Genomic DNA, 70831 nt, shown 5'->3' with positions numbered 1-70831 from the left:
CCCTCAATTGGAACTTTATAATGGAAAAGGTGATCCCTTAGCTCATGCTAAAACATTCCAAACTTTGTGTAGTGACTTTGTTCATGATCAAAGATTGTTAGTGAAATTGTTTACTAGAACATTAAGGGATAGAGCTTTGCAATGGTATTGTCCTTTGCCTCCTTATTCTATTACTTCTTTTCAACAATAGGCTAGTCCTTGTATTCAACAATTTCACAATAACATTGGTCCTAAAGTTACTTTCATTGATTTGATGTATTGCAAACAAAGTGTTAAAGAAAAAGTAATTGATTTTATTGGTAGATATAAGCATTTGTATTCTCAGATTTCTTTTCCTGTGCCTGAACAAGATATTCAAAAAATTTCCATTCCTAATTTACAAAAAGACATTAGGGATACACTTCTCTTAACTGAGTTTACTTCCTTTCTACAGTTGTATGCAGTACTTCACAATTATCAATTGACTATGAGTCAATTGGAACAATCATCTCCTTCCATGGCTCCGAGTGATAAGGGTGATAGTCCTCAACAACTATTTGTGAAGTTCAAACCAAACAAAAGATTCATCAAATTCAATGACAACAATAATCAATCAATCAACTGGTAGGTGCTACAGGTGTGCCTCCTTTGTCTAAATACTTTAAAAGAGAAAAATAATTTATTCCTGTGAATGAATCTTTGCATAGCATTATGTCTAATTTAATACAAAGGAATGTGTTAAAATTTTCCCAAATCAAACCAGTTGATCCATCTAAAACAACTTCACCTTACTTTGATGCTAAATCCTTTTGTCAATACCATTGTCAACCTAGTCATGATACTGAAAATTGTTTTTCAATGAGAAGTAAGATTCAAGAATTGATTGATAACAATACTATATATATGGCAGGAGTGAATGATAAAGGAAACAAATCCTTCGCTCCTCCTAATCAAAATCTTCATATTTTTACTGATCATTTACCATCTCATTCCATTAATGTGATTGAGACTAATCATCTTGCTTTCTCTCCCAATGATGTTGGCCTTGAATCTAATAATGTGGTGAACCTTGTAGATCAACAAGAACCTCCTAAGGATTTGTGCATCATATTTTATCCTAGTGAGACCATTAAAGCACCTCATGGCCCATTATACATAAGTGCAAAAATCAAAGGTATGCCTGCTAGAGGGGTGCTTATTGATCCTGCTTGCATGGTTAATTTGATAAATGAAGAATTTTTTTATACTTTGCAATTGCATCAAGTGATATATGATGATGCTCATGTGGTAGTTAAAGTTTTTGATGGCTTCTCTTGTCCTACTATTGGTTCTATAATACTTCCTATTGAGGTTGGCACTAAATGCTTAGATGTTCAATTTACTATCATTCCTACATCCGATCAATTTCGTGTGAAGTTGGGACATCCTTAGCTCTCTTCCATGAAAGTGATCAATTCTACTATTCATAAGTGTTTAAAATTTCCTCATAATGATAAAATCATAACTGTCAATCATAGCATGTATCAACCTACAATGAATCATGGAGATGTTTGTCTTGATTACTTTTGGTCCAAACGATTCCAGCATCTTCAACCTAGAAGTGATTCTCTCTTTAGATCATATCAAAACTACAAAAATGAAATGATTTTGTCAATGAGTAAACCTAGAAATCCGACACTTTACATTCCTCTTGATTATCATATACCCCTTCTTGTAGATAAGATTATTTTTCCTCCTAAGGAAAGAAATAATCTTCTTCCCAAAGAGGCACCTATTCCTTCTCCTAAAGAGAAGAGTATCCTTCCTCCTAAGAAAAGAGATATTCTTCTTCCTAAAGAAGAATCTATTCCTTCTCCTATGGATGAGTCTACTCTTCCTCCCAAAGGTAGAAAAACTCTTCCTCCTAAACATCAATCTATTCCTCCTAAGACTAGACCTATCCCTCCTCCTCATGATGGACCCGGTCTCCTTCCTACACCTCCCAGTCCTCCTTTATATGGTGTGGTTCCTTCTTTATCTTATAGAGAGAAGCAACCAGCCTCTCCTATTGTCCAACCTAAAAGACCCCAACCCATTCATCCTTCCCTATAAGAAGAGACGAAGCCTATACCTGATAAACCTAAACCTCCTCAAGCTTCAACCAAAAGTAGACGAAATCGTTGTGTGAGAGAACACCGACAGAGACGTCGTGCTAGAGCTCGTGAAGCTGTTTCCCAAACCATTTCTTCTCCTAAAACACCAAATGTTGACATGATTCCATTTTCTCCTAAACAAGATGTTCAACCTAACTCTCCAAGATGCAAAATGATTAAAACAAATGATGGTTCAAGTTCTATTCCTATTAGAGCTCCTATTTTTATTAATCTTGATGAAGAAATAGGTGAAAATGTTGTTAATGATGAAAATGTTGATCCTAATAATTCTGATGATGAATATGAATATGTTGATGTTGACAATGATTTATCTGCAAAATTTTCAAAAGCATTAATCCTAGCTCCTAGCAACCAACAAAGTGATTCATCATTAGAGCATGATCCTTGTTTGGAACTTGTGATAGCTCCATCTATTGTGCTTGATATGGCTCCTCTTGCGTGTTGTCCACCTTTCCGAAATAATGATCAACAAGATCGAGGGAAGGAAAATGTGCTTGATTAGCTTCATTAGCACCGTAGATTCTCTCTCTCTCTCTCCTCTCTTGCTTTTTTGTGACATTCTTCTATTTTGTTTCCCTACTCTTCTATTTGTTGTCCCTAGTGTTGTCTATGATGCAAAGCATTGAGATCTCTTTTGGTCTCTTCCATGTTGACTCAAAAGACACGTGTTCCCTTCTTCCATGGTGGTTTCCTCTCTTTGGAGGATGAGGACAATTCTATGCACGCACACACACACACACACACACACACACACACACACACATACATGAGTTATCATAAAAAGCATATTGACTCTAAAGTTAAGTGAAACCACCTCGTGTTTTGTGCTTTGTGTTCATTATCCTTTGATTATCCTCTCTTGGGGGCTAAATTATTGTGATAACGTGCTTGTCTTCTTTGGGTGTATCCTACCTTAAAGCAATTGCTCCTGGCAAGGCATGTGCAATCGCTTTAACGTGGGGGCATACACTCTGCTCATGATTCCCTCTCTTGATTTAAAGTTACTTAGCAAACTTTGTCTTTGCTTTGTGATTTTTAGTATCTTCTTTTCATGACTCATAGTAAGAGAACCTTACTAGTTGTAGTCATGATTCTCTTTTTCTCTCTTATGACCTTCCCTTTTACCTTATCATTGAAGTCGTAAGATCCTAAAGTCCACTGGGGACTTGGTGAATCTTGCCTCTTTGACGAGGTGAAAGTCTTTCAATCTAAATTCCTTGTACTTTACTTCGAGTATTTGTGTAAGCTCATACTCCTGCTAAAGTGGGGGCTAAATGTAATGTCCTAAAATTGTACCATTGCCATTTTCGACTGCATTTGGGTCTTCGCATTAGTGTTTGTGCCCCTCGGCCTAATCGGAGACCTGATTATGCTCACACATATCAAAAACTTCATGCAACTCAATGATGCACCCTGCCTGCACCTTGATCCTGCCCCAAATTAGGGCAGGACTAGGGCGTGGCACCCTAGTCCCTCTTAATAGGGACCTACCCCTCCCCTTGGCCTAACTCATATTTGAAGCAGGAAAATCCCCTCTATGTCGGCTCATGTTAGAAAATTAATCAATTAATATTCCCGCGAGCAAGTATATAAGAGGGATTTCCTCTCTCATTTGACAACACATCATATCATGAGATCCACAATACATGAAATTCAATCAAGCATCTGAGCATTCAAGAGATCAAGCATTCAAGAGTAATTGAGCATTTTCAATCTTCCTTCAAGCTTTGGAGTAGCAATAGAGTCAAGAATTCAAGCATTGAAGAGGAGATCATCATTCTAATTCATGAAATCATAATTCCATGTGGAGGCAAGCAAAACTTCACAAGGAGGTATAAGCATTTCATTTTCAATCAATTCAACATCCCCTCAAAGAGGAGGATTTCTACTTTCAGTCATTTCAATTACATTATTTCGACCACTTAGTTAATTCCAAAACTGGGGTTTGACCTAAAGGCAAACCCTTATTCCCAACACATTTCCCTTTCCTTCTGTGTGCAAGAAGCAGGTGCGCAACTATACTTTTGGAATTAAGTTTTATTTGCAAAGACGAAAAAACCCTTTTCGATGCACGAAAAGTTTGGAGGACCGATAGGAGGGCAACCTGGTCCAGACACATAGTCCTTGCAACTTTTGGTAGATTTTGCATAGAAGCTCTGAATCATCTCAAACTTCTCAGATCCATTTGCATGACAAAATCTCAAATCTGTAGCTCGCTTTTTTCTCATATTTGTCTTCATTTCCAACACTTAGTCAAAAATCAACTAGTCAACTTACAAAAGAGGGTCAAACACATTCCAAACACAACCGATCTAATTAGTATTCAGTCCTTGCATCATTTAGGATTGGATCTAGTGGATTCATCCCCCTCTTTTGAATGTGAAGTCCTCCCCAAGTGAAAATTGAGCTTAGTGAATTCTCCTTTTCTTGTGGTGAATTTGCTAAGCTCCCAATTTTCCGCTTTACACGCATATTTCCTATCAGGGGTCTCCAATCCCCTCACATTCCAAGATGCAAAATTCAGATCCATGCAAACCATTTATGGGTTAGAGTCCAATGGGGACTTGAAATTGTTGTAGTAGTTGGGTAATTGACCATGGGGGTTTCCTGGGCTTTGGAAAGGGCAGTAGAGCCATTAGGTCTCCCCCTCTTCTTTTTGAATTCAAAAGGTTGGTCAACACCCAGGTGTGAAGCATCAATTGGCCTATTTGGTTTCTTATATTTTTTGGTTTTCTTCTTACTAATAGCTTTCATGATTCCAAATTCTTTCATAGCCTCCTCAGTAAGGCTTACCTTGGTATCTCCCTTGAAGGGAAGGATAGCCCATTGAATTGCTTTTTCCTCATCATTCAAATCAGCACTACCCATATCGACCTCCATACTCTCACTGAGAGCCTCCTCTACTGAAGGACCAATACTCAAACAAAGAACTTCCCCATTCCCAATGGCTCTCAGACCATAGTTAAAAGGGGGGGTACGAGGTGTAATTTGAGGTGTATATTTATTCACTTCTCTCTGCTCACTAAGAGCCTTATGTCCGCATCATGGACCTAACACATCCTCTATGGTGGAATCTACCTTAGTATTCCCCTTAATTTCCAATTTAGCCCCCTCCTTCACAACTTTGGAAGGGAAGTCACAGGGGATAGGAGAGCTACTTGTAAGGGGATTGGCCTTAACAGTAGGGGATGACCCTTGTGAGCCAGAGGATTGTCCATTGTTACTCATCACACTCAAATTCACCATTTTCTGAATCTTATCTCGAGTTTCATTCAATTTCTTGAATTTTTCCAAAATGATTTGTTGGGCATTCAATTTCACATTTTGGGAAGGCTTTGAGGCATTATCCAAGGTAGGACAACTAGACGGAGCAAAAGCCTCATCTTTATTCACTCTTCTAATCTCAGCACTCAGTGCATTAAGCTTCTAGATCGCGGGAGCTTCTCCATCAAAAGTGGAGGAGGAGGTGGAAAAGCCAAGATTAGGTGGAGATAGGGGATCAGGAGAACAAGCTACAAAATTAGACAAAGAGGTAGCAGGGGGAGAGAGGGGATTCACCGAAGGAGGAGAGTTGCTTGGTAAGGAAGCAGGGGGACTGCACAAAGGTTGGAGGGTTTTGACCGAAACTCCTAGCCTTGTCAGATTTTCTCAATAAAAGGCAAATTATCCTACGATGGCCTTCCCTTCTACAAAGGAAGCAAGCATTGATACCCCCAAGAAATTCAACAAGACAAGAAACAAACTCTGAAATAAGCTCGATTTTGAGTTCATTCAGAAGGTCATGTCCGGGGTTTAAGGACACCAACAATCTAGCATTCATGTGAGGAAGCAAAGAAGACGTTTCATCCATTCTAATCACCCTCCCCAAGGGCTCCAAGACATTAGGTATTACATTCCAGAGATAGGGGGGTATATTCTTAACGGTGATCCATCTAGGGCTCGACAGAGCCAAAATCTCATCCAAATTAGTATTAGTTTCCCATGAGAGGGCTCAAAAATATCTCGGTCCGATGGACCAATATTGTCTTTTGACCACGTCAAGTTGGCTATTAGGGTTATTGAGAAAAAGTAGGAACAAACCCCTTTGAATCATTCTGCAAAAAGAGAAAGAAAACCCTAGTTTTTTCTCCCACACATTGTGCAATGAATTATTTAAATAGTTCCTAGACGGTAATTTAGACAAGTCCAAAGTCATTAAAAAGACCGCAGATTTCCTTAATCTATTTTTCTCAAAGACAATAACACCGGCCATTTGGGCATTAGGAAAGATAACCAAAGAGCCGAAAGAGATGCCCTTACCTCATCCTCCATCGCCATTCTACTCGTTGCCTTGATGTTCTTCTCTGTATAGAAACTTTACGCCTTCTAGGACCGAAAACCCTCCTTCCACAACCTGCTTAAAGGATTTGGATTCGGATTCTTGCGCCACACTAGTTTGCGGTATGCTATTTTCTCGAGGAGTCAAGCCCATAAACTACCTCCTTGGCCGAGCAATCAATGCTCTTTGGTCGCTCGACCATGGACATGCGTGAGGCAAGCCTAACATGAGCGACCGACCGTCAACGTACTACCCTTAGCCTCTTGCGCTATCAAGTTGCAAAGCCTTCCTCAATACTTCTCCCTAATCATTAATTGCATCTAACACATTTGCTAAAAACCTTTCCAAAATTGGACTCTGCACATATGATTTTATTTCATTGCAAATCTGTAAATATAAAAGAATTTAGGAGATGTGTAGTTTATTTTTTATGATAATCAAAGCTAACAAAGTTGTTAATCTTTCTCAATCCTCACTCTCAAACACCTCCAAGTAAATGTGCTTGAAAATTTTAGATTGAAAAACGAAAACACTAGTTTTCTCTCTTTAAAAGCTTGGTTTTTTTGTTTTCCAAAATTCTTACATTTTTTCTTAATAACTAATGCATTTCATTAACATATCAATTTGTCTTTACAACTATAAGTTTTACTCTAAAAAACAAGTAATGTTTTTCAAAACCATATGGTATTGATTGTCATGTGCTTTAATTGCTCATAAGACTATGAATTCAACCAAATTAGTAAAAAAAGCTTTAAACTAATGCATCTCATAAGTACCTCTCACAAAAAAATGTCTTATTTTTAATTATTATGGAAATGACAGTTTAGAGTAAAACACGATAGAGAAGAAAACATTTAGTTTTTATAACTAACTTCAAATTTAAAAAATCATTTTTCAATTTAAGTTTAAATTATTTTTATGATAAGTAATTGTTAGATTTATATTTAATAGCTAATCTTAATTTAGTTTATATTTATGAATATTATATGTTTTGAAATTTGATATCTCCACACATATTACATAAAAAAAAATTATAAAATATAAGTATGGTAGTATAATATATATACACACATTAAAAACATAAACAATTAAATTTTGTTAATTTATATATTGACTATTGTGAAATTTCAATTCAACTCTAATGTTATGTATTAAGACTATATAAAATATATGCTAAATATCTTATCAATATTATCATATGAATATTTGAAATTTCCTATATTTATAAATTTTCCCATATTTGTCCTTAAAAAATGGCATCACATCCTCTTTCTTAAAACTTTAATGTAACATATCCTCTTTCTTAAAACTTTAAAACTTTAATGTAACATATCCTCTTTCTTAAAACTTTAAAACTTTAATGTAACATATCCTCTTTCTTAAAACTTTAATGTAACATATCTTAAAAGTCAATCGCTGGACTGACAGCTCGTGGGTTTCATACCCTTGCTGGACTGTGGTGCTGCAAGTCTAAACCTCCATCTAAAAAAAAAAAGTCAATCGCTTCATTTCAAATTCCGTGTTTTCTGTATCATGGCAATATCACCAATTGCCATCATTTCTGCTACTACAATTCCATTTCCAGGAAACTAGTTTCAAATTATCCATGGCTATTTCACTCCCACCATGGCAATCTCATAACTGCCTCCTATTATTTTCGTCCTATAAACAAAACCACTTGTTTCTCCAGAATTTTCAACTCCTGGATTTTGTTCAATCGAATAAAACGATTGGCTCTTTTAATACATATGGATCAGTTTATCACAATAAATTCCTCCATATAACCATTGTTGATAATTGTAAGTGTATAAATGAATAAATTGTTCATGCCAGAAACATAGCCAACCACGCCTTCCACAATCCACAGTGATGAGTTAATATCAAAAGACAAAGGTTTCATTGTCTCAACACGCTAATGCATAGCTTACAGGAAAATATTTGGGTTCTCTGATCGATCGAAGTCACAAAACTTTAAACTTTCCTTTCAAAATATTTATTAGAAAAACTAATCTAGAAAAGGCAGAAGATTGATCCACAACAGGAATAATTTCTGAGGTAAACAAGGCAAGGAAAATGACCATTACACTCAAGATGAATTTCCACTCAACTGTTATTGATTATAGAAAACATTTACAAGAAAACATTCCTGAATAGAATCATTTGTACAGGAAAATATTGCAGGAAAAAACTAAAGACTGATTTGTACCTGGAAAGACGGCTGTCTTCTCTTCAAACAGGGATACAGAAAATGATAAAATCCTGTTCAGATCTATCAGATTGGTAAACGCAAAGGACAGAAATATGTAAGATCTATTTCCGTAGAAATTTTGGAAAAAATGGTTTGGAGGGAATGTCATACAAGATTTACATCCAGCAACAAAAGTATTTTAAAGACGTTAAATTTGAGCCCACCACAATAGACTCTGGCTGAAAAATTCAACCGAAAAAAGGCGCTGCTCCTATTGTGAGGGCGAAATTTGTTTAAAGAAGATGTTTACAAATAAACTTTGCATGGAACTGCATTCCCTAATATTTGAGTACTTTAAGGGTTTTTCAGCCGGCAAGCGCTGGAATCTGCGTGATTTGCATAGAAGGCACCCAATCAGTCAGACCAAAGCTCCAGTTTTTATGGATTATCCAGCCATGATTGCAGTCCATATAAGCTCTGGGATGCGATAATTATTTGATTATTGTTCTCAAATAATTTCTCTGTTTTTTATATGTTTCCAAATGTTGCTTAAATTATTATAACAACTACGAAATTTCCAATAGCTGCTTTTGATTATGTTTAAATGAATCGCTATACCTTGTTTTAGGAAATTAGCATGCCCAAAAGCTACCATCTGAGTTACTATATAAAAATGATCGAAGGAGATGACACTTGAAGATGGCCAACATCCAATGCATGTCCTTCCCCATCTGAGTCAATATAGGAAAATGAGTGAAGGAGATGCCCATGCACCTAAAGTGACCAACATCCAATATGCAACTTTCCCCACGCAGTTCTGAATCTCAGAATATGAGACTGAAAAGAAAGTTCACATCAAAAGCATCCTTTCCCTACAACCATAGTTCTATCCACAAGCTCTTTTTGTGCCTATCTAGCACTAACTGCAATACTTGAGACCATAATTGATTGTGGTTTTGTATCAAACAAATCATTAGCATTCTGAATGTATACATGTCAACCTGGCAAAGACAACTCCAACAGCTACATCATGAGACAACATTTAAATGCTTTATTGAACAATTCATATAATTTCTTGATGCCACTGCATTCTCTATAGATTTTTACAGATCTGCCTCCAGTACAGATAAAATCTGCTGTCTTCTCTAATGGTTGATCATGCCCTATTCCAAGGTTTCCCATTCTGTGAAAAGAACCTGCATAACCACCAATGACAGAGTCCAGGCTATCATAAACCATTAAGGTATTTGTCAAACACCTCTTCCCTTCAGGGTGCTTCTTCATTTTGAATTCCTATCCATAAGAGAGATCACAAGTAAAAGTATGTCCTGGATTCTTTCATGGATTTCCATAATTTGTTCCTGTTGTGACGTTTTCACACATCGCCCCATTACAAATGGGGACCCCTGCTTTTTTGCTTTTTTAGGGTTTTGTCAGTTGGCCTTTGCATTTTGAGTGTCGCCAAGGGGATCACCTGGATAGCAGGTCCTGCTTGAGTGATGTCCTGGTCCTGAAATATTGGCCAAGTCTGGAAAGTCCTGATCTTGAAAAATTGGCTAAGTCTGGAATGCCCTGATCTTGAAATTTGGCTAAGTCTAGAAACTGAAAAACCTCCAAAAACTAGATTTTGCAATATAACTCCTGGAGGTCTGAAACCACTCTCAAACATCCTGAAAGTATATATGGAATATAACTTAAAGTATAAACTTATACTTAAATGTTATATTCCATAAAAATTATCTTGATAGAGAGTTCAAAAGTCAAATTTCGCTCCTGTCCTTCACTGAGGATCCAGAGCGAATTTCGCTCCTGTCCCTCTCCAAGGGACCAAGGCGAATCGCTGCCGTCCCTCACCAGGGGTCCAGGGTGAAAAGGCTTATTGGAGTCATTCCTGACCTTGTTTGGTCAAATTGAGACGTCAAGGACATGGTGGAGGATGAAATGAACATGATAAAGCATCCAGACTTGATTAAAGACAATGAAATGATGGAATTTTGCCTAGAGGGGTAATTTCGCTCCTGTCCCTCACTGAAGGACCAGAGCGATTTTCTTTATATACACATTTTTAGACCTTTCTTGGACTTGAACTCTTATTCATGGCGTGTAACAAGATGAAATCTTCCCTAGCCAAGACATTTCATGATGAAAGATGAAGCATTTTGGCCTAGAAGGCAAAATTCGCTCCTGTCCCTCACTGAAGGACTGGAGCTTGATTTTCAAATTTGCACTATTCTTGCAGGATCAGGAGAATTTTATGATTGGAAGAGATCAAGGAGGGGATGTTTTGTCCATTGAATATAATTTGAGTGGTCCACAAGCAAGGAAATATACCAAGATGACAAAAGGCGCTCCTATCCCTTGCTGAAGGTCCAGAGCGATTTTCTAAAAAGTGCAATTTTCTTGCAAGGACGAAGCAAGTTTTGTGATTGAAACGAATGAAAGAAGGCATGTTTAGCCCGTTGAAGATAGTTTGGAAGCCTAACAAAGGACGGATAAGCTTGGATTTGCAAAATCGCTCCTGTCCCTCTCCAAGGGACCAAGGCGAAAATCTTTGAAGAATCAATTTTGCCTTGCAAAAACAAGTTAAACATGTATGGAATGGATGAAAGAGATCATCACTTACCCCACATTGAGAGTTGGCAATTAAAAGGACGAAGGATTGAGAGCAAAGGTGAAAAGTCGCTCCTGTCCCTCACCAAGGGTCCAGGGCGAAATTGGTGATATCCTTCATTTTCACATCATTTGAGCGTTGATATTTTAACTTTGAGGCCTTTGGAGATATTGAATCAAATTCGCATTAAATTAAGGCATTTTTAATTTAATAAATTAATTTTTAAGCCTTGAAATTAATAAAAATTCCCTTGGAGGCATTTAAAATTAATTTTTAACTAAATTAAAATTAAATGTGGAGCGTACAAGGTATTATTTTGCCTTTATTTGACAAGTCGGCCTACTCCTTTTGAGGTTTTATTTATCATTTCACCTTTTATTTGCAAGGTCGGCCTCATGGGTAAGTGGAAGGTGAGCGCTCTATATATTGGAGGTGTTTTTTCACAATTCAAATCATTCAATCATCCTTTCAAGTGCGAATTTGGAGAGCTAATTGAAGGTGCGAAATCTAGCTGGAGTGGAGCGAATTTCTACTAAGTGTGGAGACTAAGGAGGGCAAAATTCATCTTGAAGGCTATTGGAGAGGCAAATTTCTTGCTAGTGGAAGGTGAAGCTCTTTTGAAGGCTAAAGGAGGCGTACTTCATCCAAGGGAGGGCTATAAATCTTGCCCAACAAAATCCGGTCTTCTTCCTTCATTTTTCAAGGTTTTGTATTTAAGTACTCAAGGTAAGGTATGAAGAATTACTTTTTTGAAGATCTCATTCAAGACTTATTGTGATCCCATTGCAATTTTGTAAAATCTAAGTCTTGAAAATCCGATTTCCATTCATTATTAATTTGAAAATGTGTAATTCTTGATTTATCATGACTTTTTTCAAATTAATATCTTAAGTTTTACCTTTGAAAGGTCTTAAATTTCATGCTTTAAGGTTTGATGCTTAAAAGACTAACTTTAATATTTTGTGTAGGCATCAAATGGAGATCCCGGAGTTGGAAAATCAAGCCAGATCAAGGACGACCTCCTCCAGTCCAGCATCATCAGGATAAGGGCAACTTCTTCCAATCCAGCATTCCAAGGCGAGGTACATCATCATCCTACAAATCAAGGACATGAGAAGTCAGAGCAAAGGGTTCGTTGAAGAAGCAGATAGTTCCAGAAGAATTAATTAAGGCTAACTTCTCAACGTTACCAAATCGAATATCTACCAAGTTACGAGTGTCAGACGAGGTGGCATCCTAGTCATCACTTCTCCAGTCAGTGTGGTCCACCTCAGCATGTCCAGATTCAATGTACCTAACTCATGGGAGATGGCACAAACTCCGATGTACCTACCCCGGCTATTCATTGGTGGAATTTTCCAGAGAGGACATGTGTCCAAGCAATACAACTATTTCATTGGTCGAGCATTAAATGTTATGTAATGGTTGTAACAAACCCTAATTAGGGTTTTCATTGTTGAATCTTGGCCATTGATCTCGAATTGATCTAAGCTATCGAATTGTATTGAGGGCACTATATAAGCCCCGGCTCTTCATTTGTAAAGGATAATAGAAAGCAGTTAGAGAGAAGTTAGTGAGTAGAGAGTAGTTAGAAGGTGATTAGCCCGTTGATAGAATAGCAATTAGAGTAGAGTAGGAGGACAAGGCAAGAAATTGTTGCCATTGATTGTAAACAAACTCCATTTTCATTGAAGTAATGGTGAAGTGTGTCGTTTCTTGCAATATGCATGGTTTCTTGTTGAATCTTCAATCCTAGATGGTAGATGATTAGATGAATGGAAGAAATGTGCTTGATTGATGGTGGAATTTGTATACCCATACTACTAGCAGTTTGTTGATTGCAGACTTGCCTTGTGTAGTCAATTGGAATCATTCAGACTTGCCTTGTGTAGTCAACTGGAATTCGTATACCCATACTACTAGCAGTTTGTTGATTGCAGACTTGCCTTGTGTAGTCAACTGGAATCATTCAGCTTAAGCTTAACTTCAATTGTCGCTTCTTCATTGATATGCATAAACCTGATGGTGTCTATGCCTGCAGTGATGATTTGAACATCATAAAGCTTTCCTTCGAAGATCGCACTAACCTTGTGGAGATGGTCCTGGGATGTCAAAACAAGACTTGTTAGAATTTCATCAAAGATCATTCATTGCTCTTACATTCTTAGTGTTAGGATTAGATCCTTTCCTCGCCCTCATCTTTTTTCCTTTTTTCAAGTGAAAGCTAGTAAAATCCTGTATTCCAGCAATATTCAAAGCAAATCAGAAGTTCAGTCATCAAGTGTAAGTCCCCTTGTGATTCCAGCAAATCACATCATACCACAGAGAGCTTATCCACACGTAGAGATCCTCCAGAAAAGAACCTTGAAGTCACCCTGATTGATCCTTTTCGCGATATCTTCAGCATTCAGAGGCTTTACTCAAGAGAGGATAAGGTACCCTTGGGTATTTTATTCTGTGTTTGATAGTGTACAAAATACACATCAACAGTTCCTAGCTTCCAATTTGATAGTGTTGGGTGAATGTTTTGTCACCAACGTACCAATGAAAAAATATATACTTCACACACAGCTATGTTAAGACAAAGTCTTTCCTCTCATCAAGCGGAGGTTCTCTGGAAGAATTTAGGTATTTCAACAACTTTGAAATTAAATTCGGGGGTAAGCTTAGGGCATGTAATTCTCTTTTTTCAGAATTAATGTATTTTCCTTCACTTGATGATATTTCTTACAACTAACAAAACTAACAACTAATAGAGCTTTCTTTACAATGATATCTCAACAATCATGTAAGCTCAAAGTCTTACGTGAGTGCAACTTACTTTAATCACTGTTATCACAAAAACTTGCACCCTTGCTGAGCTATCAACTCAACAACCTCGTGAAACATGGAAACAACCCCGAAGTGTGGGACATTGCGCAAGGGGGTTGAATCTCCGGAGAAGGTCAGCTTCCTTCTCAATCCAAGTGCAGGTGTTGAACCAACTCAACACTTCAAATCTTACTTCTAAACCTATCCTAATAGCTTGCAGAGGAAAAGGGAAGAGAGAAATACTTAAAATGAAAGGAGGTGATGCACCAAGATAAGAAATGTTTCTCTCCCCATCCGAAATGGCACAAAGAATCAACTAAAATACCCAGGAGATGCACAAACTTAGTTACATGAATGACCTTAATGCAAGTATGGAGGTTAGGACTTGCTGAATGTCAAGAGGGGAGAAGATTTCCCACAAGTCAAACCCAAAAACAAGTTAACACAACATATATGTGAAAGAAAGCCACAAACATACACTTATAATGAAGGTAAGAACACATACACAACATACATAAGCTGAAGTAAGGCAAGAATGATGATTTCAATTCATTATAAGGCCAATGGCCAAACTTACAGTTGCAGAAATGCAAGATAAATACAAATCTTTAAAATAAGTGAAAGAGCATAGAATAGCTCAAGCCAGCAGGGAGAGAACCCTTTACAATGAGGCATAACAACCTTATATAGAAAACTAGTTGCAAGAGTTGTTGGAGCATTAAAAGCCTTGAGTGTTGATCACACCATCTAGAAGTGTTGCAAGCTGGAAGGAAGTTGGGAAGACTTGGGCTTGGGACTTCGAAACCTCGGGGTTCTAGAGTTCCAGAGAAGAGAAGAAGAGACTAAGGAAGGAACTTCGGGGTTCCGAAGTTCCGAGGAAGAGAAAGGAGACTTAGCAAAGGAACTTCGGAACCTCAGGGTTCCAGAGTTCCGAGGAAGAGATAGGAGACTTAGCAAAGGAACTTCGAAACCTCAGGGTTCCGGAGTTCCGGGGAAGAGATAGGAGACTTAGCAAAGGAACTTCGGAACCTCGAGGTTCTGAAGTTCCGGGGTTGAGGACTAAGGAACTTCCTCCAAACAAGACAACACTTCACACTTCATAATTTCATTGCTTTTCTCCCTGATCAACTGGGGCAGCGCTGGTCTATGGATCGTATCTCTGATCGGTTCTCACTGATGGGCCAAGGGTGTCATAAAATGACAACAATCACCACAATTACAACTATAATCACAACTCATAGCTCAAAGTCTCCAAAATGTGATTAATTTTCCTAAAACTTAGAGCAACTAATAGCAATACAAAACTTACTATGCAATCACTTAACTATCAGAAGATTTCCCAAATATGCAACAAAGTCTACTTATCACAATTGGAAAGTTCTTTTACTCACATAAACAATATCACCAATAAGATTCAAGTATTTAGGAAATGATTATGAGAACTGGACATAAGAACAATTCAATCATAAACACAATCTTCGGCCCAACACAAAGTTTGAAAACTAGCGGATTGCTATCTTTATTTCATTGAATCAATCTTTACATCAAAAGCTCAAAGTCTTTGTTGAGGCAAAAATTTGGTAAAGTCTTGCTTAGCATAATAAAAGATAAATATTTACAACTGAGGTCCTCCTTATATAGGAAAAGAAGTTGAGAAAACGGTGGGCACGGTTGACTAATTCAACTGCACAGTCCCACTTGACTACAACTACTGCATAAAATAAAAATGCAACTGCAAGAAAATTTGCAGTAAGAAAAGATGCAACTACATGAAAACTACATAGTGTCAATGACACTTTATTCTTCATTTTCTTTCCTCTGGATTTACTTGGAGAAAGATCAGTCATCCGCCAGTATCTGCAACATTTTCATCATGCAACTCAATATTCACCATCAGATTGTCAGCTTCAAAGACCTAGAATGATGTCTGCAAGATCAAAATTACACTTAGACAAAAAGACAGAAAAATCAGAAGATCAGGTATTAAAATCCAATCTTCTCTTGGGTAGGTCAAGGCTGCAGGTCAGGTTTTAAAACCCGACCGGCAACTGGGGAAGACCTGCAAGTCGGGTTTTGCAACTGGGGAAGACTTGCAGGTTGACCTGCCAATAGACAAACCTGCAGGTCAGGAAAAATTTCCTGACCTGCCAATAGACAAACTTGCAGGTCAGGAAAAATTTCCCGACCTGCACCAAGGCAGACCTACAAGTCGGGTTTTAAAGCCCGACCTGCACTTAGGCAAACCTATAGGTCGGAAAAATTTCCCGACTTGCACGTAAGCAAACCTGCAGGTCAAGAAAAATTTCCCGACCTGCATAACTTTGCAGAACAAAATTGCACTTCAGGTTTTAAAACCCGACGTGTAGGAAAACATAAGAAACACTGCATTTCGGGTTTTAAAACCCGAAGTGCAGTAAAAAGATGAAATAAAAGATTTAAGGCAAAAAAACATGAAAACAAAAAACGACAAAAACGAAGATGCAAACTGACACAACTTACGAGATAAGTCAATTGACCTTGGAGGACATGGGCTACGAAACGGACAAATTTCGTAGGGGTTGTCCCAAGATTTAGGCTAGTTGAAATTGGTGACAACAAACAGCAATGGGAGGATGCTCGGAAAAGTTATTGAGTTTGAAATTATAGTGTTGCAAATGTAGAAGCATACTATTGTCTTTATGCACAGGAAGGTGTGGACTCACATCTTTGTATGCTACTTTAGGAAACCATTGGTTTCTAAGCTTGCCAAATGCGAAAGCTTATTGCAATAGGAAGAGTTGAAAGTATCTTCTTTGTCAAAAAATCCTTTATATATGCTTGGAATTAGAAGCATTACATCATGCTTGAAGCTTTCACACACTCTGGCCAAATACCTGAGTCTAGGAGCCCATCAATCTTGCCCATAATTTTCCTTATTCCATGAGTGGTTTGAAATGAATCATCTCTTTATTTTCCCTCAGCTATGCTTAAAAATCCCCATGACATTGTGGGGTGTGTCCTTCAACTTCATGGATTCTTTAGTAGAAAGATGGATTGCAAAGCCACTGAAGCCATGAATGTAGTCATATAGCAATGACTCCTTTGCTTCATTAGCACTTGCCATGACAGAGGTAAACATCCACTTAAGAGGTACTCTTGATATTGAAGACGGACAGATTCCACTGGGGCCTTCTTCATTGTAAAAATTGCTCTACAAGGGAGATATTATCTCCTTTACATTTAAGATGGTCATTGAGTAGTCTTTCCAAAGCATAGCAATGTGTGACCAAACTTGGGGTTAGGTCCCGAATCTATCAAGTGCCTTCCCTTTCAAAGATGTGGCCTACAGCCTTAAGGTGGCAATGGGTATCATGGTATGATGAACAATTGATATTACTATGCCTTGAATATGTTCAATGGATGTGGTAGATCCATCCACTAAGAAGTATGATAAATCTTTTCACACCAAAATGGGGAGTTTAATCCAATACTGTATGGGTGACAGACTTACAATGTCCCATAGGACAAAATGGTTCTACTCCTTGTTATGCCATTTTGTTCCTTCAAGAGAATGGAGACAAATTAATTGTGAACTCATGATTGGGAACACAGAATGAGCTCTAATTGAAGGGACCAGAGGCCAAATAACTTTGTTACCTTCTTCTTGGAGAGACTTGTAGGAAAACCAAAGGTTCTTCCCCTTGTTGGTTTTTAGTTGAGGATCTAGCTTTTGTTCTTCTCATAAGCTACCTTTCAATCATTAAGATTCTAGTTTGCAACAGTATTAAAATTGCTATGTGACAAATATTATGTGTCTATTAAGACCAGTTTTCAACACCTTCACCAAGTGCTAGTTATATTCCTTGGACTTAAAAGAATCTTAAAGATAAGTCAAGAATTTCTAGTAGTGTCCCACTAGATGTGCCAAATAAAGTGTTGATTAGGTGAATCAAACTTCTAATGTCATGCCTCCAGTTCAAACTCACAGTTTGGAAGTTTGAACATAGTTCTCCTAGGCTCAAGCAACCTCTAAGTAGGCTACCTACTCTATCTTAATGCACTACTACTCCTATTTATTGTAAATGTATTGTAATTTCCAATTTAATGGACAAGTTATATGCAGGATGGTGTATTTTAATTTTGATATTATACCTATGACACTAATATTGCTGTCTTTCTTTTACTGCAGGTAAGGAGGATGAACATGTATCGATTTCAATGTCATCTCCTTTGATTGGAATGATGTATAAATAGTAGGATGGCCATGATCAAGTGGCACCTTGATCGGACATGTCTTTTAGACATGTCCGACCAAGATGTCACTTGGTCGTGACCCTTACTAACATCAACCGATCCATAACTAATCGGTATTATAAACATGCCCGATAATGAATCGGTATCATTGTTAATGGTAATAGTGCTTTATAAACATGTCCGATCATGAATCGGTATCATTTGTTAATTGTTACAAATATAAACCATACCCGATAATGAATCGGTATCAAAGCATATAATAATGGATTAATATAACGTAACAATAACAATAGCTGTTAGCATTATATGCTATCGGGTTAATACCCCGATAGCATATTAATGCCGATATGAATCGACATTAATATGCTATCGGGTTAATAGCCCGATAGCATTTAGATTGACGCTTAACATAGTTAAGCAGGTCGTCAATCTAATCTATCATTATCCAATATCAATATCATAATTATGACCAATGTTATAGTCTGATAAACATAAAGCATGAATGAGTAAACTAATAACAGAATAGAGGAGATTAATGAGTTAGGAGAGTCTTATCTTGCAAAAGCTACTAATGCATTAACACTCCCTCTTAGCTTTTGGAAGATAAAGTAACCTGCATCACATTTCCTTTTCAAACATGTCAGTCTCCAAGAATATATATCATCTATACACATGATATGAAGTACCATCAGAACATAGAATACAAATGTAAAACATTACTCTAAGTATGTGACAAAGTATCACCCAACCATGTGATATAAAAGATTCATCATTTTATTATGACAAGATATCACCTAAACACGTGATATCAGTATTGCCTAAACACGCAATACTGAGGATAAACATATGAGGATGGTTAAATTCTCATCTTATCCAGATTGTGATATGTGCACAAACATTTCATTCAAATGTTTTATCACAACACCATCATGGCACATCCATGACATACCAGACATCCAACATGATAACTGGTTTGAGAATCATAAGATCGTCACCTTATGATGTTTGCATACAAGTGTTCATTATCTGAGAGATCGTCACCTCTTAGATATGAACACAAGGGGTAAAACCCAGAATGTCTCAACATGACAAAAGAAGTTTACATTTTCAACATCTTATTTACAAAGCAGATTACCTTTCTATCATACCTAAACCCTTTCTGAAGTGATCAACCTTCACTCTGGAAAGTGGTTTGGTCAGAATGTCTGCAGTCTAATCTCTCGTACTAACATATTCTAATTTGATCACATTTTTGTCTACCATGTCTCATACATAATGGTATGGGATCTCAATATGTTTGGATCTATCATGGAACACTGGATTCACTGAAAGTTTTATGCAGCTTTGATTGTCGCAATGGATGATAGTAGGTTTCATCGGATTACCAAACAATCCCACAAGCAACTTTCTAAGCCACACCGCTTCTCGGGCAGCCATGGAGGCTGCAATGTATTCGGCCTCGATGGAACTTTGTGCTACAAAAGACTGCTTTCTGCTGATCCAAGATATCATGGCTGATCCCAAACTGAAGCAGCACCCAGAGGTGCTTTTCCGATCAGTCACACTTCCAACCCAATCTGAATCTGAGAATCCGTGTAGATTAAGATCAATTTTCTTGTATTTGAGACCAAGGTTTAAGGTGCCTTGTAAATATTTCATAATGTGTTTTACTGCTACCAAGTGTATCTCCTTTGGCTCACACATAAACTGACTCAAGGCATTTACTGCATAGCAGATATCTGGTCTTGTATTTACCAGATACATAAGAGACCCAATCATTTGCCTATATAGAGTGGGGTCAGTAGAAGGTGATTCTGCTGTTGCTTCTTTAAGTTTATGAAGATTGATTTCCATTGGAGAGGTCATAGGTCTGCAGTTGAGCATTCCAAATCTCTTCAAGATGTCTAATGTATACTTGCCTTGGTTTAGAACAATGTCGTCAAGATTCTGCCATACTTCCAACCCTAGGAAATAATGAAGGAATCCCAAGTCCTTCATATCAAATTCTTTCGATAGCTCTTTCTTGCATTGATCTATAAGGTGATCTTCTCTTGTGATTAATAAGTCATCAACATATAAAATCATTATTAGCATATCACTTTTATTCTGTTTGTAGAAGAGATTAGGATCTGCATCATTTTTAGAGAAGCCTAGTTTTGATAGATATGTGTCAATTCTTTCATACCAGGCCCTGGGAGCCTGTTTGAGCCCATATAGAGCTTTCTTGAGTCTGCACACATGAGATTTTGCATGATGGATCTCAAACCCTTCAGGTTGCTCTAGGTATACTTCTTCAGATATCTCTCCATTAAGAAAAGTTGTCTTTACATCCATTTGATGTACCTTCCATCTCTTTGCTGCTGCAATGGCTAGTACAGCCCTTACTGAGGTATATCTGGCTACAAGAGCAAATGTTTCTTCATAGTCTATTCCTTCTTTTTGAGAAAATCCTCTGCCTACAAATCTTGCCTTATATTTTTCAATGCTGCCATTTGTTGCATGTTTGATCTTGAAGAGCCATTTAGAAGAAACAACAGACTTCTTAGTTGGTCTAGGAACAATTTCCCATACATCATTTTTCATTATGGATTGATACTCTTCAGACATAGCATCCTTCCATACTTGATGTTTAAGGGCATCTGTTACATTGTCAGGTTCGTTTTTAGATAGATCATTCATAAGAGCAACATACCTAGTAAATTTATTAGGTCTTTTGCTTTCTCTGAAGGTTCCAGAAGGAGCAGCAAACCTTTGAGCTTCTTCTACTGTTTTGGTGGCCCATAGTGGTCTTTTCTTGAGATTTCTAGGTGAGTTTTTTCATTTTCATTTTCAGTTTCATCTAGGTTCTCCCTCTGAAACTCAGGGGCAGGATTTTCATCTAAGTTAGAGGTAGGTACATAGATTTCAGGTTCTATGAAATTCTGAGCTCTTTTGAAAGCCGAGTCCTCTTCAAATATTACATCCCTACTTAGTTCAATATTTCTTTGACCAGATACATAGATTCTGTAGGCTTTGGTGGTTTCACTATATCCTACAAGCAATCCTCTTTTTCTAGAAGGCTCTAGTTTTAGTCTCTTTTCTTTAGGTATATGGATATAAACAGGACATCCAAATATCCTAGGGTAGCTAATATCAGGCTTAATCTTAGTGAATACTTCCTCAGGAGTTTTGTCCTCAAGATGGGAGTGAGGGCACCTGTTCTGTATATATACAATGGTGCTAGATGCTTCAGCCCAGAGATTTGTGTTAAGGTTTTGATTTAGGATCATGGCCTTGGCAGCTTCAACTATAGTCCTATTTTTCCTTTCCGCTACCCCATTTTGTTGTGGGTTATGAGGTATAGTAAGCTCCCTCTTAATTCCATTATCTATACAAAATTCTTTAAATGAATCTGACGTGTATTCTCCCCCATTGTCGGTTCTTAGGGTTTTAACTTTGTTTCCTGAGTGATTTTCAGTTAGTGATTTAAATTCTTTAAACCTAGAGAGGATCTCTTCTAATTCTTTACTTTTCAAAAAGTAGATCCAAGTCTTCCTAGAGTAGTCATCAATAAATATTATATGATACAAGAATCCTCCTAGAGAGGATATGGACAAAGGTCTGCATATATCAGAATGAACTAATTCTAGAATTTTGCTAGTTTTCCTAGTACTATTTTGGAATGCACCTTTGGTATTCTTACCTAGGGCACATCCTTTGCATGCCCATGAATGATCTTGCTTTAACTTGGGTAGACCTGTGACAAGGTTTTCCATTGAAAATAAAGCCCTAAAATTCAGATGGCCTAATCTTCTATGCCAAACTTCATTTGCATTAGTGGCTTCATGGATTAGGGCTAGATTGGGTTCCGTGCACAGCTCATACAAATAGCCCCGTCTCTGTCCAATGGTCTTTGCCTTCTTGATGGAGGAGTTCCTTGGCCAAGACAATACTCTGTTGTCCATGAATGTCACTCTGTATCCGTTATCTTCCAGTGCCGATATAGAGACTAGATTTCTTTTGATGTCGGGGACATATAGTACTCCTTCAAGCCGCAAGGTTATGCCTGTCTTCAATTTGATGGTGCAGGTTCCTACTCCTCTGACTGGATGTGTGGAGTCATCTCCGATGGTTACGTCCTCATTACTCTCCTCTGTCATGGAATCAAGTACTTCTCTAAACCCAGTGATGTGCCTGGATGAACCACTGTCAATCACCCATGAGTTGATTTTGTTAGAAGCTTGACTTGTGAGTGGTGAGTAGAATACGTATTTCTCGGAGTCATCTTCCCCTTTAGTCTTTCCTGCTTTGACAAATGTAGCATGTTTCTTTGTTCTTTCCGGGCATTTTCCAACGAAGTGTCCAAACTGATCACATCTGTAACATTGAATGTGAGATAAGTCCTTCTTTGAAGTATTCTTGCCTTGACGACCTTTTCTCTTTCTAAACTGCCTTTTCTTGTTTTGCTTGGTGGAGTTGGTGTTTAGAACTTGCAGGTCTTCATCTATATTCTTGTGTTTCATTCCCATCTTGTTCAATCTTGATTCTTCTTGGAGACAGTCATCCCTTAATCTTTCAAACTTGGGATATTTGGACCTTGCACTGATGCCTTGGACGAATGTGCTCCATCCACTAGGCAACCCATCTAAAGCAATGAGTGTTAGCTCTTTGCTTTGGATCTCGTAGTCTAGAGTTGCAAGTTCATCTTTTAGAACTGATATCCGCATAAAGTAGGCGTTGATTGTCTCCCCTTTGTTCATGGTGATATGATTTATTTCTCGTTTTAATGCTAGAGTTCGACTTGCATTTGATATCTCAAATGTGCTTTCAAGAGCTTTGAACATTTTATAGGCTGTCTGATGTTTTCTTATGATGGGCATTATGTTGTTTCTCACCCCATCAACTATTATTTTTATTGCCTTTTCATTTCCCTCAATCCATGTTGTTTTGTCAGGTTCATTTTCGGGTTGAGCATTTTTAGTTTGAACAAACGAATCCACTTTGTTCTCCTTTAAGATCATTTGAATTCTGAATTTCCAGGCTGAAAAATCATCGCCACCTCCGAGTCTATCTTCGAATCTGATAGCACTGGCCATTTGAAGAAATGTGATGTAGTATATAAACTTGTTCTTAAATTTGTTTCACGAAATTAAATAGCCTCAAGTTCGATCAACTTGGCTCTGATACCATGTAAATGTATTGTAATTTCCAATTTAATGGACAAGTTATATGCAGGATGGTGTATTTTAATTTTGATATTATACATATGACACTAATATTGCTGTCTTTCTTTTACTGCAGGTAAGGAGGATGAACATGTATCGATTTCAATGTCATCTCCTTTGATTGGAATGATGTATAAATAGTAGGATGGCCACGATCAAGTGGCACCTTGATCAGACATGTCTTTTAGACATGTCCGACCAAGATGTCACTTGGTCGTGACCTTTACTAACATCAACCGATCCATAACTAATCGGTGTTATAAACATGCCCGATAATGAATCGGTATCATCGTTAATGGTAACAGTGCTTTATAAACATGTCCGATCATGAATCGGTATCATTTGTTAATTGTTACAAATATAAACCATACCCGATAATGAATCGGTATCAAAGCATATAATAATGGATTAATATAACGTAACAATAACAATAGCTGTTAGCATTATATGCTATCGGGTTAACACCCCGATAGCATATTAATGCCAATATGAATCGACATTAATATGCTATCGGATTAATAGCCTGATAGCATTTAGATTGACACTTAACATAGTTAAGCAGGTCGTCAATCTAATCTATCATCATCCAATATCAATATCATAATTATGACCAATGTTATAGTCTGATAAACATAAAGCATGAATGAGTAAACTAATAACAGAATAGAGGAGATTAATGAGTTAGGAGAGTCTTATCTTGCAGAAGCTACTAATGCATTAACATCTATTGGCTAAGAAAAGGATAGAGACTATGCTAAGAATGAAAGGACGAGATGAACAGAAATAGTCAATCCATTTAAATAGAAATCAAAGCATAAAACATCTATCTATATTGCAAATCATGAAATACAGGTACTAATAATCTATATGGAAGAGATGAGAATTAATGTTGTAATAACAAATTAATCGTTCCCAATTAAGATAAAGACCAAATGTATGAATTAACCATGAGATTGTTATTGATTGCTTCAAAATACGTAGTTACATAAAGCATTGAAGGCTGAGGGATACAGCAAATGGAATTACATTGATTATAATTCTACCACAGCTCCAGAAAGCCAGAAACCTATGTTGCATGGTACAGCTAGTTAAGCCTGGGTACATGTACCAGTACAGTCTGAATACGTGTAATGTTCCCTTCCTAAGTACTGACAGTTGGGTGACCATTAGCCTATTCCTTGGGTTCCTATAGGCTAATGTGGTTTGGTTAAGGGAATTCCTTGGGTCTTGGAGACTTTACAGTTCAGCCTCTTTGGCATTTCCAAGTGTTGCTTTGGGCTCAACTTATCAGGCTATTCATGGTGACGCTTTTTTGAGCATTTTCGGACACCTTGTCTGTTATGTCTTTTTAGCCAGTCACCGTTTTTAGCGCCAACTTTGTCACTTGACAACAGTTACACCCTGCGCCATCGAGTTCTACATTTGATGTTGTTTTGGTGTTTGTTCTAATCAAGGAGGATGTTTTAACATATGCTAGTGTTATAAAGTTAAATTAAATATTTAACTTAGCGTCTATTAAAATATTGAAAGGGGACCTTATAAGTTGGTACCTAAGGACATAAAGAAAATATTAAAAGTGGAAGTTAATGTAATACTCAAAAAAGGGGCATCCAAGAGGGAGACATAAGGGTTAAAATAAAGTAAATGTTTCAATTCCCCCAAGGAGGGCATGGGGCTTGAGGAGGGTATTTAAAGTGTTTTTGGAGTTCATTTGCAACTCATGCTAAAGAATTTGATAAGAGGATATTTCATCCAAGGGCTTTGTGAGGACAAAAACCCTCGTAGAGGACATCAACTGTGATAGTGAGAAATCCATCCTAGCCAATTTGCAGGTGGGTTTCATTTAGGAACTATGCTTGGGATTCATTGAAGAGATTTTCAGATTGTGGAGCAAGGGTTAGAGGAGTAAAACATAGAGATTTCTTGATAAATATTTTGGAGATTGCTGGACAGGTTTGTGGAAGAGATTATTGCAGATTTGAAGAGCCTGGAATCAGAACTGTTGCCCCTTATTGCTGGCCATACTAGACCCTTAACATGCCGTACAGTTTGGGAGAGGAATGTGGATTGTTGGAGCCTAGTTGCCTAGGGTTTGCAGGTATTTCTTGCAGATTTTGGGGTGCTTCACAGTCTTCTACTCACAGCTGGTAATTTGGAGTTGCAGCAGTTCATTGTCTTCAGTCCTGTAAGACTTATTTATAACAACAGCATATGGATATGTCATTTTGAATTGATTTAGACATCTAGGTATTATAACTTCCATCTATATATTGCTGTCCAAACTCTGTATCAATTCTGAAACTTAATTGCAGTTTGTGGCTATTTCAAAAAACTAGATCACAGTAGTACTTTCTTGCTTGAAAAGAACTTATTGCTAATGGAACTTTGTTCATAAATTTTCTTAAATCCAACACTAAGGTCTTTCTTGGGTTTTTTTGTTGTGTCTACTATAGTGCCTCCTCCTTAAATAATTCCATCAGAATATTCTATATGTGAATCTAGAATTACTTCCAGCCTTGTTATCTTAGCTATCCTTTGTTTGGGAACATAATAATGGATTAAAAGCCACTTTCTAGGCCATATGGCTGAACACCAGCAATAGATTTTTTGTCAGATACCTATACAAATGATAAATGGAAATCTGAAATAGTACAGTGAGGTAATACGAAGGCCACTGGAAAGGATAAGAGAGTCCATGAATCTCCTAATCAATCAAACCAAAGTAATCATATTTTTTATTTTTAGTAATTGTGGATAACACTCATTAATCAAGGAATATATTGGCAATAATGAGTATCACTATACACATACACACACACACCCTTACCTATACTGAAGGGAAAAAAAATTCATACCCCAATACCGGGTTTTGATACCTGGTACCTGAACCGATAACTTGCCAAAAACCTTGAAGATATCTAAAGCCCAAAATTCCTGAAGACCTGGACCCTTTCAAAGGGAGGAAGAGTTCATACATATATGATCAAAAAAGGTACCAAGCATTGTCAATCTGCATTGATTTTGGCTATACAAGTAGAGTGCAAAAGACAAATGTTAACATGGATACTATGGTTGCTTGATGATATGTGAAGATGCTCAATTGAAGTTGATATTCTTATTCTAGGAACAGCATAACAGACTAGACTCCAAGCCATATAAAAACTTAAACTATAATGATTCAACATGGCATACTCCTGATTATGATATGACAGAAGGCCTCATCTTGATTTGCAATTGATGGTGGACGAGAGTCCGAAGAGGGATCATGATGCTCAAAAGGAAATCTAAAAATCTATGATTTCCTTAAGAACAAGGAAATGTGGTAAGCAGATATTTGCGGTGGGTGTTATGGTGAGGATCTTCTAAAAACATTTTGAAAGTTGGATGATGCTATCATGAAAAGAGATCATCAACATGCATCATTTGGTAAAACTTTTAAACCTCTAGGTCTCTTGAACTTGCACAAGCATGCCACATGTTTCTCCTTTTTCCCTTTCTTTTCTAGATAGGCACCACGATGACCTTTATTGTCAAGTGACTCAACATCCTCTTGTAGTGGATCTTCTATTATGTGTTGTTAGACCATGTATCAATCAATGAAGTGCAAAACTTTGGAGTGGTGTCCAAAACTTTTCTTCTTTGAAACTCAATAGAGCTTACTTCACTTTATTTATAGAGTTGATATACTTTGAAATCCTCATAGGCCATAGGACAAAAAATCTATGGCACACATTTATAATGGGGCTTTGAACTAAATCTGACTAAAGAAAAGTCTATAGTCCGAATTTCAAAAGAATTTTTACAGTTGAAACTTGAAAGCCACAACTCACAATGAAGTATTTGAACTTTGAAAATGTAATGTCCCCTTTTTAGTTCATTCATATTCCTAAGTGATTAGCCTATCATTCTAACCCTCGTAGGCTAATAATTGTGGTTAGAGGGTCTTCTGAGGCAAGGGATTGGTTAATAGGGGTTCTCGTCTTCTCCAGAATTCAGTATGTTCCAGTTTGGTCTTCGTTTGGTTCAGATTGGACTTCATTTGGGCTCAATTTCATATACTTACTATTTATAGTAAGTCAGAAGACGCTCGAAAGGGACCCTTTCTATTTTTTGTAAGTCAGTGGGTCGGACAGAGGATAAAATGGTCAACTCCCCGGTGCATACAAAATGAAGAAATAATTATTATTATAAGAGATATTAATGTTTTAATGGCTAGAATGATAATGAAATAATTAAAAGTGATATTATAAAGTTATAACTTAACTTTATAATTTGAGGGTCAAGTCATCATTAAAGGGGGCCATTTATTGAATTAATTTATGAGGCACCAAGACCAAGGTATTAATATTAAATATTAAAAGATGCAAATGTAATAACATTTAATTATTATTAAATGTGCTTTTGGAAGGAAATCAACTTCTTCATGACGTTATATATATTCAGCCTTGGGAATTGAGCCATTCATTCTTGAGCATTTGTTTTGATGAAATTGTCTGAGAGAAGGAAGCCAAGGGTTTCGTTCTTCAAGCCATTGGAGAACGGTACATTCTTCAGTGTTGCAGCCATTTGAGTTGGTGAAATATCCAGCAAGTTTGGCATCCAGGGGGAGCTTCATTCAGAGGTTCCATTTGTGCAAATTGGTGAGAAAATACAAGGCTTTTCAGCTGCTTGAAGGAGCTCCATCTGCAGATAAAAAGGACGAATTAGAGCAGCCAATCCACACAATTGCTAGCATCAAATTCCTAGGCTTTACGAACAGCAACAGTCACCATAAATTACAGCCAAGGAGACACTTCGATTTTGGTTATTGTGGCCGCACCATTTCCTCATGTTTGCTGGAGCGCTCACCTTCTGAGAGGAAACTGATGATTTTTTAGGCTTGAAAGCTGGTTTGGAAGCAGCCAATTATTTACTACAGTCTGATGCAGTGGGCGAATTAATTACCAGGCTCTTATTCCAATTCTGTCATAGTTATATTGTCCATTAAGTTGTTGGTGTGGCTGCCAAAAGTGAACATTCATAAATTTGAGGATAGCATGAGAGTATCTATATTTGCAAGCCTTGAGCTTGATGTCTGTCAAAAGGACTGTATTGAATAAATAATGAGTTGTGAATTCTATATATATGTGTTGTAATTAATTTGGGTTCAAATCTGAGGCTGCATGCCATATGTTTGACAAAATGTCAACCAGCTACATATGATGTTTGTATGCATTATCAGTTGGCAAATCTATTCTTGATTCATTGCATTGCATTCATATGTTTAAAGAAGCCAAAAACCAAGTAAAGCTGCATAACACACAGAGTTATACTAGCTGTCTAAAACTGCATAACACGCAAGTTATTCAGTCTGAAAACTAGAACAGAAGGTTATCAGACAATTGTTTGTTAATATTCTCTACACTTCAGTCATATAACAGAGGGGGATATTCCAGAAAACTACAAAGTTACCCCGAGTTTCCGAGACGGGGAAGGTAGGGGACGGCGGGATGCGTTTCCGGGACGGCAAATTTTTTTGCCAAATTTGGGGATGGCGGGGGACGGCAAAGGGGACGGCTATATAAAATATAGGAAAAATTTAAAATATATAGGAAAATTTCAAAATTCTAAATGTTCATATGAAAACATGGATAAAGCATGCATACATACATTATATTCTTATGAAAACAATAAAACATAGATATAGCATGTGTATGATACTATGAAAAGTTGAAAACATTTTAGAATGTAAATTCTGAACATACAACATTGTTAATACTCAATAGACAATATGCAATTATGTATTCATAAATCAAAATTTCAATTCATTCACATTGTCAATATGCATATCAATAGACTCGGAGGTTAAATTTTCCCTACTTCTATCAACGCAGTTTCCCCCCATATTTTTCAACGAGGGTTTGGGGGCAGCGCCCCCAAGGTGGGGTCAAGGGGCATCACCCCTTGCGCGCTCCCTGTCGCGATATAGGGTGGGGTCGAAAGGCAGCACCCTGCGAGGCCAAAAAAACTTATTCTTTAATAAAGGCATTGGGTGTTATTTTTCTATTGACTCGCCGAGTTTGGCGATTTTCTAATCTCTGTGTCAAAATGCCCAAAGGCTACACTGCTGCCATATAGTTTCATTGTCAAAATTATGAATTAAATTAATAAATTTAAAATTTAATTAATGTTATCTTTTAATTTTTTTTATTTTTAATAATAATTTGAATTAATAAGGGGCCTATATTAGAAAATTTAAATAAAAATTCGAAAATACAACTTTTTTTATTTTTTAATATTTTTTAAGGGCCTTAGATATGGGGGACGTCTGGCCATCCCCAGGACGGATTGGGGACATCCCAGCCGTCCCCAGTCGTCCTCGGGACGTACGGACGTCCCCCAAAGCTAGGGCAGACGTCCCCTCAAAATATAGGGCAATTTGGGGACGGGGGGAAACGTCCCCTAGCCGTCCCCAAGTCCCCAAAACGTCCCCGAGACGGGGACGGGGGTTTTCAGGTCGAGGACGCGTCCCCGAGTAACTCTGGAAAACTACAATCACTCAGCTAAGGAATGGTGTGCTTTGAAAGTATTACTTGCAAATATAGAAGCATCAAATTTTATTGTAACAACATTAGACAAAGGAAAGGAAAACATGGACTAACTGAGCACCATAGTAGCAACCACATAGGTAGCATCACTAAGAAAAAAGGTTGTTCCGTTGTTGATGATGGGAGTTGGAAAAACCTAATTTCACCTAATGTTGTTTGTATATTGAGCTTGCCAATGATGGCTAACCCTCAACTATACACCATTGGATAGTTTTGAACCAATGATGAGAAGCTCACCACTCATCATTGTCATGTGGTATATAAAATCAAGCCTTTTCAAAATGAAATCCTTTGTGACATTATGCAACTAGAGGTGTATGGATGTTTACTTTAGCAACCATATCATTACCAACGCCATGGGATCCATAAGGAAAATTTCACAAACATTTTCATAGACATTATTGAAAATAGCTAACATAAACCAAAAGAAGTCTCCAAACTTTTAGTCACTAGTATAAGTAATGCAACAAATTGGTAAGTTGTAGTATGAAAAAGATTCTTTTAATTGTTAGAACATACATATAAACATAAGAAAGATTACTTTGAAGTAAAATCTAACATCCCAAGAAATATAGCAAGTAATAGAGGTTCACTAGGATCTTTTCTAGATTTCAATTTGAGTGCAAAAGCATTGTTTGGTAACACAATCAAAATAATACTTGGGCTGCCTCTTCCTAATGGGTCCCTCTACTATCTTCCATTCCTAAAGAATAAATACATCAAATGATAGATTTGAGAACATGGGAAGAAGGGACATATAACCAATCCCTTTGCCTTGCAAAATCCCATTCCTTCCAACAAAGGAGGATAGCAGATGGACTGTGGCATCAACTTAGGACACTTTGTGTGCCCCGTGAAGAATATGGAGAACATCATAAATTGATATGGCACACTAAGTTTAGCAAGGTTGAAAATCATTTTGAGTTGAAAGACCCTTGCAATTATGAGAAGTGTTCCTTTCTGAAGCATTTCAAAAATGATGTTGCAAAATACATCTAAAATGTACTGCATGTACAACAACGAAAGTGGACAAAAAGAAGAAAGTAGTAAATACTCCTGTTCTAATACTGAATAAAAGTTGGGAATCAATTTCCAAGGAGTTCCCCACACGTTTTCCTACTACCAAACATGCAATTGTTGTGTTCATGTAACATTGTAACAATGCTTAGATTCTCCAATATGTCAATTTTGATGCAATGTAAAAAGGCTACCTCGGCTAAGGAAACAACTCAATTTTTCTTTCAAAGTTTATAGGTTCTATTGATTTTATTGCAGCTGTGGTCAGAATCCACACGTCGACATTGATATCAAAGGTTGTGATTATATTTATATTATTATTATGAGCTAATATAATTATATTATAATTATAATGTATAATTATTATATTATATGATAATACAATTATTATTATATTATATTAATAGTATAATAATTGGTGCCACTTGGAAGAGTGGCAACCCTTGGTGTAAAGAAACCTCTCACATATACATAATGAGATGTGTGATCTCATTCATAGGAGAGTATAATATAAAAAAATATGCAGATCAATATAAATCAGAGTGCTCGGGGGAGACGAATATATCGTATATGGTTGGGAGGGCAATATGAGTTATTACCCATGGATAATCGAGCATACCAGTAAAAATAACAGGTTCACTTTAGATTTAACATCTACCATCATATTTTATAGAGTTGCTAGAATTTTAAGCAATATTTAGAAATCACTTAGATCAATGGTAGACACAAAACTGCCTACTTCTACCACATTCCATCCTAAGAAACGTGCACAAAGAGAAGCTATGAATAGGATGATCATACATAAAATGCATTGCACTTAGGATGAAATCTCATCTTTCATATAGCATAACTACAAAAATATGATCCTTTCGAGGCATGTTTGGTTTTCCAACCATAGACACGTATTGATGTAGCTTATCACATGTCATCATCAACAACCATAACGTTTTCAGCTCAAAAGGAAGTTGACACCACTACTAGTTTCAATTAACACATTCAGCACATTCAAAGGCAGGTGCAAACAATGCAGAAAACCAATGCTAATTACAAGCAATGCCATGACCTGTATTGGATATAATAATTGTTTAATATTGGTGATAGAGTATAGCTTCATTTGCAAAAGGAAAAACTCACAAGATCTTATCACAAAATCTAACCTCTTGAGGTCCACCCCTAGATCTTTAATGCAAATCTGATTTTTTTGTTTGGAAATTTTCTGATTTTCTAATTTATTGTGTTTTGTGTAGTTTTTTTCTGATTTTTTTGAGTTTTTTGCTTGGTTTTGACTATAAGAAGAAATGCAATACAAAATAAAGAATGCTGAAAGGAAATGGTACAACAAATAAATACATACAATAGACAAATTTTTATGACCCTTTATTGAGTGACTTTCTAGTTACATGTACATGTCAGATACAAAATTTGGAACAACAAATTTGCCTTATTGAGTTAGATATTTCACCCAATAATGTTGTCCATGGGTCTATTCCGCATTGTCAGGCTCATATAAGATCTGATCAGCTCCAATAAAGGTTTCAAACCCCATGTTCCAGCTGGGGTTTTGCTGCTTGGTTTCCAAATAAAGTACGGTTGGCTGGTAATTGTCAAAGGTGCTGATAAATAGTGCTAATAATGACTCAGATCTGCTCCTGCAGTCAGAAATAACAAAGAATCTATGTCCCTTTCACTGTTGCAACCCTAATTACGAGTCCTACTGATTTTCCTGAATATAATTGAATTTCTGACCTTTGGGAGGTCTTCCACTCCTGTAGATCTTCCAAATTAAAGGGGTTTGCATCCCTACAACCTTTAAATCTGACCTTGAATTCCAGAGTTCTGATTTTCAACTTCTTCCTGTAAAAATTGATGTCAAGAATGTTCAAATGTAGGTTCCCAATGTAACTTTATCCTCCTCAAACCCTAATTGAACTTTTTAGGGTTGCATAATGATTTAATTTATCATTACTTTAATATTTTAATTTGTATTCCAAACACATCATCCACCCTGTCCAACTGAAAACTGATACTACAAATGGTCCCAAGGTGACAACTGAATGAAGCAGGCCAACTATATATCTCCTTCTAAAAAATAGTGATCCTCCTAAAAAATAAGAGACTATCTTTGATCATCTGAAAATGCTCAAAGGCCTCTTGCTATGCTCCACAAGCTCCAAGTAGTCAATAGGTTAACTGTCAGTCTCCTAAAAAATAGGAGCCCCTCCTAAAAATTAGGAAACTGACTCTAAGCTCCTGAAATGCCTCACAAACCTCCCCAAAAGGCACAAGACCCCTGAATGGGCTCCCTATCCACCGTATTAGCCTAAAAGAATCCTGTTGATAGGCTAACCTTGCTAAAGACTCTGACACTAAAGAATGTCCCCATTTTTGCACCTTCCTTAGTGCTAGAGTCTTTAGCAAGGTTGGTTTATTATCAAGCTTCTCGTAGTCTAATACGGTGGATAGGGAGCCCATTCAGGGGTCTTGTGTCCCTTGGGAGGTTTGTGAGGTGTTTCAAGAGCTCAGAGTCAATCTTCTATTTTTTAGGAGACTAGCAATTTGGCTAGTGACCACTTGGAGCTTGTGGAGCCTTGCAAGGGGCTTTGTGAGCCTTTTCAGATGATCACAGACAGTCTCCTATTTTATAGGAGAGTTCCTATTTTTTAAGGGAAGACTACGAGTTGGCCTGCTAATTATAGACATCACCCGGAGAGCAAGTACATCATCAATTTCCAATTGGGGGTGGTCCAATGATGGTTTTGGAATAAGAAAAAATATTAAAGTGTTTGGTTTAATATTTTAATTGAATAAAATAAAGTCTTATTTATTAAATTACTTTATAATATTTAATAAATTAAAGGAGGCCCCCATGACACACCTCCCTAGTAAGGACAAGTTTTAAAAAAGGGGGACAGATATAATATGTAATGAAAGTCCATGAAGAGGTATGTACAAGGAGGAAAAGGGAGATTTAATAGTAAATTATAATGTAAAGTTTGATAAATTAAATCATTATGCAACCCTAAAAAGTTTGATTAGGGTTTGAGGACGATAAAGTCACATTGGGAACCTCCATTTGAGCATTCTTGACATCATTTTTTATAGGAAGAAGTTGGAAATCAAAGCTCTAGAATTCAGGGTCAGATTCAAAGGTTGTAGGGACGGAAACCCCTTCAATTTGGAAGACCTACAGGAGTGGAAGACCTCCCAAAGGTCAAAAATTCAATTATATTCAAGAAAATCAGCAAGAGGACTCATAATTAGGGTTGCAATAGTGAAAGGGACCAAAAAAAATAAAAATTTCTGACTAGGAGCAGATCTAAGCCATTATTAGCACTATTTATCAGCACCCTTGACAATTACCAGCCAGTTGTACTTTATGTGGAAATGAGGTAGCAAAACCCTAGCTGGGACATGAGGGTTTGGAGGACAAAAGAGCAGATCAGACTTGATATAAATCTGTTAATGCAGATCAGACATAGGAAAAACCTTCCGTTGTGAAATATCAGGCTCATCGTGGCAAATTGGTTGTCTCAGATTTGTAATCAGACCTATACTTGAACATTATGGTATGTATCTGGCAAAATTTACCTCAATAAATTGATCTATTAGATGTGTGTACTTTCTGTTCTATTCATTTCAATATTCCTTTCATTTCTTGGTTTCATTTTCATCTCAAAACCCAAGCAAACACACAAAAAAAAAAAAAGCAAAAATTCAGAAAAAAACATGTCAAAACAAACACAAATCAGAAAGGCAAAAAAAATTATATGTCTAGATTGGGGTAGGACACTAGAGTGCTATCAAAGCAGAGTTTTCCTGCCATCCTATTGGGAGATTAAATCAAATTCAGAAGTACAACAATGGGTTATAGTAGGGTTGAAGACCAGATCAAGAGGAGTTGTGAACAGGAAGCTATCCAACTCTTTAAAGAGTACCAAAGAATGCCTGGGGAGTGATGAGTTGAGACATTAGCATCTTTTTATTCCCAGAACTCATAAGTTTTTCTCATGTTTTGATTTATATGATGGGATAGTGATGATGTATTAAAAGTTGACTATATGCATTTCAGATGTTAAGCTGAACCTATTAAATCATGTTTTGTCTTTGCCAATTGTTCCTGCAGCCATGTGATTCATTCATGTTGCCATGCGGATTGTCTTAGGCAATATCATGTGTGAAATTAATAGATGTTTTGATTAATTATAATAGATGTGTATGTGCTTGTATGTTCTTTCTTTTGAATTGCAAGAATAATTATGATGTTGCGGTGAAAGCTCTCATGTCACGCCAATTGCAATAAGAGATATTCAAGGAGGTTGTTAGTTTAAGACTCAACAGAGGTGACTAAAAGATCAAATCAGCGGAGAAGATGATGAGCGTAAGGAACGACAGAGGAGAAGTAGGCGGACAATACTCATTGATGTCTGACTCAAGTGGGCAATAGTATTGTAAATACCACCACGCTATGTTATGGTTGTGGTTTGGTTTAGATCCACATTATCAGTGGCTTAACTCCAACTGTTTCCCTTCATGAATATTATCCGCTTCTTCTCATCGGCGTGATCTGTGTTGTAGGAAGTAGTTGTTTTCTTTTAAATAAGGATCTTTGTCTCTTTTTAGAGGTTAGAAGGAAAAGAGAAGAAAAAGAGCAAAAGATTTAGAAATAAAGTGACAGATAGTTTTGAGTTTCTTTTGATTCTGAATAATGTATTGACTTAATAATGAAAGAAAAATCAAAAGTTGCCCTAAAAGAAGGGTTAGTGAGGGAAGAAGAGGCACGTGTTTGTAACTTGCGGCTTACAAGTGATTTTGACGAAGATAAAAATCAGTCAAGACATGGTATAGGCATACAGATTAGCACTGATGAAAAGGATTTTATTCCAGAGAGGAAATCTGATTCATCTTCATTTGCAGCTGACTTGAAGCATGAGGTTAGCAATCTTGATGTTTTGGATCTATAGTACATTGTTGGAGCTTGGAAGCGATGAGGAGGATGCACAAGAGAGTAGGGATGGCTATGGGATCAGTGTTGATGGGTATTATAATCCTGATTTAGATCTTGTCAATAGCAGCAATGCACTTTGGGGTGTCCTTTAATAACCCATTTTTTGAGATGGGAGTTGAGGAGACTTATGAAAATCCACTATATGAGTTTGACGATGGATCAACACTTGGCTTTAGCAATAGCTTTGGTGAACAAGGAGGTTTGGATCACACTTTCCCTAAACAGAGCAATCAGCAATTTTGTATTTGGGATCTAGGTGTGATGGACCCTGCGCATGACTTTACTGCAGTTCCTACTTCTATACAATTTGGCATGATGGATTGCATAAATAACAGTTTTGATGTTAAAAAAATGAGTCAAGGGGTGTGACAACTATTCTAATTTTTATGACAACAGTCATACTTTTTTTCATCATCATTTGGTAACAACCTTGTTACATGAAGTTGATGATACTATAGAATCTTCCTATATTAACACTCAAGTTGTGGGTGATAAACATGAGGAATATAATATGGATTCAAGTAACAAAGGTACTGAATTTGTTCAACATTCCATGGAAGATTTCAAAGGCAATGAAAAAAAGGTTGGAATCAAACCCTATTTCCTGTGCATGGACAGCAGTGGTATATCTTGTCTTTCTCATGATATGGCGGCCTTTAATCATTGGAGTATGAGTCATATAGATCCTACTTTGGTTGGTACACAAGATGCAAGCATTGGTTATGACAATTTAGATGATGCATCACATTATAGGACTGGTTTTAAACACTGTGGCACTGCTGATATAGAATGGTCCCAAAGGTTGAATGAAGGTTGGCTTTTGAAAGCAAAACAAGTAAGTTGATGACACAACAAGCTAAACTTCATCTTCAACACATTCGTGACATTCATCACTCCATAGATAGTGATAAGAAAAATTTGTCTAATTCTGAAAATTTGGTCGATGTTGATCAATTTTTAGGATGATGATGATTGTTGTGAAGTCACTTTTAGTGGACCAACCACTCAAGAGTTGTCCTTGGTTAGCAATGAGGAGATCTACACTGCACTTTTGGGATTGGTCACCCCGTTCTTATCACATGGCTGCTTATTTGGTGATTGGTGACTTATTCCTCATTGGTTCTTCATTGATTCGTGGTAATTCTGGATTGTTTGTGCATGATGATGCGAACCTATCGCTCCATCATTTGCATTGTGAAACTCATATTGTAGGCACAAGTAACCTCAACTCAGATTTTAAGAAGCCCCTTTAGACAATTTTGTCTCCTTGGATAGACACTCAGCTGTCCTAGTCTCCACAATTGAGCTTTTCAAAAATAAGACTGATTTAATTATGATGGATAACAGTTCACTAAGCCATACAGCTGGCAGCCTTGAGAAGGGAAGTATGACAGCTCATAGGGGGAGTTCTCAATATGGCACACTCTTTGGGACAGTGAACTATGCTAGCCTCTATGAAGGCAAACTCGGGAGGTATGTAATGTCTCCTTCTCGTTGATGTACTTCCAGTGGTCCATTGGCCTATTCCTGAGACCTGTAGGCTATGTGGAATGAAGAATTAGGGTCAAACATTGATGAGGCGAGAACTTACTATTTTTAGTAAGTCAAGGGTTGGTTGTTTTGGTGATATAGTCCTATTGAGCTTTCCATGCTCTGTCACTGGGTGCGAAGATCATGCTTTTCGGAGCAGTAGTTCATGACTTACTATTTTTAGTAAGTGGCAGTATGGAGTGTTTCTATTTTTTGCAGTGGACAGGGTCTTGATCCTGCAGCAGCTCAGTGGTCTTCCTTGCTCGGCTTCATCCTAGTTTTTGTTAATAATCAGTATTGGAGTCATAAGTGATTTAATTGAATATTATTTCCTTATCCTAAGGTTTAATATTTAATTAATTTTATTATTTTTACTACTAATTAATGAACTTTGGAAATTGTGCATAACATGATGTCTCCTAAGTGCTAGGCGAATTGTTTATGTCTGGAAGGGGGACGCCAATATTAAAATGGGAGATGTTATTTTATTCAACAAAGTTTGCTAAGTCAGTAATCGTGGTCCTTGCTGGCTAGGCGTGAATTTTGACTTGAAGTATGGTGCCATCTTTGGGTCCACTCGGGTAAATGAAATGCAAATGGGAAAGATGAATTTGGGCGTATTTGTGAGCATTTGCATTTGAATTTGGTGGGGTAAGAAGTTATAAATAAGAGCCTTGGGCTCTCATTTTGGTATCTTATGAAAATTGCATCGTTATGCTGCCGGTTTGGCGACTGAAAAATCTGAGCTTCGAAGTGTGGCTTCCTGGCTAAGTTTCAGTTTCGTACTTGGAAGATAGTACCTAGCTATGTCCTGGTGTTTCCAGTGTTGTTGGTGAGTGATTTTTGCAGATTGTGGAGTGTTTTGTGTGGGATTGGGGTGTTTTCTAGTTGCTGGTCGCGGAGTTGTTGAAACCGTATTTTGCTCATACCTCTTGGCCTGGCGATTCTATCATTCTGGGTACCGGCTCATTCATCTTTACTGCTACTGGCGATACATTCTGTAAGTTTGTGGCCCATTTTATTGAGCATTGAATTTATTAGAGTAAATCGAAATTCTCTGGTTAGGCGTTGGGTTTAGGGAGTGCATTGGGATGCGTGCCAAATAATTAAGGGTGTTTTGATAGCTTCCTTTGGGTTTGTTTTCATTGTTGTTGGTATAGTGTTGGTTTAGAACTGTTTTGGGGTGAATTGGGTGAGTTTTGAGAGAGATATGAGTGTTTTAGTGGGTTCATAGGTTGCTGGTATTTCCAGCCTGCAGTTTTGATGTTAGCAGAATTCACATTTATTATCTTTGATGTTCGGCATTACTATTCTTCTCTCACTCTCTCTGTTATTGTAAGGTTAAGTAGTACTACTACTAACCCATTCTGGCTTGTAAACTCTCATCCCGCTGAAAAGTGGAAGAAGCTGGCTTGCCGCCTATATCAGTTAATTGTAATTCAGTCCTCCTGCTGCATAAGCGGTCGAGTTGAGTTTTGTAATTCACTCCTCTTGCTGAAATACCGCAGTTGAGTGATTTGTGTCTGTTGTATGTTTCTCTTGGCTGGTTCACAGCCAAGTTTCTTGCTTTCTCGTTGGATAAGCGAAAGGGGCTGGCTTGCCACCCAGTATTGTATTCACTTTATCTTTTCAGCAGATTTGAGATCTAACGATCCCCTATTCACCATATGCTCTCACCTTCCCATGTTGGGCACTTGGTAATCAGAAAGTGGAAAGGTTGCATTTTTCAGCAAGCTTTGAGTTTATGTTTTCTAACCTTAACGGGTTATCTGTTGGTTGATGATTATTATTGGTCTTAAAAAACAAAAACAAAAAAATCCGGGATATTACAAGGTACCAAATAAAAATGAGTTATGTGATGATGACCTCTATCTACGCAGGGTTTCATTCACTATGTTGTAATACAAGGACGTGCAATGGGGAATAAAGAACCACATGGCCTACAATGGTTGTCACCATATAGTACTTGCTTTTGTTTCTTGACAACATCATTCTTTGATCGCACTTGGAGAGGATATATAGTTTATAGAGGAAACATCAAGCAACATGTAGAAGGAAGCAATGCGGCATGTAATTGGAGCTCTCACATTGGTGATTGATAGTCGTTTTATACTTCTGATTACAAAGATTTCAGTTTGATCCTTTAGTACAGCAGCTGGTTGGAGGATTTGGGAAGTTTGGGGTCATCCACTCTTTGTTGGAGGATGGTACAACAATTAGATTCCATCTACTTTTGACATTGGAAGTTTAGCTACCCTTGGAAATGTTAATGAGTTTATTTGTGTTTTGACACTACACCACCATGATGATGATTCATAGTTGGAACATAATGCTGTCCTATTTTCAGGACTTGAGACATGAAGGGAATGTCATGGAGACATTTGATGTTGTGCTTGGAGGTGTTGAATTTCAAATGATCTATGATCCACAGTATGGAGATGAGCATGAGGAAAGAAGTATTCCAGCCTCAACCCATTGGTTTCTAATTTACACATTGTTGATATGTGGCTGTCCTACATTGCTGGTCATGGAATTTTCAGACTGTACCTGGAAGGCAGCTGTTGCTTGGATAGATGGGGGAGGTTGGAACCACTACTTCAATGTTGGAGGATGGCATGATGATGAGATCCTATCATCATATAGCATTGGAGGGTTTTTTGCACCATCGTAGGAATAATGTTCAGTTTGCATAGTGCTGTTCTGATTTATATCAGCAGCCTAGTGTGGATTAGCATATTTTCCTATGCACCCATGATAGGCATTTAGCACATCATTATAAGATCATTTAGAGTTGGATGGATAGTTGGTGATGGTTACACTATGGAAGATATTTGTCTCTTCATATTTAGTGGATGTGTTGGAGTGATGATTTGGGACCCTGGTGAAGTTTTCAGCTGTGGGATAATGACTCAAGTTCAAAGAGGTGATTTAGATTTCAAAGATGGTTTGGTCGGAATATTCTATACCAGCCCCTTGTTAGAGATCGGTCTGTTTCGCTTATGCAATATCATGAAGGGAGATGTTGAGGTTTTTGTTCTATGGTTGAGGTTTTTGTTACCTAAGATCGTATCAGGTACAAGGATTGCAATTATGGACCTCACTACGATGCCTTGGAAAGAGATGTTTCTTTTTGATAGATTTTTGCCATTTCAGTTTGGATTTTGGTGATGATTACTTTGGGGGGTTCTGGGAGAGGAGAGTACAGATTCGGCTCAATGGTATTTCAGTTATGATCAGAGTGGCACAACATCAGCATGGTGGATTCCTTCCAAGATTGAAGTAGAACCCTGGGATCATTCTCGATTCCCATTTGGAGCAGTTTGTTGATTAGAGGTTGTGTTGGCATTGCTTGAAGACAAGCGATAGTTGAGGAGGGTGGATTGTAATTTCCTCATTTTTGCGCCTTCCTTAGTATCGGAGTTTTTAGCAAGGTTAGCCTATCAACAAGGTTCCCATGGTCTAATACGGTTGATAGGGAGCCCATTCAGGGGTGTTGTACCCTTTGCAGAGGCATTTCAGGAGTTCAGAGCCTGTTGTATCCTATTTTTTAGGAGGGTACCTATTTTTTAGGGAGACTAGCAATTTGCCTAGTGACCGCCTATAGCTTTTGGAGCCTTGCAGGGGGCTTTGTGAGCTTTTCAAATGATCAAAGAAAGTATCCTATTTTTAAGGAGAGTTCCTATTTTTTAGGAGGGGACTGGGAGTTGGCCTGCTAATCATAGACATCACTTGAGGACCAAGTGCATCATCAGTTTCTAGTTGGGGGTGGTCCGGTGATGGTATTGGAATCAGACAAAATATTAAAGTGTTTGCTTTAATATTTTAATTGAATAAAATAAAGTCTTATTTATTAAATCACTTTATAATATTTAACAAATTAAAAGATGCCGCCATGGCACACCTCCCTAGTAAGGGCAAGTTGCTTTTAAAAAAGGGGAGAGATATAATATGTGATGAAAGCCCATAAATAGGTGTGTACAAGGAGGGAGAAGGGAGATTTAATAATAAATTATAATGTTTCAATAAAGTTTGATAGATTAAATCATATGCAACCCTAAAAAGTTCGATTAACGTTTGAGGAGTATAAAGTCAAATTGGGAGCCTTCATTTGAGCATTCTTAACATCATTTTTTTACAGGAAGAAGTTGGAAATCAGAGCTCTGAAATTCAGGGTCAAATTTGGAGGTTGTAGGGATGAAAACCCCTTCAATTTGGAAGACCTACAGGAGTGGAAGACCTCCAAAATGTCAAAATTTCAATTATATTCAAGAAAATCAGCACGACTCAAAATTAGGATTGCAGTAGTGAAAAGGACAAAGATTATTTGTTAATTCTGAGACATCCCAACTAGGGTTTTATCGCCTGAATTGTCATGCGTGCTGATAAATAGTGTTAATAATGACTCGAAACTGCTCTTATAGTCAAAAATAACAAAGAATCTATCCCTTTCATTGCTACAACCCTAATTATGAGTCTTGCTGATTTTCCTGAAAATAATTGAAATTTTAACCTTTGGGAGGTCTTCCACTCCTATAGATCTTCCAAATTGATGGGGTTTTCGTCTCTACAACCTCTGAATCTAACCTTGAATTCTATAGCTCTAATTTCCAACTTCTTCCTATAAAAAAATGATGTCAAGAATGATCAAATGGAGGCTCCCAGTGTGATTTTATCCTCCTCAAAACCTAATCGAACATTTTAAGGTTGCATAATAATTTAATTTATCAAACTTTAGTGAAACGTTATAATTTATTATTAAATCTCTCTTCTTCCTCCTTGTATGTACCTCTTCGTGGGCTTTCATTACATATTGTATATCTCACCCTTTTTAAAAACAACTTGTCCTTACTAGGGAGGCGTGTCATGGGAGCCTCTTTTAATTTATTAAATATTATAAAGTAATTCATTAGATAAGACTTTATTTTATTCAATTAAAATATTAAAGAAAACACTTTAATATTTTGTCTTATTCCAAAACCATCATTAGACCACCCCTAATTGGAAACTAATGATGCACTTGGTCCCCGAGTGATATCTGTAATTGGCAAGCCAACTCCCAATCTCCCCTTTTAAAATAGGAGACTATTTATGATCATCTGAAAAGACTCACAAAGCCCCTTGCAAAGATCCACAAGCTTTAGGTGGTCACCAAGCAAACTGCCAGTCCCCTCCTTAAACATAGGAACCCTCCTAAAAAATAGGAGATTGGCTTTTAGCTCCTAAAACACCTCACAAACCTACCCAAAGGGCACAAGACCCCTGAATGGACTCCCTATCCACGGTATTAGCCTAGGGGAACCCTATTGATAGGCTAACCTTGCTAAAAACTCTGACACTAAGGAAGGCACAAAAATGGGGACATTACACCTCCTTAGTATGGCACATATAATATCACTATAAAAATTCCTTCAGCTCAATATTCAAGTTTATACAGGTCTTCATCTACTCTTCAATACAAAACACTTGTGACATTACCTTCAACCTTTGTTGGACACACCAAATGCAGCAAAAGAACTCTATCCAAATGAAAGCAATCTCAATTGCACTATGACAACAAAATCTGATCAAGCCATTAGCATATGGCTTAAACACACAAGAATTCAAAAAAAAACAATCCACTAGATTATCAAGCTTTCCCAAGTGACTCATCAAAGGGAAAAAATACACGAGATCAAATTGCAAAACTCCTTCCAAACTTAATTCTCCAACTTTCCACAATGGGGGCCATTATTTCTCGAGGAGGATCAAATGATCCAAGAAGATTTGTAGTTTTAACCTACACTCAGTTGCATATCTGTACCCAAAACAATTTTTTCTCCACTTTTGCCTTAATTATCAACTTAAGCACACGTGGTCAAATCCACACAACTTAATTCATCATTTCTAATACCACCAAACTCCAAAAGTGTCAGCTCTACTTTGCACACTTGTTTAGCAATTTCATTAGAAAACAACTAAGAGGAGTATCCCTTAAAATTCACAAGGGCAAATCCCTGATATAATCTACTCTAAAATCTAAAACAGAAACAAGCCTTCTAATATGAAAATAGTACAATCTATTCTTCAAGATTTTGCATAAGGATAAAATAAATAAGCAAACTTGACCAATATATTTTGATCTTAGCAACTAGAGTGTAATATCCCCTTCCTTGTGATGTTGCATTCAGTGGTCCATTGGCCTATTCTGGAGACCCGTAGGCTATGTGGAAAGGTGAATTAAGGGTTTCCATGTTCTTTGGAGTTCCGACTAAGCTTGTCAGGGTTGGAATGTGAACTTACTATTTTTAGTAAGTTAGGGTTTGGCCATCAGGATGGTGCAGAGTTGCTAAGCTCGCCAAGCTCTTTCTCTGGTTGCGATGATCACGATTTTCAGAGCATTATTTCATGACTTACTATTTTTAGTAAGTGGCAGTTTGGGGCATTCTATTTTTGGCAGTCCTGGTCTTGGTCCTGACCCGGCACAGTTTAGTGATCCTCATTGCTCAGCCTCATCCGGATTTTGTTGATAATCAGTACTGGAGCTATAAGCAATTTAATTAAATATTATTCCTTATCCTAAGGTTATTATTTAATTATTTTTATTACTGATTGATGCTATGGGAAATTGTGCAAAATATGATATTTTTTCCTAAGTCATGCCTGGGCGATTTATTTGGAGATTAAAAGGAGACTTTATTCTTTATATTTTAAAAAAATTTATAATGCCAAAATCATGGCCCCTCTGCTTGGCATGATTTTGACTTAGGAGAGTGGGCGCCACTTTGGGTCCACCATGAAATGAAATGCAATTGGAATGAGGCGAATTTGGGAGGTAGTTTCATGTGAATTTCAAATTGGAAAAGCTATATAAACAGGTGTTGGGTTCCTCATTTCATCATCCAGAGAAATTATATCGTTATGCTTTCAGAATGACTCCCGACATTCTTCGAGGGTGAATACCTCCTAGATCCTTCCTTCCGGTTTCGAGTGTGAGACATCACTCCTAGCTGTAGTGTGTAGTTGTGAGCTTCTTGGTGATTTTCGGGTGTCTGAGTGAAGAAGTTGTGTGTTGCTGGTTTTTTGGGTGTTGCTGGTGTGTTGGCTGGAAGTGTATTTTTGTTCATAGCTGCCGGTGTGTTGAGTGCATCATTCTAGGTAAGGGCTCATTGGAAGCGTACCGGAGAGACAATGGTTCCCCTATATTAGCGTGGCATTTGGAGAACTCTCCATTTTTTAGTTGCAAATCGAACTATTCAGCAAAAACGCCATTTCCAGGATTTGCATTGGGTTGTGTGCATTGTTGTTGATGCTCTCCAATTGCAGTTTCGAGGTATTGTTTTGTTTGCTTATGTCATACGCTTCATTTGCTTCTAGAATGGCATGATTCTATTGGGTTTTGAGAGAGTTACAAGCAATTTAGTGGGTTTCGGGATGGCTGGTTCTACGTTTTCCTTGTATCTGATTTCAGAACAACAAGTAGAATTCTTGGTTAGAATGTGTTAGTGAATTCTTAATATATGTACTTCATTCTATCATCTTTCACATTTCTATCATTGTAAGAATTGCCTTAGTAGTACTGACCAGTTCATTCTATGTTGCATTTCCCGCTGAACAAGTGGAAGAGGATGGCTTAGCCGCCTATATGTTTGTAATTCAATTGTCCTCCCACTGAGCAAGTGGTTGAGTGATATTGTCCTCCCGCTGAGAAATGCGGTTGAGTGATAGTTTTATTTAAAAGTCCTCTCGCTGCATAAGCGGTAGAGTGATTTGGTTCTGTTATGCTTTTGTTGCCTTGGCTGGTTTACCGCCAAGTTAGTGTTCTTCATCCCGCTGAAAAGTGGAAGGGGCTGGCTTGCCGCCCAATTTTGTATTTGCATTGTAATTTCCAGCGGTTTAGTGAGCTAACGAACCCCTTGACACCGTATGCTCTCACCTTCCCACATTGGGCTCTTGGTGATCAGAAAGTGGAAGGGTTACTTTCCAGTAGCATTGGAATTATATTTCCTAACTTTAACGGGTGCATTGTAATATTGTTGTGCTTGAAAACCGAAAAAAAAAGTGGGAATATTACAAAGCATGAGACTTTGAAAAACTCTTATTCTCACCAATGAATTTTCTCAACTTTAACAACTAAACTGTAACATGCATTGAACAACAATGTTAACTACTAATTAAAACCTAAGTTACTGGGTTCGCCCTTGGACCCCCCTGGTACTGGTCCTGGTTCGAACGGGTCCCTAGTTCGGGTCCGGTTAGAACTAGGTTTGACCAAGGTTCGAAAAACCCAGAGGTGGTTCGAACTTGGTCGAACCTAGTCGAACCCGAGTTGAACCCAATCGAACCCGAGCGGCTAGGCGGCCCAAAAAAGCAAAATATATGCAAAGTTTTATTTTTTTTTAATTCCGCCTTCTAAAAAGTGAAACTTATACCCTAAAAGTGACTTCTAAAACATTATATTCACTCATTTCACCTCATTTGTGTTGCAAACAAAAGTTTTATGAGAGCAGGTTGAAGAAAGGGTGAACAAAATTTGGCTTCCAAGATCAAAGAGGAGTTGAAAACTGATTTTTGAAGCTTCAACAAGTGTTGCAGCATCATTTCTATACATTTTCAAGCTTCCATTGGCTGCAAGAGGTAGGTTTTTTAACATTTTTTTCCAACTGTTTTGGTTTCACAAATTGTCAAACATGAAACTTCAATTTTTTTTCATTATTTAGTTTTTGTTTTTGAATATGTTTATATTATTTCTTGCCATAGGAACTAGAATGGCATCTACATCTTCCTCCATTGGCAATGAACAAACAATTGCAAAACAAAGAAATGATCCAAATTCTCCCTTATGGAAGTATGTTGACATTATAAAACAACTTCCAGGAGGTGGGGGATTCCGTTGGAGATGCCAAGGATGTGGTATTGAACGTAATAGTTCATATTATCGGGTGGTAGGCCATTTGTGTGGAATAAAAGGACGAGGCATCAAAAAATGCCCTGGAAAAGATGGTAAACCTATACCAGATGAGACAGTGATGAAATATATTAAAGAGCATGAGGCGGCAGAAGAGAGAGAAGCCCGTAGATTGAACCAAACCGCATCAAAGAAAACAAGGGGAATGCAACCCCCTTCTAATCCCAATATTGTAGTAGAAGACCACCCCTTCTTTGCCACAAATGAACCTCAAAGTGAACCACTCTTGACATGTAAAAGAACAAAGGGGCCTTTAGAAACCGCATTCCGAAATGAGAATAGAGACAATGCTGACGAAGATATAGTAAGGTGCATTTATGCAAATGGGTTGTCTTTCAATGTTGTTCGCTCCCCATATTGGAAGCAAATGATAAAAAGTGTTAATGAGGCTCCAAGAGGGTATAAGGGCCCCAGTTATGAGAAGGTACGTGGAACATTATTGGAGAAAGAGGTGAAGAGGGTTGAAGATGCATTGAAACCCATAAGGGATTCATGGGTTGAGACAAGTGTAATAATTGTTTCAGATGGGTGGAAAGATGCTAAAAACCGTCCCTTGATCAATGTCATAGCGGTGTCCCCTAAAAGGGCAATGTTTTTGAAAGCTGTGGATTGTGAGGGCCAAATAAAAGATGGCCAATTTATTGCAGAAATTCTCATCTCCACCATTGAGTCAGTGGGACCCCGCAATGTTGTCCAAGTCATAACAGACAATGGAAAAAATTGTAGAGTTGCTGGTTTGTTGGTTGAACAACGCTATGATCACATCTTTTGGACACCTTGTGTGGTACATTCACTCAATCTTATGCTACAAAGGATTGGGCAAAAAATAAAATGGAGAAAAGATGTGTATGCAAAGGCTAAGGACATCCAAATGTTCATCACAAACCACCACATGTCTCGAAGGGATTTTTAGAACCTATTCGAATTTGGAGCTATTGAAGGTAAGTGATATAGTAATTTAATTTTACATTTTCTGATTTTTTTAATTTTCAATGTTCATAATATCATTGTGTAAGCTATATTGTGTATTCTTCTTTAAAGTTTGGCTTTATTTTTTAATCATTTGGCATTAATTTGTGTTATAGGTTGTTGAGACCCGTTTTGCATCAAACACAATCGTCTTAAGAAGACTTGTGAAAGTTAGAGTGGCACTATGCAATATGGTGATCAGCACCAATTGGACTGTATGGAAGCATAGTAGCACTGAGAGGGCAGAAAAAATTAGGGAGAGAATATTGAATGAGAAATGGTGGGATCTTGTTACATATCTCCTAAGTATCACTGAGCCCATCATGAGCATGATTCGCTATACAGACATGGATAGGCCTTACATAGGTGAGATTTATGATGGCATTGACTCAATGCTTGAAAAAATAAAGGTCACTATAAATGAAAAAGAGAATGACCCCCAGGAGAAATTCTTCAAAGAACTGGAAGTAATTATTGTAGAAAGGTGGAATAAGATGACCACTCCTTTGCATCTTCTTGCCTATGCCTTGACACCTAAGTACTATAGCAATTAATTTCTTGATAAACCAGGAAGTATTCCAACATGGAGAGATCTAGAAGTATCTGATGGGTACAAGGCAGCATTTCTTAGACTATATCCTAATGATGATTTGCGAGATGTTGTTACAAATGAGTTCATAGAATTCGCAAATGGGAATGGTCTAAGTGTTGATGCACTTCGTCATAGATCCAAGAAGGATGCTCATAGCTAGTGGTACTTCCATGGCACATGCTTCCAACACCTACAACCCCTCACTATAAAAGTTTTATCACAAGTAAGTTTAATTAATTAAAATTTTAAATTTACAAGTTTTAGTTTATTTATAGTTTACTTTGTCTTCATAGGTTGCTAGTAATTTTATTTTTATTAATGTATAACTTTAATTGTTTACTTTGTCTTCATAGATTGCTAGTTCATCTGCTTCAGAAAGAAATTGGAGCACATACTCTTTCATCCACTCAGTAAAGCGCAATAGGCTGCTATCAAAAAGAGCGGAGAATTTAGTATATGTGCATTCCAACCTACGTCTTCTTTCACACAAACAATGTGACTACACACAAGGGGAAACAAAGATGTGGGATATAGAGCCAAAGCATACTGATTTGGATGCTCCTACTTCTCAGCTTCTTGCATTAACACTTGATGACTCGTAAATTGAGCCAACTTATAGTGCAAGTGCAAGTGGCATTGGCGCATCTAATGTCAATGTCAATGAGGAGGAGGAGGAGGAGGAGGAGGATGAATTAGATGATCCATTTGATGATTAAACTTTATATTGTTGAAAGTTGAAACAATGATACTTGAATATTTTGTCATTTTGATATTAAACTTGATGTATATGATTCTATTATGGTATCATCATGATGCTATGATTACAAGCTTATGTTTGTTTTGTTGTTTATATGATGCTATGTGACATGCAAATTTTAATTCATGCTTATAGGCTTCACAAATATCAATATATATATATATATATATATAATTTACATGTTTTTGTACTAACGAACCCAAACCCCTTTTCAAAATTTTGTCATACCGGCATACCGGGTTCTTCGAACCCGAACCGGTAACTTAGATTAAAACAAAGATCATCAATTAGATATAACCAAATGATTTTGGTTGAATGAAAAAACATAACACTCATGATGATAGTGAAAAATAAGAGATGAAAACAAACAATAACTATGAAGCATTCAAAGCTACACCAAAAGTTTAAAAATCAATGCTACATAAAGCTAAAATGAACTTCTTTATTACTTGGGCTTTTACTTGCAATTACAAGCAACATTGGCAAACTTAAACTTTGCATTCTTTAAAAAAGGACACAAAACAATTTAGTTGACCTCAAACTTGAATAAAAATCTATGTAATAAAAATCTATGTAACATAAGTCCGGCATCAACTATCATTACATTTTATTTGTAAATGACACATATTTATAGCCTTCCAAACATAGTTTCTTGAAGCTTTAAAAATAACTAAAAAGTAAAAACATTATTGCTTTGAAAAAAATTATATTCTTATTCTCTAAAAATAATATAAAATACTACTTTCTTTCCATTTTTGCATCTCACCTTGAGAATCCATTGAAATCAAGGGCTCTAATATTTTCTATTTTGTCTTTACTTTCTATTTTCTATCTTGGCTTGGGTGTCACTTTGAGTGAAGGGCTCAGATTCATCATTTTTTCTCCTTTATTAACCTTCCCATCTTCACTTAGTGCACATACTAACTTGGACACCACTTTTCTTTCGTTTCTATCTTCATTTTAGCAAGAAAAACATGCTATTTTGGGCGCCAAAAGAACTTAAGCTCCCAATTGTTTTTATTTTGTGTAATTCTCATCAAGGATTTGCTTATGTGGATGCCAAAAATGAACAAGGCATGGACACTTGGAGTGCTTTTTGATGAGTTTTCAATAAATTTTGCAAAAAATTTTAACCTCTCATTAAATTGCTACATATTTCCCTACTTGAATGTTGTGCCAGAAAATTTTTTACTTTAACAAGTCTTTCATGATTTTACTGCCTGTTGAAACTATTTTTACTTGATAAAGCTTGAATCTATACTCTTGATCTTTTGCCACTACCATCAAACACTTTTCATAGAAAAAGAAAAAAAACAGCTTTCTAGAACTAAAGTTGTGATTTTCCAACTTCTCTCCTCAATCCAAGGCACAACAAAAAAGTAAAAAGCAACTTTTAGAAAAGAAAAAAAAGTTCAATCATTGGACTTCACTAAAAATGCTTATCTTAAATATTGGACTCCTTGAAGCGACCACTTTATGCTTAGAAGACGATCCTCAATGTGCCAAAGAATATTTGCCTTAGCCTTAATCCTTCCTGTCTATGCCTAGTATTTGCCATCATAATCTTTGAATTTCACCCTTTCTTTCCTCTATTAGTGCTAGAGCTGAAACCTCCTTCAAGATTCAGAACTTGATAATCTTCATGATAAGCAACCAACATACATCATTAGTAGACCAATACAAACCAACACCTAAGGACTTAACCACTTTGAGAAGAAACATATCATAGTTGGCATTGATGTAACAAGAATGACTTGGCATTTGGCTATAGATATGATTAAACACACAGGTTTTCAAGGGTATAGAAGTTGGGTAGCAATAGTGGCTCTTTCTAGGGACCATGAGATATTCTTGCCCTTGGGCCACAAGAGAATTTTCAAAATCTCTATTGACTATAAAGATTAGTATCATTATCCATCGGGTGATAGAGTTGAGCTGAAATTATACAACAGAAATAAAGCACCTAAAGTGAAACATATAAGTAAACACATGATGAAACTAGGAAAAAACATTGCAAAAGAAACGAAGAAAATACTAATGAAAATATACATACTAGTCAAAAAAAGCCCCATTGGTAAGCTAAGAGATATAACAATCTTTTCTCAAAATTGGGAAATCAACTGACAAATCTTGATTTGGAATTCTTCTAGATGGTTTGATGAAAAACCATGGTTCAAGAATCATGTAAGGAGAAGTTCATGACGAAAGGATTGAAAAGCATAAGCCATGGCATTTCTTCCTCTATATGTATCAATCTTTCCAAGAGATGTAAGTACTCTACTTCATTTTTGAAATACATTGGACTATCTTGAGGTAACTTTACATCCATTAGAAAAGTGATATGCACATAAGTTGCTTGTTTATCTCTCTCTATTGCTTTCCCAAACTCAATCATATTGCTTTCTGCAACGTTGGAATCTGGGAAGGGCTGCAATTGCTCCAAAAACATTCTTGCATCTTGCTTCCCTAATTCCATAGTTGTATTTTTACTTTGATATTCTTCCTGACTTTTTGTGTCTAAAAAATCCCCATCTAATTTTAGGTCTGACCAATCATCCACATCAAAACACGATTATATAGACATGTCTTCTAAAAGTCGATCACAAGAATTTCTACCAAAGCCAATTTTGACCATGCATTGTCTTCCCATGAATGAGTTAAGTCTTCTTTAGTTCTTGGAAGTTTTTCATTCAAATATAGATCTTCTGTTTCATCTTCAATGACAGCCTTCGTTTCATGGTGAGTTGGATAATATTCATGAATTTGATCGTGTAATATCAACCATTTCTTCATCTTCTGAAATCATTTCCCCTTCTGATATTTCTCAATTTATCGTTGATTCATCTATCAATTTCAAATGTTCAACTTCCATTTCAACTTGACTAATTGGCAATATTGATGATGAAGAGAGATTACTTACAATATCCTCAAGAGATGATCCACTTTCTATATGTTTCATGAATGCATCAAAGTCTAGCAAAGGATTTTCTATGGTTGCTTTAGACATGATGTAAGCTTCCAAGGCTACATCAACTTCAGATTGTAGATCAAAAGATCCATTCAAAATCATTGGTTCATCAACTGTAGATTCGTCAAAGAATTTTTCAAATGATAAAAAGAACATGTTTGGTTCAATTTTTCTTTGTTGATCTTGTTTGTGTTCTCTTAATTCAACACTTTGAATATCTTCTTCAACCAGGACCATTGTGATCTTCTAAATTTATTTTAGCACGTTAGTGTGGTGGATTTTGAGAGCCACGAGTTGTCTTTACCTTTCTTTTAACAAAACTGACAATTCTTTCCAATTGTTCAGGTTGATTTTGAAAGAATTCCAGTTGTGAAATCTGAACTTCAATGTTTGCCATGTCGTTCAAGATATCAAAACTTGCCAATCCTTTTGAATCACTTGCAAAGAGAGCTCATACTCGCTAACTTTTTCTTTTCTTTTTAGCTTCTGATCTTCAACTTTCTGATTTTGGGCATGATCCGGCACTATAAGTGAATGATCTTCATGCTGGTCACATGCTGGTTTGTCCTAGATAAAAATCTATTGTGGAGTCACAATCAGATTTGAGTGATAAATTCAAGCTTCTCAATAATTCTTGATTGTTCCCTTCAGACAAAGAAATCAACAGTAACAGTATTTGTGCTTCTGGGCATTGATTTGTGTCATGATCACATGTATCATGAAAAGAAAATAGTGATTGAAACAACCTTCATCTTTTCAGAAGAAAGCTTGTGAATGACACCATCTCTTCATGGATCAATAGGAAGAGGTTGACTTGATTCTCTTTTTAATTCTCCAATAGAAAGCATATCATCTTCTATTTTAATCACCCCTATTTGAGCTACTTCGAGTGTTGCTACTTTGTCCAACTTGACAAGGAAAGCAATCTTTGGAAGCAAAGCATTCACAAAGCAACTTAGAAGAATTTGTGGAGATGGCTTTAAAGTGTTGTCTAATATTTGAACAAGCAATTGAAATGAACTACAAACTCCTACATGGTTTCAATGTGAGTCTTCTTAGAGCTTGTCAACTGAGCAACTAATAGATGTCCATCTTTTCCTGGTTTGAGGTGCGTTGGAAAATTTTCATGCATGAGACATTGAGATCCCATCTTATGATGCATCCAAGAGAGAGGTGATGAAACCATTCTGCAGCTCCTCCAACCATTCTCTGCAAAAAGTCAAGCAGCTCCATCTTCATGAGATACTCCTAAGATCCACACGCTGTGACAAAAGCTAAGATGTGTTCTTCTAGATATTGTGAACCATCACCATTGAACTTGGGAAAATTCTTTCTAGATTCTTGAGGAAAGGGATGTCATTCTTGGAGAGCAAGAGGGCCAATTATATTTACCCATGGCAGTGGGCAAGCTGCAGCTTCATTTGCATTATTTCTGTTGTCTCCCATTTCACAGTTGAGGGGTTCTTTGTCTAATAGAATGGTTACTTTAGCAAGTTCAGAGATGAATGGAAGAGATCCTTCACTTGATGATGCTTTTTGAAAATCTGGGAATGCGAATTTGGCAGACTCTACGTTTCTTCTTCTCCTTGTGTAAACTTTTGGCGCTAGGATTTGAAAAATTTGAAGGTATGAGCTTACTGGTATATTTGAAAAATAGATGCTCTCTAGGTACAGCCACTTGTAACAGTCTGAAAGGTATGAATTTGAATGTATGTATCATTGTGACAGCCTGATATGCAAGGCTTTTCAAGTGTGTGATCACTGCAACAACCTAGAACAATCATAGTTTGTCCATACAGTTTGAAGGTAATGAATTTTTGAGTTTGAAGTCACTGTAGCAGATTGAAATTATACAATTTTGTGACCTTAGTTCATTGTAACAGTGATTTTTTAAGGATACTGCTCCTGGTATGGACTGATATGAAAGTATGTTAAAGGTTAGACCTGTAAAATATGGTATGGCCTTCTATTTTATATCTTTACCTTCAGCACTGCTCCAAGTCGTAAGGGAGTCGGCCTCATAAAAGTTTATAACTTCAATTTAAAATTTAATATGGTTGGCCTTCACATTTTAATAAACCATGATTGTCTTTCAAACATTAATTTAAATTGTTTAAAAACTAAATCTAATTCTCCAAAGATGGTGCTGAACTAGGTATTAGTCAGCCAGCATAAAGAATTTGACTTTGATTTATATATATTCTCCATCACCCCTAACATGATTATTTTCTGATTTAGAAGTCAGCTCATGAGACAAGTCAGTCCAGCCCAATTTGTTTCTTAATTTAGGAGTCAGCCATAATAATTAAGGAAATCGGTCACACATTTCTTTAAACTCTATGGTGGGGCATGACAATGTCAAGCCCTCAAATGGAATCGTTGAGGTAAATCCCAATGTCCAAGTCAACATCACACAGCTAACAACCCCCTTACCTAAGGAAGCTAAAGAAGAGTGGCTATTCTAGTCACAAATATTAGTGAAGGGGCAACCATTGGATTTCATGATCAATGGCAGTAGTATGAAGCATCTAGTACCTTCAAAAATCATTGAGAGATTGAAGCTACTACTATACCTCATTCGCAGCCCTACAAACCAAGGTGGCTCAAGTCCTACAACTCCTAAGGTATTAAAGTCACTCTTCAATTTCATTTCACATATTCTATTCATTCCTTTCAAGAAGAAATTGTTTGTGATGCAGTTTAAATGGAGATTGTAGCATGCTCCTTGGGCATCCCTTCATGTATAGCCATATATGTATGTATAGTAAAACCCTTGCAGAATAGTTGTGACAGCTACAAACAAGAAGTACAAGATTCCAAAAGTGAATTCATACTAAACACATGTTGCACTAGTGTACTTATGCATACTCTACGGCCTAGATCTCACCAACAAAAGAAAAGTCTATTGTGGCAAACACAAATCAAACTTTGAAAACCATGTTTACCCAAAACTATATATGAATGTATATAGAGTTGTCAGAAAAGGTTACATCCCATAACAAGTCAAATGGTTCGCCAAGTAGCAACTAGAAGTCAAATCTTCATACCTTCTTCCTAGACTCAACACATTCAAGACTATTGCTTCACAGGGAGAGACAACTAATCTAGAAGGATTCACCAAACAAGGCACTTGCACTAATACCCAAGCCATCTTCATGGCTTGCAGCATTTTTTGTGGAGCTACTTCTCAGACTTGTGGTAAACGAGAGCACCTCCCAAATGCTTTAGGGAACAGAAGGATTCATATCCATTCTCTAGCAAATGTTGCACATGTTCCAACAACAATGCAACACACTTTGTAGAGAGACAAACACTTCTGTAGCAAACCTGCCTCAACCAAGCAGCCTATGGTTTCAACCATAGCTCAAACAAGGTTCAATACACCTTCCTAGTTAGACCACAATGTTCAATTCAAAGATTTGCTTGCCACATCATCTTAAGCGTGATTCTCTAGTCTTTAAACAAAACAATCAATGTGGCCACCAAGTTGGCACCCACAAGGTTCATAGTAAACCAAGTCACACAAGAGCTCATCAAGGATGCCTTGGCAATAAATTACACTTCCAGCAGATGAGAAACCAATCGAGGAAACTGTTTCACTTCTCAAGTAGATGGTTCAACTACCCAATAGCTTTTGATCTTCGTGGCATGAATCATTGTAAACAGCTTATACATATCTCTATGTATCATAGTTAATCAGTTAGAAATAGGCAAAAGATAAATAGCCATACACCTTTCTCAAGGATATGCCAAGAACACAACAAACAGCTAAATAAAACACATTCTTTGTTTAGTTCTATATCTCTATTTTCTCTAATTTTATTATTAGGCTTCTGTATACACCATAATTCATCTAGATTCTCATTTGGAGAGTTGACCAACAGGATTCTAACCCTGGGCCTAGGATCAAGGAATGCAAACTTTCCTTCTAAAAATTCAAGGATACATTTTGTTGACACGTCCATCTTCATTGCAAACAAAGCAAACTGCTCAAACCCCTAAACCTACAATTTGAAGCTAATGTCCACATCAATTCTCAAAAGATGGTCAACTGCACTGAAAACTATTCAAAATTTAGCATGCTTTTGTGGTCTCAAATTCCTAGTACATTCAATTTAAAAACTGACATGATTTGAGAGAGTAGAGAAAATTTGCACATTCATGGAAGAACAATCAAACATTTATTTATTGAGGTCCATTTCAACTTTAAACCTTATCAACGTCAAACCTTACTGTATTTTCTCAATAAACCTTAGTGGCTCTTAACACAGTGGAGACTTAATGGAGATTGGGAAGGTAGTCAATGCGAAAAATCTACTGGGAAAAACAACAACTGTGCGCAGAATTAGTACAAATGCTACTGCCCCATGAATTTAGAGCTTCATGTAGCACCAAATATTTCTAAATGGGGTCACTTCATTCATAGTGGATTCTATTGTACCATATTGAGCACGCAAAAAGAAGCTATATCTAGAAAGGCGAATCAGCTGCCTGATTGTATACATAATACAACATTTGTATAATCCACTCCACAGCAAGCAGTGACTGATGACATCAATGCAATAGGCAGGGGCACACCATGTGACTCAAAAGTGACTGAAGAACTAAAAACGTAGGCAAAATTTATTTCTTCAAACTCTTGTAGGTAAGGACAAGCATCTGTACTATCATTGACTAATAAAACCAGTTGAATTCTATTTGTGATTACTGCATCCTTATTTTTTGAATAGTATAACAGATATATTTGCAGTCCTTTTTCTTCAATAAGGATTAAATTATATGAACATAGAATGCTGCAAATGCTAAGATTCTTTTCAAGACTATCTAAACTCCTATTTTTCACTCTTAAAGCATCACAACCTCAATTCAAACCAAACCAAGGTTTTGAGGCATGACTCAAACTTGCACATGCTGATTAGGAGGCAATGTGCAGCCTGTAGAACTATTAAGTCGAATATCACAATCTGTCCCAAAGATAAGCAAAAGTAAATTCGATTTGAAGTAGGATTTGAAACAACTGGGGAAAGAATCTGAACCTGATAAAATTTGTGATTGATTTGGAAAGTCCCTCTGTATGCTATGTTGGAGAATGACCAACCATCACCTGTTCTCTGCACTTCCTTTTTCCTGGTGAAATCCAAATCATTCTTACATGTGCGCATGTGGTAGCTTCTGCAAGTCAATAAATATTTTCACTTAATGTAAGCTTTGGGAATGAAAACGTTTATTGAAGAAATATATGACATCATCAATGGAAAGATGGGAAATATCAATACCAACGATGTTGAACTCCAAGAATGTCTTTCTGTGCACATTTTCCCAGATCATGGCCACCATCTTGAGCTTATCACTCTCGTGTTCAAAATTGTTTGCAGATATCCTCATAGTCCTTCTAGGTATTAGTTCCCTGCAAGATGTAGACTATCTCAGTGGGATATGAAAACTTTGTTGAGTTGCTCACTAAATTAATATTCTTCAATCATGAGGAATAACCTCAGATAGAGAAGTCAATCCAAATAAAAACAGAGAAATATAACCAGTGAGATGCACTTAAAACCTAAGAGAACATGGAAATTATAAGTCAGCCTCTAAACTCCCATGTCCGATAAATCAACCAAAACAAGAGGTCAAATGCCAACATTAGAAACAATATAACCAAGGTTACCAGGAGATGGGGGTACTTGGAGACTTGAGAGACTGGTACCGGTACTGGTACAACTAATTTTCAAAAATAGGAGACGAGGGTACTTGGAGACGCCAATCTTTTTAATAAATAATATTTAATAATTTCCAAAACATATCATGACAGAGAACTTTGAAAACAAGAATAGCGGTAAAGTTTAGCATTAACTTTAAAATTGAACAAAAATTGAAATTAAAATTGCTTATATTGTTGATACCTGTTGTGACATATTCACACATCGCCCCATTGCAAATGGGGACCCCTTCTTTTTTGCTTTCTAGGTTAGTCTTCCTGGCTTAGTTGTTTTGGCTTTGTGCTATTGATCTGTGCATTAGAATTGCCAGAGAGCTTATTTGAATAGGATGCTCTCGTTAGGTTGAGATGAACCAATGGGTGGCCCAGGTCAGGGTCACTTTGAAAGCCCTCTTTAGGTCTAGCCTTGGCCTAGTTTTGGGGTTAAATCTTGATTTGGATGATGAAGTAAAGATCAAGTGCAATCATGAAGGAGAGAATGGAGGGAGTTAAAGATTTCTTCACTTAGTTTGATGAAGTTCTTGTACTCTAGGCGTTGATTGGTATGAAATTGACCTATTTTGCCCTTATAAAATGCCTAATGATCAAGTGTAGACTTGAAATTTTGACAAGATGAAGATAAATTTGTACTAAAAGGCCAAATTCACTCTTGACCCTTCCAAAGGTCCAGAGCGAATTTCTTGAGAAAGAGATTATTACCTTAGATTCTTGCACTTTAAGGTCGTGTTTGATGCAAATATACTTGTATACCTATTAGGAGGAGCACGATGTTGAAACTTGAACATGAAAACTTAAGCAAAAGTGAAGAATTTGAGCTAGAACCTCAAATTCGCTCCTGACCCTTCCAAAGGTACAGGAGCGAATTCCTCCTAAACTCCCTTTGCCCTCCTAATTTGGATGAAATCTCACTCTAGAATGATTAATTGGAAAGAAATTAGCTTGAATTCACCCTTGGAGATGCCTTGGACAAACTTGGACTTGGAAATTTGGAGAGAGTCTCGAATTTGAGCATTATTGCAAAATTCGCTCCTGACCCTTCCAAAGGGACAGGAGCGAATTCCTTAAAAGTCCTCTTTTATCCCTAAGTTTAGATCAAACCTTGCTCCCATGGCGATTGGAAAAAGATTAATGTATTGATGCCTTGAAAAGTAAATTGGAAACAAGATTGAATGATAAAGGTTAAGAATTTCACTCCTGACCCTTCCAAAGGGTCTAGAGCGAATTCTCCTAAGAACCTCTCTTGGTCCTAACTTGGACTATAACCCTTGCTTCCAGGCCTCAATTAAAAGAAGAATGATCTATCCATGCCTCTTAAATGAATTGAAGCAAGCCTGAAGACCAAAAAAAGAGAAATTTGAGCCAAGAATTTCGCTCCTGACCCTTCCAAAGGGACAGGAGCGAATTTCTCCAAGAGAACCTTCTTGCCCCTTATTTGGATCAAATTCATGATTATATGCCTTGAGTGAAAGGGATTTGATTCGTGCATGCCCTTGAAGTGGATTCAAACAAAGTGTAGTGATGAAATATGGAGAATTTATGCAAAAAGCAAAATTTCGCTCCTGACCCTTCCAAAGGGTCCAGATGAAATTATTTGAGGTCATGTACCTTCCAAAGGTACCCAAGCAAAATCCTTCTTTTAGGCCGTTTTGGGGGTCGAATAAATGATATCTTCAAGAGAGAGGGCTTGAAAGGTGAAAATCAATGCAAATTGAAGTAAGATGAGTGTAAATTGAGCCTAAAGGAGCGAATTCGCTCCTGACCCTTCCAAAGGGTCCAGAGCGAATTTTCCTAGGAGTCATGTGCCTTCCAAGGGTACACAAACGAACTTGTCAATAGTTGCTCTTTGACTCCAAATTTGAGCAAGGAAACCCTTAGGATGCCTTCCTAGCATGGACCAAGGTTAAGGTAAAAGTAAAATGAAGGATGAATTGAGCATGAAAAGCCAATTTCACTCCTGTACCTCTCAAAGGGTCCAGAGCGAATTTCACCTAAGCTTCTGACCCTTCCAAAGGGTCCAGAGCAAAATCCTTAGAAGGACATCCTATTTCACCTTGTTTTAAGCTAAGATAGAGGCAAGTTGCATAATCATCATAAGAGGAGGGTTGGAAAAGTTAAGTTCAAGGCAAAGTAATGACGAATGGAAGAAGAATGGCATCAAAGGAAGAATTTCGCTGCTGACCCTTCCAAAGGGTCCAGAGCGAATTTTCCTAAACACTTATTTGCTCCTTGTTTGGGGTCAAAATCTTTGTTCCTATGGCGTGGTTGAGAGAGGATTGATGTATACTTGCCTTGAGAAGTGAATTGAAGCAAAGGAAATGATGAATTTGAGACTAAATGACAAAATTTGCTCCTAACCCTCTCAAGGGTACCAGAGCGAATTTTCCTAAAGCCCTCCCTTTTGATTCAAATATGGACTAATTTCATGCCTTGGAACCTCAACTGGGATGTTGCCATGCCTTGGAAACAATTGAAGTAAAGAAAAATGATGAGAAAGTAAAGGATTTGAGCTTAAAGGAGCAAATTCGCTCCTGACCCTCTCAAAGGGTCCAGAGCGAAATTCTTAGAGGGACATGTACCTTCCAAAGGTAACAAGGCGAAATTCTTGAAAAAGCTAATTCTTCACCACAAACAATTGAATGAATCCCATTTTGAACAGATTTGAAGGCAAATTAACATGATCTTGATGGGAGAAGGGTTGGAAAAGACAAGTATAAGGCAAGTTATGAGGAGTGAAGTGTGAATTGAGCTTAAAGAAGCAAATTCGCTCCTGACCCTTCAAAGGGTTCAAAGCGAATTTTCTTATAGGTCCTATCCTTCCAAGGGGTCCAAAGCGAATTTTCTTATAGGTCATGTCCTTCCAAAGGGTCTAGAGTGAATTTTCTTATAGGTCCTGTCCTTCCAAAGGGTCCAAAGCGAAGTTGATCCTAGTACCTTCTTGTTGATGGTTTGAAGTGAGAAATACCATGTTAGGATGAATATATCATATGTGCTTGTCACCATCTTTTGTTTGTTTTACAGATCTACAAGACCAAGTCGGAAGAAGATCAGGCAAGGACAAGGACGACCTCTTCAAACCTCATCATCATTAAGGACACCTTAAGTGCAAGGAAGAAGACTAAAAGTGTTAAAGACTTCAAGTGTTCAAGGAATTGCAAGCAATGGAGCTAACTATCCTCAAGGACCTCATTCTATCGAATAGAGAAATCATAAGATATCAGAAGAAGGATCATACAAATATTTCAAGGCAAGATGAGCTTCCAGAGAAGAAGGAATGACTTGACCGTGAAGAAGCCTCATCCAACACAAGAGAGTTAAGGAAAGGTACATCATTCATCAAGTACATCAAGGACAAAGGAGGATCAACCAAGGTCAGTGCAGGGGTACGTTGAAGAAGCAGATAGTTCCAGAAGAGTTAATCAAAGTTAGATTCTCATTATCACTACATTGAGTATCAAAAGAGATACGACATTCCTTGACCAAGCAAATGCTAGACAAGGTGGCATCCCAGTCACTATTCCTCCAATCAGAAGGCTCCACATCAGCATGTCCAGATTTAGTGAACCACGCTTATACATGAAGGCACAAACTCTGATGTACCTACCCCTGTTTCCTATTGGTTCTCATGCATTGAATGTAATTTTCTCATTGGCTAGAGGAGTTTGTTGTAACAAACCCTAATTAGGGTTTCCATCTTGTAATCCTAGCCATTGATTGTAAATCAATCAGAGCCATTGAATTGTAAAGAGCTCTCTATATAAAGCTCTGGCTCTTCATTTGTAAAGCGTTAATAGTTAATAGTCAGCGAATAGCTAATAGCAATAGTTAATAGCTAATAGTAAGTAGAATAGAATAGCAAATAGAGTAGCAATTAGAGTAGAGTAGGAAGAGAAGGCAAGACATTGTTGCCTTAATTGTAAAAGACTCCATTTTCATTGAAGATATGGTGAAATATGTTGTTTCTTTGCAATGTGCATGGTTTCTTGTTGAATCTTCATGTTAGATGGTAAATGATTAGATTGAACGAAGGAAACTGTTGAATGCACACGTGTGGAATCCACCTAGTCCATACCACTAGCCTCTTACTAATTGTAAGGGCTCCCTGCATGGTCAACTGGCATTGAATGAGCTTAATCTCAAATTGTTATGCGTCTATTGTTCCTACATTAACTTGAATGGTGATCAGTGTTTGATGGTGTAACGATTTGAACATATTTGAAGCGTTCCTTAGAAGATTGCACTGAGATGGTGTCAAATTGTTCAGTTTGATGGTGAGACCTATCCCAGTAGGACTTGTTGACGTGTATTTTCTACACAATCATACACAGAATAAAATACCGACAGGCATCTTATCCTCTCTTGAGAAAATAGTCTCTAACTGCTGAAGATCTGCAAAAAGGATCAGTTAGATGGACTCCAAGGTTCTTTTAGTGGGGTCTCCACGTGTGGACAAGCTTTTTTTAGTGGTATGATGTGATTTGCTGTTTCCTCCAAGGCGTCTTACGGATTCCAAAGGCTCGAAGATTTTACTAAACTAAAAGGAACTTTCAAAAATAGCAAAAGGACAGGGTTTAAGGAAGTCTAATCTAGCCTAACCCTATGAACGACTTAGCATGAATGAGATTTGGCAAGACTCAACCAACTTCAATTTTGCCATAAGATAACAACTCAATTGAAATTAGTGCGATCTTCTAAGGTAATAATAATGTTCAATGCATCAAAGACCAAGGACACTACTATGAAGGTACATATCCTAGATACGGAAATGCTTGAAGGTTAAGGACTCAAAATGTTTTCCAGTCGACCACGCAAGGCGTTCCTACAATCAGCAAGAAGCTAGTGGTTTGGATTGCGAATCCTACCAAATATCAAACCTCACACTTAGTCTTTCAAATTAACAAACTACTTTGATTGAGCGTGATTCAAGTACATCCAACAACCATGAAGATAACTTAAGAAATTTGCAACAAAACACCATAACTTCAATATTTTATTGATTTCCAAGTCATCATATACAACAATTGCTTGAATTTCTCTCTTCAAGACTCAATCTTGCTACAAAATAAAAATTGCTTCTAACTCTAATCTCTCTATTACATCAACTATTATCTCTTACACTTATTCACTATTACCAAATGAAATGAAAAATGGGGTATAAATAGCATCCCCAGTTACAATGAAAGGTCCAGATTGAAAATAAATCAATGGACAAGATCATGACACCTAAACCCTAATTAGGGTTTGTTACAAATGACCTCCTTTTTACTGAACAACATTAAATACATAGCCAAATATTAAATTTGGCACAAAAATCTAGGAGGTATCAACCAATGAGAAATAAGATGTCATGTCATCTGTAACAACCTTTCATCTAGAATCTTATCCCCTTTCCAATTCTCTTTCTTAGCATATGCAATGAATTTTGTCACGATTCCTTCGATTTCTGTGTTTGGAATCTCGGGAAGATTCTTGATACTCTCTTCTAAGTGGATAACCTGATCAAATGCATCTAGAAGAGCCGTGTCCCAAGTAGGTTCAAGTTCCTTTGTTCTATCAATCAGGAGCATGGTGGCATACATCTAATCATACTGCTCATCTGTAACATCTGCGTCCTTGCGAAAGATGATCTTAATTCTATCCTCAAATTCTTGTAAATCCACATCTGTCTCGACCTCGATCCTTCTGCCAAGAATGGTACGAAGTACCTCAAATACTCTGTCCTAGATCGGATTGATCACCTCCTCAACTTGACCACATCTAACACTGATGTCCTCGAAGAGAACACTCTTTATATGGAGTAAGGTTGACCACTGAAACAAACTGTGAGAATCACCTTCTAAGATCCTTTCCTGCGCTAAAATTCTTCTGGATGTGTGTCTTATAACTTTCAAGACAGGGATGACAACGTCCTTGGTATGGGCAAATGCAGCTACTGTTGCCATCAATCTGTGGATTATCTCAAGAACTTGGATAGCCTGATGGGTGATCTTCGACATCCTTGTAACAAACTCTATGGCCATTGTATGAGATCTATCCATCCAACTACATGTACGCTGGACCATGTTCCTGAATCTTTCTGCTTCATTGATCGATTGAAGGGGCAATGCCTGCACTGGTGATCTAACTGGATCCTGACGTCCCAAAGGTTCATTGATGTGACTGAAATATGTCCTCCATGCACCGACCTCTTTCTCAAGCTTTCTATTCTTTTCCACTTCTTCTCTAAGCTTGTCCTTCAATGCCTCAAATGTGTCGGTGGCATCATCCAAAGTCTACTCTGCTGTGGACGGTCCTAACTCAATAGTCTGTATATGATAGTCTTCTGCTAGGATTTCACCCTCATATTTGTCTGCTGCTGGTGTAGCTATCTGCAGTTTTCTAGATCCAGTCTCATCTCGAATCATCTTGGACATCTTTGTAGCCTTCTTCTTCTCTGTTGTCATATGTGAACGTCCCACGAGGCTCTCTAAATCAATTGCACTGTCCTCGTCCTCAATTACGATCACCTTAGTCAATCTTTCCTTCAACCAATCTGGGATATTCGATCTTGTCTCTTGAACTTGAATTTCTTTATGTACTACTTCTTCTTGTCTGGGAGGAGATGTTGCTTCGTTATCTTCTTCTAAATCATAGTCTTGGAGAGATCCATCGGATGAAACATGCTGTGCCTGTCCTTCCTCCTGTCTGTCATTCTGTACCATCGATTCCATGGACTCTTCCACTCGAACTGTTCTATCTTTTGGTCTGGAAGAAGTACCTGGTGTTTGATCTTTGTTGGCACCTTGCTTTTTCTTGGAAGACTCTTTCTTTTCTGATCTTTCCTTTCTCTTCGAACCTCTCGAATGGAGATTGCCCTCACTGGCACATCGAAGGTTACCTTCACCTGAATTCCTAGGATTAGGATTGCCTTCACTAACACTGGCTCCACCTTCGGCTGGTTTCTCTTCCAAAGTAAAAGACATAGCTATGCCCTGTTCTCTCAACTTCTGATGCTGAACGTCTACCCATCTGCGAGTACAAGACAAGACTGGTGCCATCAAATCATCTAAATCCACGGCCTTGGGCTCATTCCAATTCAAACTTATTGTTTTGCTTTCTCTATCATATGAAGATTGGATGTGCCTGCCGTTGTCCTGAGCTTGGTCGGCCACTCTGTAAATCTTACATTTCCTGATGAAATCCAAAGGCAATCTAGAATGTATCTTTCGTTTCACTTCGAGATCATCTAGGAGATTCATCATAAAATCTTCAATCTGGTGCTCATGTCTAAATCTTCTACCGACCGTCTCCTCTAAATGTCCAAGTGGATCAAAACTATTCCTCCAAGCAAAAGATGAAAAAGGGTACAAGGCTAACTCCTTCTCTGCGTCATCCATGGCTAAGACATTAGGACATACCTCAACTGAATTACCCAAAATAATAGGTACCTGAACTCCATTCTGATGTCTGTGTCTGAATGCCTTCACATATGCTGCCAACTGCCTTGTTACTTCAAGTAACACAATTCTGTCTGTCGGGTACCTCGGCAACATGTATGGAGGTAAAGGACATCCATGCACTCTAATGTAAGTGAACTTGGGAAACTGAATGAACCAAGCACCATACCTCTTGATGAACTCCTGGGCATCCTGAGATAATCTGTTGTGAATCCCTCCTTGCAACGTCCTTGTGATGTTCATCGTGAAAGTATCATTGACTAACTTGTAGTTCTTCCCTGGCGGATGATGCAAGTAGGTATATGATTCACAAGCTCTGACCTCGCCGGGTCCTCTTCCAATCACTCCTCTGTGAGGTAGTCCTGCGTACTCAACGCTCCTGATTAAGGCATAGATGACGTATGAACTCATGTGGAAGGACTTAGTAGCCCTGAGTCTTCTCAACTGTACGTCTAAGCAATGGCTAATTATCCTAGCCCAATGTATCGTACCCTTTCCTTGAACAATCACCTGGATGAAGTAAAACATCCATTTCTCAAAATAGAAGGCATGAGGTGCTCCTGTAACTCTGTTGAGCATGGTAATCAAATCTCTGTACTCCTCCTGGAAATCAATCCTGTGTGGTGTGTTCGGTACTTTGCTCAGACGGGGACGACTCTTGAGTAGCCAGTTCTTGTTGATTATGCTTAGGCAAGCATCTGGATCATCATCGTACACTGATCTGGCTCCTTCAATGCTCTTGTATATCATGTCCCTGTGCTCTGGAAGATGGAAGGCTTCACTTATGGCTTCCTCTGAAAGGTATGCCAAAGTGTTTCCTTCGTTGGACACAATTGTCCTGGACTGTGGATTGTAATGACGGGCACACTCGATCATCAACTCGTGGCACTGAATAGCTGGAGGAAAACCGGCCGCCTTAATGATGCCACTCTCTATTATTCTCCGGGCGACAGGTGATGGCTTGCCAATGTAAGGGACCTCTCGGAACTTCTTCGTGCTAAAGTTCCCCAAGTTTGTATCTCCAATGTTGCTCCATTTAGACACGATCTTGGTCTCCACTTCTTCGGTCTTCTGATCTTCTTTCATGAGAGCCGAGCGGCTGGTGGATGCTCCCGCCTTTGGGGTTGCCATACCTACACAACATTTCATTATAAGAAATAGATTTTGCAATAAATAACGTAAATAAGAGAGATAAATTTTAGGAAACCTCATGATAAGTCTCTAGAGTCATCATTTCCTAAAATACAACGATTGAGCTAAGAGAAATTCAAAAATCAAAATTTCAAAATTTGGAATATGACGATGAATGAATAAAGCAATAACAATTAAATCGCCATACCTCGATAGAGAGCTAACTCTAGAATGCAAAAACAAAATTTGCCTAGGCAAAATTGAGGTATAAAGTAATCTTCAATATGATCTCCTCAAAATTGACTTCGCCACCCCTGGAGAGAACGTGATCTTCAATTATCGCCTTTGACGTGGTCTCAAATGGATCTTCAAGTTCGCACAAATAAATCTCCAAGTTTCGCACCTTCGACGTGGTCTTAGATGGATCCCCAAGTTCGCCTTTAGTGTGGTCTTCAAATTCGCACCACCTTTTGATAACTAATCGCCACCCTTGGATGAATGAAACTCGCACCACCTTTGGTCTTCAACGCAATTCGCACTCCACACTTCAAGCACACTTCGCACCACCTTTGCTTTCTTCAATTCGCATGAAGGTAAAATAATGATGTAGAAATGATAGTTTTTACCCCCCTTTATATAGCGCTCACATCACACTTCACCCTCAAGGCCGACTTGATAAAATAAAGTAATTTCAAACGATTTTTAAATAAAATAACAAGGCCGACTTATATGCATGAGCGTTCTTATTCGACTTTATTAATTAATTAAATGCCTTTTATTTTAATTAATAAATTTCGATTTTTTTTTAAATCAAGGCAAAATAATTAATCAATGCAAAACGCCATATTAAATGCCAATTAAATAGGACTTTAAATCTTATCGAATTTTGGCATTAAAATGAATTTAAAAAGGTTTATTTGGCGCCAAAAAAATTTGAAAATGAAGTGGACGTACCTCATCGCCCTGGTCCCTTGGAGAGGGACAGGAGCGATTCACCATTTTTGTCATGATTTCTTGCGTTTTCAACGTTCAACTCCTTCATTTCCACGTTCTAAATCGATCATCTGGTTGGGTTCTTCGAATTAGATTGCCTTGCATGTGCGCATGAGTGTCTTTAGATGTATCATCGCCCTTGTCCCTTGGAGAGGGACAGGAGCGATCTCCATGTTTCCACGTTCATCTTGCATCTTTGATCTTCGAACTTCCATTGCTAGGCGAATAACATCATTGCTAGTCCATTCCGCGCACGTCCCACTTGCTTTTGCAAGGTACCTTTGATGCTATAAGGATCATCGCCCTTGTCCCTTGGAGAGGGACAGGAGCGATCCTAAGGTTTTTGCTTGAAATTCTCTATTTTGATACGATCCTTTCCTTGTATCATCTTCCAAATGCCATTTAGAACCTTGTGCGTCCTTGTCTTAACGTGATTTTCAAAGAATATCATGTGTTTTGCCTAACATCGCCCTTGTCCCTTGGAGAGGGACAGGAGCGATCCATGTCTTTTCTCCGTTTTGAGCTCAAGTTGGTAACGTTTAACCCTGGTTCATTGTTTATTGCCTTCGAAATAACGTCCTTTACCTCGTCCATCCTCGCCTTGCCTTGACTTTGAAGGAGTATGAGTGTTTTTGATGAAATCGCTTTGGTCCTTGTCCAAAGGACAGGAGCGATATGGACTCCTTAGCTTGATTGATAATGTTTGGACGTTCAAAACTCTTGCATATCATCCTCAAAAGACGTCTTGAACCCTTTACAACCTTGTGAAGCCTTGACTCAACGTAATTCTTGCATGAATTGATCAATATACTCAATATCGCTCTGGTCCCTTCCTAAGGGACAGGAGCGAAGTTCAACATTGTGAGCTTGTTCTTGTTTATTTCAACTTACAATTATCTTCAACGCGTGTAATGACGTCCTTTCGATCCTCTTGGTAGCTTAACACTTGATTGTCTTTTGAAATCGATGCCTTAATGGAAATATCGCTCTGGTCCCTTCCCATGGGACAGGAGCGATCTGGGTCTTAGAGCGCAAATCCTTCCAACGTGACGACCTTGATGCTTGTGTTTGATTGAAAATGCCTTGAAACGTCCCTCGCCACCTTGTCTTGACTTGTGTCGACCTGTTGTGACGTTTTCACACATCGCCCCATTGCAAATGGGGACCCATGTTTTTTTGCTCGTTTTGTTCGTTTTCGCTTTGCTTTTTCTAGGGTTTTGTTAGTTTGTTAGTTGTCTGGATTTAGGGTCAAGCCTTAGGGTTCTAATTACCGTCTTTTCGGACCAAAATCCAGTCGTTTTTGAGGGCTTTTGAGTTTCCTTTTCTAGAATGCAAATTTTGAATGAAATGAATTCGCCAGAATGGTCTAATTTTCAATTGGAATGTTGATGCAGAGCTTAAATTTGTCTAAGTGTTGAAGATGAAATGTGAATTTTTGTCCAATTGAATATTTTTGACCAAATTTTGACTTTTTTGAATTTTGATCCTAGGCATTTCAAATGATTTGTTTTCGCCTTGTGAAGTGATAAAATGTGTAAAATCATGATATTTTGGCCTGTAGGAGCAAAATCGCTCCTGTCCCTCAGTGAAGGACGGGAGCTCGTTTTCAAATATCTTACTATTCTTGCAGGGTCAAGATGAATTACGAATTGGAAGTGATGGAGAAAGGCGAGATCTTTCCATTGAATATAAATTGAAGATTTTCATGAACACAGAAATGCCTCCAGGGGAAAAATCGCTCCTGTCCCTCAGTGAAGGACCGGAGCTACAAATCCAATTTTGCTTTGTCCTTGCAAGATTTTAACGTCTTGACGATGTGAGAAGGTCCAAAGAGGTACATTTTATCAAATGAATATAACTTGAAGTGCTGTCGGGGAGATCAACAGGGTAGCAAGTCCGGCTTGAGTGAGGTCCTGATCCTGAAATTTGGCTAAGTCTGGAATGTCCTGATCCTGAAATTTGACTAAGTCTGGAAACTGAAAAACCTCCAAAAACTAGATTTTGCAATATAACTCCTGGAGGTCTGAAACCACTCTCAAACATCCTGAAAGTATATATGGAATATAACTTAAAGTATAAGAAAGAAGAAACATAGAAGGAAATGTCACTTATACTTAAATGTTATATTCCATTAAAATTGTCCTGATTGAGAGTGCGAAAAGTCAAATTTCGCTCGTGTCCTTCTCCAAGGGTCCAGAGCGAAAAGCGCTCCTGTCCCTCTCCAAGGGACCAAGGCGAATCGCTCGTGTCCCTCACCAAGGGACCAGAGCGAAAATGATTAGTTGAGCCATTCCTGACCTTGTTCGGACGAATCGAGACATCAAAGGCATGGTGAAGGACGAAATGAGCATGATAGAGCATCCAGACTTGATCAAAACAATAAAATGCTTAAGTTCGCTCCTGTCCCTCAGGAAGGGACCAGAGCGATTTTTGTTGTAGATGATTTTCTCGCCAAATTTCAACCGATCTCAAGGCATGAATGAATGGAAGGACGCATTACGAACCCGTTGAATATAAATTTGGAAGCTAGCAAAGTGAAATGAAGACCACAAGAGCAAAATCGCTCCTGTCCCTCTCCAAGGGACCAGGGCGATACAATAAGTATGTTGCCTTTTCTTCAAGTTCAAAACCACTCCAAGGCGAAGAACAAGGTGGCAAGGACGTCTCAAGGCATTTCCATCAAGCAACAAGTTACAAAGGTCGTCACATTGAAAGATTTGCACTAAGACTCCCAGTTCGCTCCTGTCCCTCAGGAAGGGACCAGAGCGAAATTTGTATAAAGGTTCTAAATTTTGAAAGTTTATCACGCATCAAGTGATTGAGGAGGATCAAGGGACCACGTTTTACCCAATGAAGGCAATGGCAAGTTGAAAAAGGCAAAGACAAGCTCAAAATCTTGAAATTCGCTCCTGTCCCTCAGGAAGGGACCAGAGCGATGTTGAATATATTTGCTAATTCATGCAAAAATCACGTGAGGTCAAGGTTTTCCAAGGTCGCAAGAGGTCCAAGGCGTCTTTTGAAAGTGATATATCAAAGTTTGGAACGTCCAAATGCTATCAATTAAGCTAAGGAACTCATATCGCTCCTGTCCTTTGGACAAGGACCAAGGCGATTTCATTAAAACACTCATGTTCCTTTAAATGCATGTCAAGGCAAGTTCACGCAAGATCAAGGGCGTCCTTTGGAAGGCAATGAACGAAGAACGAAGATCAAAAGTTTGCAAATTTGAGCCAGGACACTAGGATCGCTCCTGTCCCTCAGTCAGGGACCAGGGCGATGAGGTACGTATCTTCTCACTTTTTCATTTTGGCGCTTAAAACACATTTTTTAATTTATTTAAATGCTAACAAAATCGATATTTTATTAAAAATAGCATTTAAGTATTGCGCTTAATGTTAATTAATTATTTTGCCTTGTAAAAATCGAATTTGTCAATTTAAATGATAAAGGCATTTAATTAATTATTTATTAATTAATAAAAATCAAGAGGAGCGCTTAGATAGGGAGGTCGGCCTTTATTATTTAATTAAAAATCGTTTAAAATTGCTTTATTTCACAAAAGTCGGCCTTAGGGTGAATGATGAGAGGCGCTTATATAAGGGAGGTGAAAGATTTTTATTTTCACATTATCATTTTTATCATCTCAAGTGCGATTTAAGGAAGACAAAGGGAGAAGTGCGAAGTTGTGTTCA

The 70831-nt window shown here is 37.6% G+C and overlaps 1 long non-coding RNA gene across 1 annotated transcript; it reads right to left on the bottom strand.

Moving 5' to 3' along the window:
• Positions 1-27565: 27565 nt before the first annotated feature.
• LOC131031109 (uncharacterized) lies at positions 27566-57276 on the bottom strand. Its single transcript, XR_009102975.2, has 3 exons — positions 57143-57276; positions 56903-57038; positions 27566-28180 (listed from the first exon to the last, which is right to left on the bottom strand). It is a non-coding gene; the product is annotated as an uncharacterized LOC131031109 (long non-coding RNA).
• Between the last annotated feature and the right edge of the window lie 13555 nt (positions 57277-70831).

The sequence above is a fragment of the Cryptomeria japonica genome, chromosome 7 (genome assembly GCF_030272615.1).
Source record: "Cryptomeria japonica chromosome 7, Sugi_1.0, whole genome shotgun sequence".
Classification (NCBI taxonomy): Eukaryota; Viridiplantae; Streptophyta; class Pinopsida; order Cupressales; family Cupressaceae; genus Cryptomeria; species Cryptomeria japonica.
The sequence above is the reverse complement of the archived record's forward strand: the minus strand, read 5'-3'. Positions and strand labels throughout refer to the sequence as shown.